At 31.9% G+C, this 62,836-nt stretch overlaps 6 protein-coding genes, 1 long non-coding RNA gene and 1 other non-coding gene across 9 annotated transcripts; 3 read left to right on the top strand and 5 right to left on the bottom strand.

The window, feature by feature from the left end:
• The first annotated feature begins 6,941 nt into the window (after positions 1–6,941).
• Positions 6,942–9,599, top strand: LOC107942074 (endonuclease 1). The gene is made up of 8 exons (XM_016875719.2): positions 6,942–7,178; positions 7,263–7,443; positions 7,541–7,648; positions 7,734–7,873; positions 7,976–8,071; positions 8,156–8,220; positions 9,007–9,080; positions 9,296–9,599. The coding sequence occupies exons 1-8, from the start codon at positions 7,065–7,067 to the stop codon at positions 9,418–9,420; spliced, it is 903 nt and encodes a 300-aa protein (XP_016731208.1). The 5' UTR covers positions 6,942–7,064; the 3' UTR covers positions 9,421–9,599.
• A 9,337-nt stretch (positions 9,600–18,936) lies between these two features.
• LOC107942078 (putative cyclin-D6-1) lies at positions 18,937–21,094 on the top strand. The gene is made up of 6 exons (XM_016875722.2): positions 18,937–19,419; positions 19,500–19,586; positions 19,668–19,763; positions 19,833–20,034; positions 20,117–20,247; positions 20,694–21,094. The coding sequence occupies exons 1-6, from the start codon at positions 19,240–19,242 to the stop codon at positions 20,916–20,918; spliced, it is 921 nt and encodes a 306-aa protein (XP_016731211.1). The 5' UTR covers positions 18,937–19,239; the 3' UTR covers positions 20,919–21,094.
• A 1,179-nt stretch (positions 21,095–22,273) lies between these two features.
• Positions 22,274–24,507, bottom strand: LOC107942079 (transcription factor MYB14). Of its 2 annotated transcripts, XM_016875723.2 has the most exons (4): positions 24,297–24,507; positions 23,990–24,198; positions 23,785–23,914; positions 22,274–22,812 (listed from the first exon to the last, which is right to left on the bottom strand). In XM_016875723.2, exons 2-4 carry the CDS (start codon positions 24,114–24,116, stop codon positions 22,557–22,559), a joined length of 513 nt encoding a protein of 170 aa, XP_016731212.1. In that variant the 5' UTR covers positions 24,117–24,198; positions 24,297–24,507; the 3' UTR covers positions 22,274–22,556. The 2 variants fall into 2 exon arrangements, with proteins under 2 accessions (XP_016731212.1, XP_040958620.1); XM_041102686.1 differs by lacking the exon at positions 24,297–24,507 and having other exon boundaries at positions 23,990–24,280.
• A 1,822-nt stretch (positions 24,508–26,329) lies between these two features.
• Positions 26,330–28,141, bottom strand: LOC107942066 (uncharacterized). The gene is made up of 5 exons (XM_016875709.2): positions 27,538–28,141; positions 27,383–27,446; positions 27,055–27,219; positions 26,758–26,823; positions 26,330–26,672 (listed from the first exon to the last, which is right to left on the bottom strand). The coding sequence occupies exons 1-5, from the start codon at positions 27,792–27,794 to the stop codon at positions 26,490–26,492; spliced, it is 735 nt and encodes a 244-aa protein (XP_016731198.1). The 5' UTR covers positions 27,795–28,141; the 3' UTR covers positions 26,330–26,489.
• A 473-nt stretch (positions 28,142–28,614) lies between these two features.
• LOC107942073 (E3 ubiquitin-protein ligase CSU1) lies at positions 28,615–31,048 on the bottom strand. Its single transcript, XM_016875716.2, has 2 exons — positions 30,626–31,048; positions 28,615–29,482 (listed from the first exon to the last, which is right to left on the bottom strand). Exons 1-2 carry the CDS (start codon positions 30,862–30,864, stop codon positions 28,810–28,812), a joined length of 912 nt encoding a protein of 303 aa, XP_016731205.1. The 5' UTR covers positions 30,865–31,048; the 3' UTR covers positions 28,615–28,809.
• Positions 31,049–33,090: 2,042 nt separating this feature from the next.
• On the bottom strand, positions 33,091–33,725 carry LOC107942068 (calcium-binding protein KRP1). Its single transcript, XM_016875710.2, has one exon. The coding sequence runs from the start codon at positions 33,513–33,515 to the stop codon at positions 33,180–33,182; it is 336 nt and encodes a 111-aa protein (XP_016731199.1). The 5' UTR covers positions 33,516–33,725; the 3' UTR covers positions 33,091–33,179.
• A 17,753-nt stretch (positions 33,726–51,478) lies between these two features.
• LOC121222285 (uncharacterized) lies at positions 51,479–53,120 on the bottom strand. Its single transcript, XR_005919536.1, has 2 exons — positions 52,820–53,120; positions 51,479–51,969 (listed from the first exon to the last, which is right to left on the bottom strand). It is a non-coding gene; the product is annotated as an uncharacterized lncRNA (long non-coding RNA).
• Positions 53,121–57,579: 4,459 nt separating this feature from the next.
• LOC121222755 (small nucleolar RNA R71) lies at positions 57,580–57,686 on the top strand. Its single transcript, XR_005920126.1, has one exon. It is a non-coding gene; the product is annotated as a small nucleolar RNA R71 (small nucleolar RNA).
• The last annotated feature ends 5,150 nt before the right edge of the window (positions 57,687–62,836 follow it).

The raw sequence follows: 62,836 nt of genomic DNA, 5'->3' as shown, positions 1-62,836 counted from the left end.
TCATTTACACGTTATATGTGTTTATTCCCTTAACATGACGATCAATATTAAAATTTTGTTGTTGGGATCGACTCGTATAAACAATGAGCTAAAAAAAGTGAAGAGGAACGAATACATAATTTATGTAGAAAACCCTCAAAAAGGAAAAAAAAATTACGAGTAAAAGAAGTATCAACTTTTCACTAAATGAGTAAATAGATAATAATACAATATGGAGAAAATAAACCTAATTGTACTAAACATACAAACCCAAACCCCAAAAACAAAGGCCTAACTCCAGAATGAAATTCTCTTCATAGTTACCGATGGTCACTAAACTAACTATAATTACGATAAAGGCAAGCGCACCTATCGAACAATAGTATAGCTATGGTGAGTAGGGAATATCGTATCCACGAGAACTAAAAGTACTAGTAATTACTGTTTTTCTATTATTTAGCCGATAAATTGGGATGATTGTTTTTAATCTAAAATTAACTAAACTAATTACTAAGAACGCAACAGAGAATGAATTAAGAAAATAATCGAATAAAACCAATGAGATAGACAATGCCCAGGAAAGAATTCACCTAGACTTCACTCATTATTCTCATTCTAAATTAAACGATTTATTCACTTGTGTCTTGATCCATAGAAACCTCTAAATTTATGTTAATATCTCTTTCGAGAGTAAAAACAACTGATTCTAGGTTGATTAATTGAAATCTCTTTCTAATTAAAACCACTATTATCGCATTAATTCGATTTATGGATTTCTCTATTAGATTTGACTCTAATCCGGTAGATTTATGTCGTCCTATTTCTAGGATTGCATGCAACTCCACTCAATTATGTTAGATCTACTCTTAAATAGGGACTTTTGCTCCACTGAAATAAGCACATTAAACATGAATTAATATCTTGAAAATATTAAAACACGAAATAAGCATACATAACTGAGAACAAGAATCAAGTATTTATCATGTAATTCAGAAATCAAATAATAAGATTCATCTTAGGTTTCATCTTCCTTAGGTATCTAGGGAATTTAGTTCATAATCTGAAATAAAATCATCTCAAAGTTAGGATAACAACAAGACATAAAGAAACTCAATAAAACTTCTAAGGAAATTGAATGGAGATCTCCAATCTTGGAGGAGATTCGCTTCTGAGTTGAATTCGATGGCGTTCTTCGAGTATTTTCTTCGTTCTTCTCTGCGTGCTCCCTTAGGTCCTCTCCTAATATGTATTTATAGACTTTAGAATGCTCAGAAAGCCTAAAAATTGAGTTTTTCTACGTGTTTGGGAATCAGGGTGCGAAATTGACACGGGCTGGCACATGGGCGTGTGGCCAGCCCATGTGGAAATGCCTAGGCCCCAGGCCGTGTGGATCCTGAAAACAGCTCCACTGAAAACAGCTCCACTGAATTAAGCACATTAAACATGAATTAATATCTTGAAAATATTAAAACACGAAATAAGCATACATAACTGAGAACAAGAATCAAGTATTTATCATGTAATTCAAAAATCAAATAATAAGATTCATCTTAGGTTTCATCTTCCCTAGGTATCTAGGGAATTTAGTTCATAATCTGAAATAAAATCATCTCAAAGTTAGGATAACATCAAGACATAAAGAAACTCAATAAAACTTCTAAGGAAATTGAATGGAGATCTCCAATCTTGGAGGAGATTCGCTTCTGAGTTGAATTCGGTGGCGTTCTTCGAGTCTTTTCTTTGTTCTTCTTCGTGTGCTCCCTTAGGTCCTCTCCTAATATGTATTTATAGACTTTAGAATGCTCAAAAAGCCTAAAAATTGAGTTTTTCTGCGTGTTTGGGAATCAGGGTGCGAAATCGACATGGGCTGGCACATGGGCGTGTGGCCAGCCCATGTGGAAATGCCCTGGCCCCAGGCCGTGTGGATCCTGAAAATAGCTCTTTTTATCCGATTTTGGCTCGTTTTTCACTCCTTTCACTCCCCTATGCTCACCTAAGTATAGAAATATGAATTTAAAGGATTAGGAGCATCAAATTCACTAATTTACATAATAAATCATCCAAAAACGCATCAAGAATGAGATTATAAACATGTTACTTTAATGGCGTATCAGTTACCATGAAAACTCTCACTAAAACTCGTATACGACTACATTTTGTCACCCTCAAAGAAAAACCCTTATTGATTGACATAACTAAACAGTGATATAATGACCCCTTTAACAGTGATATAATGACCCCTTTAAATAGGCTTAGATTAGAGTTCTAATTATACTAAAATATCCCTGCAATAATCAAAGTCTAATTAGGAGAAACAATCCACTTGAAGTCTAAAACGAGACTGCGAAATAAGACAACACGTCGTGACATCGTGACGTGCTGGCTCTCCTCGTAATGACATTGAAGCCGCATTTTCCTGAAATTTACATTGCATTGTCCCAACAAGCCTTACCTACTCATCATGACATTAGGCCTGTTTTGGTCCTTCTTCAACTATTTGTTTTTATTCTCTTAAATACTTGTAAATTTTTCGATAAATGCAAGATACACATCACATTTACTGAAACCAACCTATGACAACAGTACAGATTAACTAACTTGTAGAGAATCTAATGCCAATTCATGAATGACACATATCGAGAGCTATCATACAAAAGCTTACAAACACCGAAAAATTGGGTCAAGACATTTTCACTCTGAGTGAACTGTTATAAACCGTCATACCCTTCTCGTTATATTAAGAGTGGATTTTTTTTAATCAAATTTGAAGTTGGATTTACAAGGTTTTTAATTAAAATTTTTCAAAAATATATTATGATGGAATTTTGATCAAACACACATCATCCTCATCAATTATTAATATTTTGAGCAGTTGAAATCTCCGAACTCGAATTTTTCTTTATAGATACAATTTAAATAAAATCGGAACTGAAGCAGGCAATTAGTTTCCCAAGGGCAGAAATTCATTTAAAATTGACATTAATACAAGCTTCTGTACAAAATTACAGACATGAATATGAACCAATAATAATAATAATAAGCAGCTCACATCTTTCTTAGGACAGGCAACACCCTCTCACATTGTTTTTTTTTTCCCCTTACAAAATCATCAAAAAATCGATTTACATTATTATAAATTAAGACAAACGAGAAGAAGATGCTCTGCGACTGCTTGCAGTGAAAATAGAAGCAAAAGAATGGGCAATCCCCGCCACTATAGCAACTTTCACTTGTCCCCTCCTCGGTATCGGCCGGCCCGCGATCCTCCGTGAGATATTCCCGCCGTTGATCATTTCCCTCCTTGCACCTGCCATTTTTGCTTTTTTTTGTTTGTTTGGCGAAGATGGGTAATTGAAACAGAGATGAAAACAGAGAGGCCTTTGAAGGAAACTCAGGTGAGTTAACTGAGTTAGATTTGGGGTTGTATGGTTTATATAGAGAGGAATACAAATGATTGCCCTTTGATTCAGGTAGATATTACGGTCATGCCCACAGATTTTGACTGTCTTGACATTTTGGCATTAGTGTACTTTTCTATGTTGGATTTTGACCAGAAATCTTCCTTTTCTTTAGTTTGTTTGAGATATTTTTAGATTATTGTTAAATTAATTCTTAAATAATGTATGTAATATGAAATTATTTTTATAAATGATAATTTATTTATTTTTAACATGATAAGTTAAAATTTTGATCAACACAAGTTGAAATGAGTTTCTTAAACACTAATATTTTCATTAAAAAACACTCTAATATTTAAATTAACATTATTTTTATAAAATTTCAAATTTTAGAGTTGTTTTGGCATCATTTTTGTTATATATAATATTTAGGGGTAATTTAATTCAAATAGTGCTAAGTTTTAGCTCGAATTTCAATATTTAACTTCAAACTTAATCAATTTTTATACTCAAGATTAGGGTCATGAAAAGCTTGATTAGGGTCATGAGTTGTTTGAATCGAGTACTAAAGTGTTCGAATTTGACTCAATCAATAGTTCAAGTTGCTCAAGTTCGAGCTCAACTTAATAATTACCAATCAAATTCAAAGTTTTTATTTCAAATCAAACTTTAATAGCTCTTGCAAACACCAACATCTTATTTACACCATTAAACTCTTTCTATATAGTAAGGTAAAAACATAATTTCATTATATAAAAAATTATTAAAATGAAAAGCTTAATTAAGCTCACAAACTAATTGAATCAAGTACTAAATTACTTGAATTCTGTTTGATCGTACTTGAGTTCAACTCAATAATTATTGTATCGAATTCGAGTTTTTTTGAATCAAATTGGAATAATACCTAAACACCAATGTCTCACTTACGTTTATATTACTTTTTTAAATTTCCATTATTTAATTTATTTGAAATAAAATTATATATAGAAGACAAAACTAGCTTGACGTAAAAAAATTCAAGTTATCTTTGTTTTGTCGAACATATTCAAACGTAAAAGAATTATATATATACATGTATGTATGTATCGATGTTTGATTTAATGAGAAGTAGACTCTTTCAAAGATATTTTCTTTTATTATAAAATTTAAACAATTTTATTTTAAAAAATACTAAATTTTTTATCCTCAATATTTTCTCTTATGATTTTGAGTGATAATTTGCACCTAACAGTCTTTACCCAATATTTTTAAAAAAATTACTAAAAATTCAAAAGAGGAAATAATTAAAATTATGTGTGGGTATCAAAACCGAAATAAAAAATTGAAAAATTTAATTTTATAAATAAAAAAATTGATGAATTGGATCATATTTAGACAAGACGACAAAAAAGATGCTAATCTTCATAAAATAATGATTAAATTAAGGTTTAAAATTGTTGTTGATATAAAGCAAATTGTTGATGTCATGTCTGAAATTAAAAAAAAATAAAAAAATCACGTGATGAATTGAATCCAGACCCTAAAGTCATCGATGGCTTTTAGACTTTAGTTACCCTGTCCCTGTCACTCACACTGCCTCCACCTTATCCAACGGATCCGATTAGATGTAGCCGCCACACTGGTACTGTCATTAACGAAACCCTTTTTAGAACAGGTGTTCCAATCATCCCTTTATCTGTCCAACCAGTTCCGATCACATCATCCCTTAAATTTTTTTTTGAAATGATATCTCGATTACTTCCTAATTCAATTGATTTGCCTAACCATTTTCATCAAATCTGATAAAATTTTGCTGTTTTATCATCTCTCCAAAGTCTGTATTTAATTCCAATAATAAATTGAAACTAGTCACGCCGACTCATTTCGCCCAAATCTAATTATATTGGCTAAAACAATATACATTGATTAAAGTTAAAAAAAAATCTAAAATTACATATACACAGTAATTTTATTAAAACGAATCGATATCAGTACATATTAATTTCATTTGAATATGTTCACCAATACAATATTAATTATCTTATACTAAACTTAATTAAATTTAAAATTCAATCAAATTAAAACAAAAAGTTGGAACTATTTAATTCCAACTCAAAAATTTTATTTAAAAAATATTAAATTCATTCTCACTCGATCCAATATCGTTTGGATCGAGTGATGTACCTGAAAAAGTTGTAATCTTTTCTTATGTGTTTAGTCGGGAAGTCACCACCTCATTCACCAATCTATTTAAAATAATGTAAGTTATAAAGTTTAATTTCTATATTTTTGAATTTTAAAATTTTATTTATGATCAAAATTGGTAGTATATAGGTTAAATTATATTATTCGTTACGTAGTGTGCGTAAGTTATGAATTTAATTTTTGTTTATTAATTCGATCATTTTTAATTTTTATACTCTTTAAATTTTAAAATTTCAATTATGTCTCAAATGATAACAATAAAATCCATTGATGTGCAATAATAAAGCATATTGTGTGGATTTTATAAGTATTGTGTGCAGTAATAAAGCATATTATATTGTCAAAAGAGAATGTAGGTTTAAAATTTAAAGAAGATATTGTTGAGAGGGTCAGTCACAATCTCTGAATATGGACGGTAAAACAAATATGATGAATAAAAAATAATTTAAAATTATAAATAATTTTTTATTAATTGTTATTAACATGTGATTATGAAAAATTAATTTTTTATATGTGGTTTTTATTTTTATTTTGTCATGTGATTTCAATATTTTAATTTAATTATGTGAATAAAAAACATTATATTACTAATTTAAAATTATAAATAATTTTTTATTAATTGTTATTAACATGTGATTATGAAAATTCAATTTTTATATAGTTTTTAAATATTCTTGTCATGTGATTTCAGTATTTTTATAAAATACATGTAAATAAATAATATTTTTCTGAGCAGTGCACAGGGTATCGAACTAGTTTATAATATAACCAAATTGCACAAGGTATCAAACTATTATATATCCAAATGCACAGGGTATCAAACTATTTTTTATATAGGTTAAAATATCTCATAAACCCCTATACTCTTCGAGAATTTGAAATTGTCTTTTTACTTTCATTTTCAAGAATTTAGCTCTTTTACTTTTTAATTTTCAAATTCAACTTCGGTTATTAATACTGTACATTATTATTTTGTTAAATTTAAATTTATAACATTATTTTTTTAATCGCATGGTTATTAAGTGAGTTTTTTTTATTTCAAAATGTCACAACAAAAAGTTTAACAGTATTAACAATTGGATTTGAATTTTGAAATATGAAAAATAGATGGACTAAATTCTTGGAAATAAAAGTAGAGGGACTAAATTCTAAATTTTCAAAAAGTACAAGAACTTATGGCATATTTTAACCATATATATAATTAACTAACCTTATAAACTATTACATACACCAAACTTACTTACGTACACCCATCATTAATCATCCTTGATTAATGATTAATAATTAATTAACTCTATGTTCATCATTGATCTACATCACATCACATATACCAGAATAATGCTCCCACTTGCTTCCATGTCAGGTCAACCTTGAGGTAGTTAACGTGAAAAACAGTGAGAATCTAGACCACTTATTGTGTTTATATACATTACATGAACCCCATTGTTATTGAGTTGCCAAAACTAGTAAAACAATAGCAGGAAAGACAAGACATTGAGGAATATGGTCGTGTTGTGGAGGTTGTCTTCATTGTTGGTGGCTCTGACACTGGTTTTAGTGCCTAGAACCCATGGTTGGAGCAAAGAAGGTCATGTTTTAACATGCCGGATAGCTCAGGTACTGTTCGTTGAATTGCTCTTTTGGTACTTTTTTGTGCTTTGATTAGTATTTGATGGACCGTGTATGGAAATTTTGGTATAGGGTCTTTTAGAGCCTGAGGCAGCAGCAGCTGTTGAAAATTTGTTGCCTGACTATGCTAATGGAGACCTTTCGTCCCTTTGCGTATGGCCGGACCAAATCCGGCATTGGTATAAGTATCGATGGACGAGTCCACTTCATTTCATCGATACTCCGGATAATGCTTGCTCGTATGAGTACTCGAGTAAGCTGAAATCCCAGCAATTTTTTGGTCATAAAATAATATAAAAGATCACTTGGATTGTGTATGAATAATGCACATTTGCTCATTTTTGTTTTAGGGGACTGTCATGATACTAATGGTGTGAAGGACATGTGCGTTGCTGGTGCAATCCAAAACTTCACCTCACAGCTTGTGCACTACAGGGAAGGAACATCAGATCGTCGATGTAAGAAAATCGTATTTACTCGTCCATGATTCATGTTGTCGTTTCCTTGAATTCGATACCGGATGACCTCTTTTGTCCCCTGCAGATAACATGACAGAAGCCTTATTGTTCTTGTCACACTTCATAGGAGATATCCATCAGCCGATGCACGTCGGTTTTACGACCGACGAAGGCGGAAACACCATCTCGGTTCGATGGTTTAGGCATAAATCTAACCTGCACCATGTGAGTGTCTGTGGTTAAACTAAACTTATAGCTAAATTGAGTGATTTAATTAGTCACATTTTATGAAATATTTCAACAATGTGTATGTGTTTATATATATAGGTATGGGATAGGGAGATCATCCTTACAGCTCTAGCAGATTACTATGAAAAGAACTTGGACAGCCTTCAAGAGGACTTAGTAGGGAACTTTACTGATGTAAGTTCAATTTAGTCCCTAATTACTATACAAATTCTAGCTTAGTATTTGTATTTAAACATAATGATTGTTGCTTTCATATAGGGAATCTGGTTTGATGATGTAGCATCATGGGAAGAATGTGATGATCTTCTTACATGCTCGAACAAGTAAGATTTCTACCCTCTTTCGATCAATTATAAAACGTGGTCAAATTTTGATTTTGGTACTTTAATAAGTTTAAACTTGAGATTTAGTCTTTATATTTTAATTTGGCGTATTTTGGTCTATTTACTTTTACAATGTCTTCAAGGTGAAGTCAACATAAAATTATAAAACTTTTGGATGCCAAAGCCAAAAACTTTTTTGTTAAAACTTTAAAGAACTTAATTGAATTATTAAATTTTGGGAGGATAAAAATGCAATTTTTCCATTTAATCAGCTAAAATAGATTAAAATTAAATTATTAATTTTTAGAAGCTAAAGTTGGAAAAATTTCCATCTAACCAAAGAGATAGAAGGGCTTAAATTAATTGATTTTTTTAGGAGCTAAAATTACTACTTTTTTCATTTAACCAAGTTGGGGTCCCTATCTACTCTCAAATTTTATTCTTGAATGTTATTAGCTGGTTCAAATAGTTAACATCGTTAACTTTTTCCATTCATATTTTAAAATGATTTTTTTTAAAATTACTCGTTCTAACCCATCATATTGACATAAATTTTTTTTAGATTGTTTTTAAAAATCTCACATTTAAATCTTAACCTAAATAGTTAATGGAGTTAGCTATTATGTCAAATTAAAATACAACAATTAAATCACAAAATTTAGCATAGTAGAAGGGTCAAACCAAATTTTTTTTCTATCCCATCTGGTAATTTCAGAGAAAAAAGAAAATGAGTTTTTGCTTGCTTGATGATATGTTTAATAAAAGCTACCATTTTCATATGAGTAGGTATGCTAATGAGAGCATAAACCTAGCTTGCAAATGGGGCTACAAAGGCGTAGAGCCTGGACAAACCTTGGCAGGTATGTTATATTATTGCTTAAAGCTTTGGAAAAACAAGGTCAAAATTTTCTATTAGTCCCTGTATAATGCATAAGTTGTAGATTCAGTCCCTATAATTTGATCATGTTCTAGTCCTTACTGAACTCCTACCGATTGAATTGGAATTGAATTTTTAAAAGGTTAAAATATACCATAGGTGTTTGTACTCTTCATAGTGTCTTGTTTTTGGTTGCAGATGAATACTTCAATTCAAGGATGCCTATAGTAATGAAAAGAATTGCTCAAGGAGGGGTCAGATTAGCCATGATTTTGAACTTGGTTTTTGGTGATTCTCAACATGGTTTTGCAGCCGCGTCTTAAATTTAACATCCAAAACTCCACCCAAATTTGAATAAACAGAGGGCTTTGTAGCTTTGTTTAATCTTAGAACAATAACATTACTATGATCAATGTTGATCCACCCTTCATTTGTACTTTGTAACTCCGATCATAAAATGAATTTGTTAACATCAACAATGGTATCATTCAAATTGATCAAATTTTCATTTTCGTCCCTCTACTATATCCTATATTTTTATAATATCATCAATGAGTCTTACGCGTGTCAATGCAAAACAGTTTCCAAAAGGCAGAAATTCATTTAAAACAGACATTAATACCAGCTTCTGTACATAATTACCGAAATGAACATGAACCCAAAATAATAATAATAATAATAAGCAGCTCACATCTTTCTTTAGGACAGGCAACACCCTCTCCCACTGTTTTTTTTTTTTACAAAATCATAAAAAATTCGTGTGTTTCTTTTTATTATAAATTAAGACAAACGAGAAGGAGATGCTCTGCGACTGCTTGTAGTGAAAATAGAAGCAAAAGAATGTGCAATCCCCGCCATTATAGCAACTTTCACTTGTCCCCTCCTTGGGATTGGACGGCCAGCGATCCTCCGTGAGATATTCCCGCCATTGATCATTTCCCTCCTTGCACCTGCCATTTAAGCTTTTTTCTTTTTCCTTTTTTTTTGGGGGGGGGGGATTGGGTAATTGAATAGAGGAGATGAAAACAGAGTTTTCTTTTTATGGAAACTGGGGTGAGTTAATAGAGATGGATTTGGGCTTGTATGGTTTATATAGAGAGGAATATAAATGATTGCCCTTTGATTCTGGTAGATATTACGGTCGAAGTTCGATAATCCTTTCTAAACTTAATTAACCTAATTATTTTTTTATCGATTCAAGATTGAATTAATTTAATTGAGTTAATGTACACGTTAAAATAAAAATTTAATTAAACTTGTGAGTTTTTAAATCAAATATTAAAATACTCGAATAAAATTTAATTCATAGTTCAATATGCTCAAATTTAAATTTGATTCAATAATTAAAAAATTAAATTTATTTATTTTTCAAATCAAGTTCGAATAACACTTAAGAATTAATATCTCATTTACATTTTAAATTATATATACTTTTTTTTAATCACCCAACTTAAATTCGAAACTCATAAAATATAGAAAATTTCATCACTCTATTCAATTATTTTCTTTTTATAATTTGAGTGATATTCAAAGCTAACATCTTTAGGCTAAAATGTTGAAAATTTTAATTTTATAAGTAAAAGGACGATGAGTGGGATCATATTTAGACAAGAAAGATACGTAATGATTAAATTAAGGTGTAAGACAAATTATTGATGTCATGTCTGAAATTAAAAAGAATCACGTGATTAATTGAACCCGGACCCTAAAGTCATCGATAGCTTTTTTTGCTTTCCAGTCCCTCTCTCCACCTTATCCGAAGAATCCCGGATTAGATCTTTCAGCCACACTGACAGAGTCATTGGATCCAATCTTCAAAATCGATATTCGATACTCACTAATATCATATTTCGTATCGATTTCAGTTGTATCGGTTAATACATATTATTTCGACTTGTATGTGGATTAGTTTCATCTAATTTCATTCTTATCAACGACAATAATGTGTACCAACTAATGTATTTTACATACACGAGATGATATTATTGTATGGAATGTATTTTTTTCTTGTTTATTTTGTATTTGTAAAATTAATTGATTTAATTTGTATATTTTTGTAAAATCAAGATTTTTTCATATTTATTTTATTGTTTGGAAGCATCCTTTTAAGAATATTAAAAAACTTAAAATAATTTATCAAAATAATCGATATTGGTATGTGTCAATATTAATAGAAAAACGGTACGTATAATGATACAATATTAATAACCTTATATAGTTAAAATGAATTAAATTTGTCCAACATTGTCCAAATTTAAAGCATTGAAAAAGTTAACATGATTAGCGGAGGAGTCAACTCACCATCTCATTCACCAATATATTGTGAAGGACTGTCGCATCAGTAAAAAGGTCTTCTTTTCTATTTTCCTTTTTTATGAGTCAGGATTATATTTAATTTGGATTGAATTATTAATTAAATTGAAAATTAGTTAGAGTAATAGTTTGGAGAAAAGTTTTAAATCTGTTGATTTACGAAACAATTCAATAAAATTAAAAATTAATTAAATTTATTTTTAATAATTTTTTATTTTTAATTAAAGTTTTAATGATATATTTAATCAAACAGTCCAGATCATATTTATGAAAATTGAACGTCGATAATGATGATGAATCGCAAAGAAAGAGAGAAAATAGAACACACAGAATTTTACGTGGAAACCCTTTCGGGGAAAAATCACGGGCAGAGGAGAAGAAAATTTACTATGTTGAATTTGAATGATATAAGAGGAGAGACGACTACGCCTATTTATAGGTTTGTAAAACCATATTCTAATCAAAGTCTAATAGAAGTAATGCAATAATGTTAAAATACGTTGTTCTAATCAAATATCAAATAAAGGAAGTAAACTTCAACCTAAATCATACCACGGGGGCTAATTACGACCCCAGTCCATTATTTTGCTTATTGGAGATCTGCAATGAACTACGACCTTCACATGTTCGACCACCAATTTGATTTTGAAAAGGTTAATAGGGAGGTGTAAAACAACTAATTTATTGTTGATATATTACAACTAAATACTATTAGTAATTATGAAGTAAATAATTTATTATTTTTAAAAAATCTAAGTTACGAATTTAATTATTATGCTCTTGGTGAAGTTTAGGTTTAAAAATTTTTAAAAATTAAAATTTTTGTCAGGATCGAAATAACAACAATTAAATTTGTTAGGTTAAATTTTACTATTAGTCATGTATTAGGCATAAGTTATAGATTTAGTCTCTATTCTTCAATTTGATCATTTCTAGTTCTTATACTTTTTTTTTTTTGAATTTTGATATTTCAACCATGTATTAAATGATAACCGTTAAATTTATTAACTAAAATAACATGATTTTTGTTGAGCATTATATGAAAGTAATAAGCTGATATAACATTATATATGTGATACTATATTTGCCACATAAAATTTTGAAATTGGTATACACTAATTTAATGAATTTAATGACATACCATGATTGAAATTTCAAATTTTAAAAAATACACGACTTGAGAATAATCAAACTAAAATAAAAGAATTAAATCTAATATTATAATATCTTTATTAAATATTATAATTAGTAAATTTATTTATTTTTTATATTAATCTTAAAAAGAAGATTACTTTTTAAAACATTCTTTAATAAATATCCTCTGAGTTGGAGTCATGGGCTCTTTATGGGGATTTAATTGGACTATCCATGCAAATAAAAGCCCATCGGGCTTAACAAAATACAGTGACGAGATGGCTGGGTCACCTTTGCTCATGCTTTCGAATACTATGGTTGGGTTTGCTTTAAACTTACTCCAATAGCCGATGGAATCTAACTGAACGAAACTAAAAAAATTATATTAAGAGATAAAAAATGAATCATAATTTTTCAGAGGGATTAAAATAAAATTTTATCAACGTATTAAGTTTACAATTTATGAGAAAACCTAATTATAATTTTACCAAGTTAGGGTTTGAATAACTTAATTGCATCTCAAGTTTAAAATTGATGTTCAATTGAACTCGAATCGAATATCGAGCCATGAATTTTAAGTCGAGTTTAACCTCGTATATATTACTATTTAAGTTTAACTTAGACCAATTACACCCCTACACCCAAGGGTGAATCCATTTTCTTTTGAAGCAGGCGAAATTAAATTATTAATGAAAATAAAAATACAAATTTATCATTATATTAATTTAAATTTTATAATTTTAGCAATAATTAAATCATAAATTTATTATTTTTAAAAGTTTAAATATATATAATTTGATCATATCTTAATTCGGATCCAAGACCAATAAAACTACATCCCAATAAATGAAGATGATTGAACAAAGAACCCATCATATTATGGCAATAAAAAAAATCATAAATAACATACACATTTTTTTGTTATAATGATACATGCACTATATATAATGATTTTGTCCTTGGATCAAAAATAGCACTCATACAACCCTCACATTAATCTTTCTTGTCCATTTAAAGCACCCCGTTCAACATTAATTAATATACATTTAGGTTAAAATATGCTGTAGGTCTTAATACTCTTCACAAATTTAGACTTCAATTTATATATTTTATTTTTCGAGAATTTAATTTTTCTAACATTTCTATTTCAAAATTCACTTCCAATTGTTAAATTTATTGGTATGATATTTTTTAATTAAAAAAATTGATGTAATGAACTTGAATTTAACGAAATAATTTTAACAATGTTAACAATTAAACTTGAATTTTAGAATCTTAAAAGTAGAGAAACTAAATTTTAAGAAATACAAATATAAGGACTAAATTCTAAATTTAAAAAAAAATATAAAGACTTATGACATTTTAACCATATAGTTTAGTAAAGGTTAATTTAATGGATATATTATTAATATATTCTCAAATTGATACTGTAATTAAATATCAACTATTGTATACAAAGGTGTGTAAAATGATATTTTGGATTTTATATATAAAGACACAGATATTTTCATTTCACATTTTTCTTTATATAAAGGGGACGAAGTATAAATCTATTGCAGAAAACAACTTAATTAATTTTTGGGTTTTTATTTTATTTACTTATACAGATAAATTATTCATCATACTTAACTGTCATTGTGATAAAAAAAAAATTTGAAAGGGATATTGGATATTACACAGGGACAAAGTGAGGGGTGAAGAATGCTTTTTACTACCATTGCAGCATCCCTTTTCCTCCTCATCTTATATCTATATCACAATATAGGACTTTGGCTATACCGTAAATAGATAAAAAAATTCTCAACCACGCAAAGAATTTTATGGATGGTTGTGTGTTTTTATTTGTTTATAGGATTAAATAAGAAATTTATCATTTTTTGAGAGATATAGTGCAATTTTATCATATGCTAATTTAAAATTTTATAAATCTTGAGGGACTAAGGAGTCGAGCCCTTGCTAGCCCCTAGTGCCACTCCTATTGTGATTAGTTATGTAAACATTTTAGGGATGACACATGACATGTTCATCACGTGAAATCTCTTCTATCAATCTTATCAAAATAGATGTCGAGCCTTTCTTATGCTTGAATACCATGTGAGATTCTATTAAATTTATACAAGTTTAAAATCCAACCGCTACTCAATTAAGAAACTATCTTGCCCCCTAAAATGGCATACAAATGTCAAGGCTTGAGAAGAGTTGATGACCAAACCTGCTTATAAAATATCATCTCCTTCACCATCAAGGGTAAGGACTCTCTTTAGGCTAAAACCCTGTCTTATCTTCCACCAGTAACTCAGGTCTTCGCTCAACTTCTCCCTCACCACTGTGTGAACCATTTATGTTTCTTATTCTATGGGAAAACACTAATAATCAAGGGACTTCGCTATATGACATCAAATCTTAGGATCAACCAACGACCATGGGATTATAATCTGTGGAATTCCTGCATATTCTTTGTTAATTTATAAACAAAAAAGGGTGAAAATAGTTTCATCTAATATAAAAGACAAGGAACCCAAAGCTGTCACCTCTGCCATGAAAATGAAAGATTATTAGAACACAATTTTGTTTGTAATGAAAAGTTCAAGAATGTTAAACCAAAAAAAAGAGAAAAACTCTACTCGGGGAACAATTTGGTTTTTGTGACATTGTTGCTATCTATATCTTCTTTGTTTCTTTCTATAAAGGAATAGGGCATTGGCATGTTTGAATTTAATATACCAAAGGGGGCTGTCCTCGAAGCTACTTCACTTGTCCATTTTGTTTGTTCTCACATATATAGTTCCGGGTTAATTTGTCTACATGTTCTTAAATCCGCTCGAGATTTTAAATTAATCATTATTTTTAAAATGTTTTACTTGAGTACTCAAAGTATTACAATCTAATTATTAGGGTGAATCTAGGGAAATGTATAATTTATGAAGGTTAAAATGGGTTGTTAGTACCTATACTTTGACAAATTTTGAGATTTAATCGTTATACTTAAAAAAAGTTATAATTTAAAAATTTCAACTGTTTTGATTTTAAAATCTCTTCAGTATTTTCTATCAAAATTTGTCAATTGGCCTTATGAGAATTGTCATATGATTGATTGACTGAAAATAAACATATTAAGTTAAAAATTTTGAACAGAAACTACCAATGATGATAATGATTGGACTAATATTTTTAAGTTGAAAAAGTAAGAGGATTGAAGTTTTAATTTTTACTGTACAAGGACTAAATCTCAATTTAAGCATTCTAAAATTGATATAATGGTAAAATTCTTTTGGCCCCAAAGAATTTATTATTAAAATCTGCCCCTTCTAAAATTTTTTCTACTTCGCCCCAGCATTAAGTGCTAGCTCTAATTAAAATATATAGGTCAAATTGAAAACATACAGACACTAGGTAACATAGATTCTATATATTAAAGAAAAAAAATAGGCCTCTAAATTTAGAAACCAATTAAGAATCCAAAGGAGAGTTTAAGGACATGTAATGCAATTAACCGTATAGTTTCCCCACTCCATGGTCATCCATGTTTTTGTTTAGTTCCCATATGAATAATATTTTGTGTTTTGTTGTGTTGAATTGATTGAAATGGCGCACTTGTGTGGAACCAGCTTTTTGGAAATAGGAAATTTCCAAGAATCTGAGACTGGTGTTTTGGCAGTGAGTGGGGTCGTATGGCATTTTTGTTTCACAAGATTCTCAACATTTTGGTGAATTGTTGATGTTGATGAAAGGATGGATCTTCGTCGTTACTTCATCAAACTTTAATTTCTCAGCAGAAATGAAAAATTATATATATAGTTTTGGACATTTATCACAAACACGTGAGTCTCATGTAGGGTCGAATTACATATATATATATATTGATTGCTTTGCCATGCCAGTTTAGCCACAAACATTGGAGGTTAATCATTTTGGTCGTGAGGTAAATTTGGATATGTGTGGATATTCAAATCGATTTTTATGGGTTTGAATATTGCAGATTAAATTATATTTAAATTTTAAAGTTATTTTTATGGGTTTGGATATGTGTGGATAAGTCGAAATTCATTATCAGAATTAACATTGTTTATTCGGATAAATGCATGTTTAAATTTGAATCTATTTGTTATAAAATGTTTATAAATTTGATTATATATATATATAAATTTGTATTTTTGTGGATTTGGATATAAGAAAAATTATCTAAAATTTTGAAATTAATTCTTTTATAAATTTGGATATTTGATAGATGATAGTACTTAATTTGGATAATAATACTTAGACAATTTACTGATAGTAAACGGACTCAGATTTTTAAGTATATTTTGTTATAGTATGCTTGGAAAGTTACGTAGTAATTAGATTTGAGTGCAATTTGTTGTAATTTAACTTGTGTGGCATATTTGAATAATCATTGTAATTAATAATTCTCACAGAATTGATTGTAATTGTAGGACTCAATTGTAATTTTCAAGATGCGAATTTAGGGAATTACAAACAATTATAGTCAAATCCAATTAGTGTATAATATTTCAAACAAATTAACCCGTAAGTGATTTTTGTTTAAGAAATGATTTTTATACGATAATAATAGTGTTTTAAGTTTAACATAAATTGTACCCTATTTTACTAATATTATTTTAATAATCTAAAAGATTTATTGAAAAAAATATTTTCCATACATTGTGACCTACTAGGTATTTAACTAGATTACATAGTGTTCGTTATAAATAATTTATACTAATTTTAATTAAATACATAGTATTGTTAAATGTTTATACTTGGTTAGGGACTAACGAGGAATGCAGAAAGTTTGAGCAATTAATTAGATAAAATTGTATAAAATGTTTAATTTTCTTGTTAATTTTGTTAGTAATCATGTTATTGAATACTTTCTTTAACTAACATATTATATGCAATGATTTGATTTTATGTTTTGTTACTTACTTATTGAATTTTTTCATTATTTTTTATAATAATTAATTTCTTTTAGAATTTAAAATCGTGTAGGTGTGTAATTATAATTTATACAATCAAACATGACACAAAGAATTACGATATAATTACACTCTACCAACCAAATATGTCTAAAGAATTAGAATTCCTTGTAACTAATTACAAACTATTAGTGTTGTAATTACACTTTTATCTAATTAGTCTACGGCGTCTAAGCGCACTTTAGACCATAACTCAAACCCTTAGCTCCAACATTTAATGTTATTGGAACCGAACTAGTTAGCTATAATAATTGGATTGACAATTGGTCGATATATTGATTTGAACCAAGGGTTTGATCCAACCTCTAAGCGAATCACTTAAAATCAGTAAAAAACGAAAAAATATGGACGAAAAACCCGCAATTAAATTGATTGAATATGTTATAAAAAAAGGCAAGATAAAAGTTCAAAATTTTGATACAATATAAAACTCGGATGAAATTAAAGAGTTTAAAAACTCTTATATGACACATTTGAAAATATTAATTATAATTTTTTTAAAAAAAATTATGAAATGTATTCATTATTTATAAAATTTTAAATATTTAATATGTTTATAATGTGTAAGATATAAAAATTGGATTTCATTTGCTATATTTTGCAATTGTCTCTATTGTTGTTGTCTAAGCTACTTTTTCTGTGCTTGCTTTAGCTTTGGGCCACTTTGTCTTTTGCTTCTTAACTATAAGTCTTCCTACACTTTTTTCATTTTTAAAATTTTCTTTTAACTAAATTAAAATATGTGATTTTTTGGGACTTTCTTTTTTCATAAAAATCTAGGTATATTGTTACTAAAATATACTTGACAGATGAAAACACTAATGCAACATTAAACAAATAATGTAATCTTTTCTCATAAATATCAGTTTCAATGATTAATGTTGTGAAGTAGTAAATAGTAAAAAGGTTATTCATTTCTTCGACATTATTAGTTTAAATAAATTAGTTTTGGATTAAATTAATGTAATAATTCTATATCATCGGTTTTATAAAAGATTAAAAGTAATATTTATAGATAATTCACTAAATGAAATTGTTAGATATTTATTAGCAGAGACAAAATTAAAAAATTATTTTTAAAAAAAATCATAAATGAATAATAATTTTTTGAAGAGTCTAAATACAATTTTACTATTATATTAACTTACGATTTCATACATTTTAAAAGGTGATTTAATCAAATTATCATTTTTTAAGGGGTTCTATATTCAGGTTGCTAATGAGTTTTATTAATGTTTTTGTAGCAGATAAGTGATTAAATTGCTCTGCTCAATCCGATTAGTTTAAATAAATTATTAAAAAATTATAAAAAACAATTAACCATATTCAATCCATCAATGAATCAACCGATTCAAACTCTTTCTCTATATTAATATACCAATCGATTACAATTCCAACCACCTACCCTTTTACTTCCCATGTTAAAAAAAAAAAAAGAAAAGAAAAAAAAGGAAAAATGTAACCCACAACTTTGCTTTACAGTTTTATTTTCTTTCCCAAGGGCAATGGGCAATAACAGGCAGGGACCAACCAAAACACACACAAACACACATATAAGTTAAATAGAGGGCAGCTACTTAGCCTGTAAAAGATTCAAACTTGAAGTTGAAGATTTATCAGCACAAAAAGCAACGCTTCTCTTCTTTTTTCTCCGCAAAATTTACTCTTTTTTCTCACATTTTTTCCCTCAAATTTCCTACATACAATTTCATAAAAAAAATGGAGTACTTTGATCTTGAAGATCCATTCACAACCTTGAAACAACACCAATTCGATACAATCTCAACCATCTTCTCTTCAGAATCTGATCACATGCCCTGTTTGAATTACTTACAATGTTTAACAACCAGTGATTTCCATGTTTCTTTCAGACAAGAAGCTATGTCTCTCGTTTTCCAGGTACCACCATCCCTCCTTTCACTAATTTTAAACTATTACTTGTATTTTGTGTGTTGTAAACTTGTTTTTAATTGGACCAGGCACAGTATTGTTGTAACCTTGATCCATATACACCATACCTTGCTGTTACTTACATGGATAGATTCATTTCCAAACAAGAAATCCCTGTAAGTTAATGAATTTTATAAGATATGTAACTTTAAGGTCCTGTTTTTGGACTTAAAAACTTCATCTTGAAATTTTTGTAGCAAGGTAATCCATGGGTTTTGAGACTACTTGTGATAGCTTGTATTTCGTTGGCTGCAAAGATGAAGGACATGCATTTTTGTTACTCTAATTTCCAGGTAAAAAAAACATGTATTTTTGGATTAAAAGTATGGTCTTGTTTTTTGACCCTCATGACATTGAAACAGAGAGAAGAAGGGTTCATCTTTGATGCTTCAGCTATTCAAAGAATGGAGCTTTTGGTACTTGATGCGTTAAATTGGAGAATGAGAACCATAACACCCTTTTCCTTTATTTGTTTCTTCATATCTTTGTTTGAATTAAAAGATCCACCATTGATACAAGCATTGAAAGACAGAGCTACACATATAATCTTCCAAGCTGGCATTGGTATAAAACATAAAAATACATAAAAATCATTTCTTTGATGTTTTTATGACAAATCAATTTAAACCCAGTTTTTGTTTTGTAGAAACTAATCTGTTGGAGTTTAAACCGTCAACCATTGCAGCATCAGCTTTACTTATGGCTTCACATGAACTACTCCCATTGCAATTCCCGTCTTTTAAAGCTTCAATTTTGTGTTGTGAATATGTGAATGAAGTAAGCAAATATTTTTTTTTTGTAAAAGTAGTACGGAGTTCCAAGTCATATTGTTTTTTTTGTGATTATACAAATACTTTAGCTCTTATAGGTTACATTAGATTAAAAAAATTATTTCTGTAAAAATTTTATTTATTATTATTATTATTATTAAAAATTGGTCATTAAATGTCATAATAAGATACACATGAGATAAAAGTTTACTCTTTAATGTAAAGTATAAAGGATTGATTTATCAGTTTTTGAATAAAAGGTGATAAAATGATACTTTTTCGGAGTTTCTTTTGATTCTTTTATTTCAATAAATATTTTTTATAATTGGAGGTGAGAGATGAGCAGTTTGAGATTGAACTCAAGCAAAAATAGTACTTTTGTTATTAGGTAAATAGGGTGGTCACCTTTTCTTTCAGTAATGAATGAACGCAATGGTGTTTTTTGTTTTGTAGGAGAAGCTGTTGATATGCTTTAATGCAGTGATGGAAATGGTGATAAACAAAATGGATGCTATATCAACTTCAAGCACGGTGACACCCATTAGTGTTTTGGATTGTCACTGCAACAAATCAGAAACTGAGATGTCTGAAAAGAAAGGCATCAAACGACATAAATTGATTGGTTTTTGCAGTGAAAGTAAAAGGGTGAAGATGTCCCATATTCAACCATGTGGATAAAAGAAAAACCCCCATTTTGTTTAATGGGTTTTTTGGTTTTTAGAAGGTATATGAACCACAAAACATGGGTTTCAAAATGTACTGCTTGTTTGTGTTAATGTCTTGTTGTTTTCTAGCAGATAGGGGATAGAGCAATTGCTTAATTCAACAAGATATTTTGAGCTTCTTTTTTTTCACATTATAGTATATATAACTTGTTGAAAAGACCAAAAATGGTAATTGGGCAGGAAAAAGAAGATACTCTCTGTTACATAAGAAATTACAAAGAATTTAATGGGGGAAAGGAAAGAGAAAGAGAGAGAGACTGTCAGAGACAGAGGGGGCAATGTTTAAGGCACGTTGTTGTCTTAAAAAAGATTTTTTGGTATCTTTGTCGAGAAAACCAAACACAAATTTTGGGGGGTTATTGAGGAAATTGTGAAGGTCAAGAGAAAAAAATAACAGTTTAAACATGGTTTCTTGGAATTCTGTTTTTTGGTTTTTAGTTATCCCAAAGATCAAGAGGGCTTTGTTTTTCTTGATGTGAAAATGTGTTGGGTAGAATCGGTTATGTTTAGAATGATTACAGTTCATATAGGAAGGGTGGGAAGAGCCATTAATGTTAGTGGCGAGAGAAAGTGAGCTTCTTATGTTAGTTTGCCTCTTCAAATAGAGAGGGCATTGAGCAGCTAATCCTTTATTATGACCTTTATATAAAGTCTAATGATAGAGGCTTCTTTTAGGGGTAAGATGGATTCGACACATAAATAGATAAGGGCTTTGAGCGAGTCCATTTTTCATGATGATCTTTGTGTAGAATCCAATCATAGGCTCGTTTTGGGATGATAAATGGAATAAACAAGACAAGACTACAATGGGATTAGTAAACTTGAAAATTTAAAGATCATTAAATGAATTTGAGCCCATCATCATGATTATTGTGTAGAGTCCAATTATAAGGGCTCGGGGATAGGCTAGATTTGACCTATAGATGAATAAGAGCTTTGAGTGAGCCTTTTGTAGAGTTCAATCATAGATTTGTTTTAGGGTGAGCTAAATTTGATCCTTTAGCATAAGAAGTGGGCCACATGAGACTACTGTGGGGGTTGGTGATATATTCCAGTGTTGCCTATTAAGCCGCTCATACTCTGTAGCGTGCGTGCGCGTAGGGATGTAACAATATTAATATAGGGAGTTGTGGCTATTTTAGATGGTCCAAAGATCCAAACCCAAATCTCGTTCCAGCTTTTAATCTCTGTATGAAGCTGTTTCTGCCATTTTTGTACTTTGATTTCATACCTTATGATCATGTTTGCATGAAAGCATTCATTCACTCATTATCTACCTACATTCAATAATGAAGCTGTAAGTCTTGGTTGCTATAAGACAGATATGATATATATATAGCATCCAGTCAATGTCAATGCCAAGTCTACAACAATGCACAGTAGTGTATCTATCAACATTAATAGTCACCATACATGTCCCTTTTTGTTTTTCATCTAAAGTTGAAGTCAATTTACCCTGATTATATACTGCTGCTGAAACAAATGAAGCAATGGCTGCTGTTATGCGGTGGAAGTTGTCCAATGGAACCAACGAATGGTTGTAATTCTATGAAGTTGTCCATCGAACCAAATGTATTGGCTTTTCGTTGAATTACTGTTTAGGATTCGAGCTCGAGGAGGGTAAACTGTTGGTGGAAGTTGCAGCAGAGCTTTCTGAAATCAATGCATTCGGAACATTGGTTGGTGGGGGATCGGTTTCGAATGAGCTATATTGGTCTATTTCTGCATCGGACATGTCTGGTAATGAATTCAGATCGTACTTCAAACGTTTGCTCAAGTGAGCATGCCAATGGTTTTTAATCTCATTATCGGTTCTTCCGGGCAACTTTGATGCAATCACTGACCATCTGCAAAAAAACAATTGTTACGGCCTGTCGACCGGCAATATAACTCACGACCTGTCGACCAGTAAGGTACTATCACTGACCACTATAAATCTAATGGTACCAGATCTGTTTAGTTTTGACCTGAACTCAAAAATCCGAAACCGATCCCAAACCCAACCTAACCTAATTTGGCCATAAAAAAGCCAACCACACGAACCTATTTAACTCGACCATGATTTGACCAGAACTCGAAACAACCTGAACATGGAATGATCTAAACCCAAAAGATCTCTAACAAGTAACTAGAAATGAAGCACGAAGTGACCAGAACCTGTAATGATCTAATCCTAAAAATCCGAATGACCCGGACTCAAAATTATCTGTATTCAAAATGAATCAAACCCGAAATTGATTTAAATCCAACCCATTGAATTTACTAGTCTAAATGGGACCATTATTTCAAAATAGACTCCTATATAAGGAGGTCCAGGGCGGAGTTGGACTTTCAGGCTACAAGGAGTCAGTGGACATCCAAAGGAGGACAATATCACGAAACCAGCGATACTTGTTGCCCGGGAAAATACATAATACCCAGGGGCGTAGGCAAGGGGCAGGCAGTGACCTTGGCCCCCAAAAGTGGTAAATTTGCCTTGACCCCCAAAATTTTATGATGCATCTCTAGCCTTTTAAAGCAATTTTCCAGCTTTGCCACTGTTAATACCTTATCGATCGGACGGTGGTGAAATTATTTATCTTCTGTCACAAGTAACTACTCAAAACTGTTACAATCACATAAATTCTCCAATCTCAAAATTTCCAGATTTCATCAAATAAACCCTAAAAGACTAATTAGAAACCATCACAACTACAAGAAATTCAACTTAATTGCAAGTTCATATATTAATCCCTTTCAAATTCCTAAAATCCCCCATGTCTTTAAATTTCAAAGATCAAATTACCCCAAAAAACCAAACATCAGGTTACAGAACTTACCGATTTCCAAGCTTTTCATGTAAATCAATAATTGTTTCTTCTTCTTCTTTAGTGAAATTCCCATGTTTAATTCCCGGTCTTAAATAATTCACCCAACGAAGCCTACAACTCTTCCCTGACCTTTGCAATCCTACAAATAAACAAAACCCATAAAAAACCCAACAAAAATCATAATATAAGCAATCAATTTCTGGGTTTTTTTTACCAGCTGGTTTAGCCATTTCTGCCCAATTCCAAATCCCATATCTCTTAATATAAGCGATTAATTTCTTGTCTTCTTCAGGACTCCATGCACCTTTCTTTAAAGCTCTATTTTCAACTGATTTTGCCATCTCTGCAACAAAGTAAATAAAACCCAGATTTGGCTGATAATCAAATTGCAAATATATTGGGCTGTTTCAACTTTCAAGTCACCTGCATGAAGAACAGATAGTACAAAATTAGAGTCAGTGGGTAAAAAAATCTTTATTCGTTAAACGAAATACAGAGACGACAAAGGTAATATAGTGTACCGAATTTGAATGTCGTGTTGTTGCTTATTTAGAGTTTCAATTTGATAAGGAATCTGGTAATGGTGTGTTAGTTGAAGAAAAAAAAAGTTCATTGTAAGCATCGATGAGGGAGTTGAAAAAGCAAATATTTTAATGAAGTGATTACAAAAAAAAAAAAAAACAGCCTTGTCTACTACAAATTTTGCATGTCAAAAGGAGCTTACATGAGGGTTAGGTAGCTGACGTTGATGGCATTCCCAATATGATTCTCCATCTAATTACATTCAATTTTGATTAAATTAAATTATACAAATACTGTGGTGAAATCTCAAATTTTTGGAAATTTTTACGATAGTAAAAATATAATTTTATCATTTTAATAGTTTATATTTTCATAAATTTTAAAAGGTTAAATTAAATTTTTATCATTTTCAAGTATATCAAAGTGTAATTTTATCATTACTAATTTAAAATTTTATAAATTATAAAGAGCTTAAATTAAAATTTTACCATTTTAGAGAGACCATTACCGCCTGCGCTTTGCCACTGAATACAAATAAATTAAAAAATAGTGCAACCTATACTAAAACCGACATATTGGACTAAAATCCACACGTGATAGAACTCAAGACCCACACTTAGAATTGTGTATAATGTTTCAAAGTGAGGTATTTAAGACAAAAGGTAAAGCTAGAATTATTTTTGGATGGACTAAATTTGAATTAAAATTTTTTGAGGGAGAAAAAAATATAATTTTATAAATGTATTAATGTAAAATTTTATTTTTTTATAAAGATTAAATTATAAATTATATGTTTTTAGAGAGGGTATGATTGAATTTTAAATTTTAAGAGAGATGATTTTGGGCCATTTAACTTCGTCTTTGCTTAGAACTCAAAGTTTCTACCTTTATCAATGGTGTGGATGGGATTTTTTAATAAAAGAATATTTTATATAACTAAAATTTTATTCAAGAATGGATTTAACGGGTTGATGTAATTATAAAGTCATATTCAAAGAAGTAGTTGAATAAATGAATAAATAAATAAGTGGCATCTTGATTAATTTTTATTAATGAATATTTTATTTATTGACTTGTTTGTTTCCTTGTGAAATTAAAAATGGAAGATAAACGTGGCCAGAAACCAAAAAACAAAGAAAAGATCGAGCATGAAACACATTTTTCCTTTCTCTTTTATTTTTTTTTGAATTTTTAAAAAATTATAAAACCAGAAAATACCTAAAAATAGAAAATATTTATGTTTATAAAAAAAAAATTAAAATAATCATTTTTACTAATTAACTCCATCCTTAAATTTTTATAATGAATGTCATATTTTTAAAGATAGTTACCGACCAAATTGATTGAGAAACACACACAAAAAGGGTCAATTGGGTAGTTATCAGGATTACAATTTTAATATGGAAAAAGTGATTGATGATGTAATTACCTTGCCACCCTCTACTTTTTTTTTTGCGGTAAAAGTATCATGGAGATTCCTCTATTAAGAGTCAAATTGTATTTTATCTTTCCATCAAAAAATGGGTAAATTAATCTCTATATGTTAGATCAAATAGCAAATTGATGATTTCTGTTAAAAGTTAGTATGGCTAATGGAATAACCAAATAATGACATGTGGCATACTACATGTATCTTATGTTGACATACAATACAAATAGATAAAATTCTTAATAAAAAGATCAATTTGGCGTTTAATCTAATATACAATAATTAATTTACTTAAAAATATAATTTAAGTCCTAGTATAAGAATTTCCATGATATTTTTACCATTAAGCAAATCTACCAAAAAAGCCCCCTCCCCTCCCCCAACTACCATAACATGTAGAACTTTATGGTTGTCAGAATCGGATCAAACCGATAGGTTAAATCAATAACTGATGGTTCAACCGATACCACTTACTATTGAACCGGCAGTCTAATTGGTCTGATTCTTACCACATTGGCAAAACCATTTCATTTTCCTTTATCATGTTAAAAGATTATATCCTTTAGGCCCTGCAAGAAATTTAGGAAAGACAATACCATCATGTAAACAAACTTTTTGCATTTGAGAAAAACCAAAAGCCTGCAATGGAGAGCATATGTCAATATGCCAAATTCAATGATGAAATACTAGTATAGTACAAAGAATACAATTTTTGACAAGCATCTACTGCAGTCATGGCGTATAAGCTTCTCGTGTTCGAACTTTATCGAAAACCATTTAAACCGTTTTGCATGCTGCAGGGCTCCGGAATCTTAATTGATATAGGATGAGGATGGTGGAGCTCAAAGAATGGTCTGTTCCCTTCGCTGTGGCTTCCTATGCATATAGCACCACGACCATGCCATGTACCGTCTTGGACATTGTTCATCTCTAGTGTTCTGGATTCCTGCTCCATGTCCAAACAAAAATGAAGCTAATTGAATGAAACTTATAAGCAAAAAGTTCAAACACAGTTTCGTAGGAACAAGAACCTGTGATAATGTACAGCAAGGGCAGATTAGATGGTAGATGCAATCATCTAACAAGTTATCGGTACCCTGCAAACAAGCATTTCCGACAACAGTACGATATCAGTAAAACCATAATCGATGTCTATGATGCTATTCGCACTACCGTGTGATTATTTGTTATGTAAAGTACCATGGGACATGTTACAAATTTTATGCAAAACAGGCTTTGCATCAATCTAGTTGGTCTTTCAGACACCTAGTTGAAACATTTATGCCAATCCCTAAGAATCAAGCATGATCGTAAGTAAAATTTCTTACCATAATATTGAATTTTCTTTTGATTTGCATACGGAAGAACCCCGAATACGCACCGAGAGATACGGTGAAAGCAACGGCTAAATACAGGAAGCAATTCCGGTCGGTGACCATAAAGGCAAGGATGTTGAGAAACACACTAACAAGAAGAATGAAATAAACAGTTCCCTGGAACACAGCATATTATGAATTCAGAAAAATATTGAAATACAGCACATCATTGGTAATAAACACTGAAGTGCAGGGACTAGAATATAAATAGAAGTTGCAAAAAAGATCCTCAAAAAACTTGCATATTATAATATGACCATGAAAACACATTATTTTTTACCTGAAGAAGGCAATAACCAAAACCAACCCGCTTCATGTTCTTCCCAAATCTGTAGCAGGGGCAACTGCAACATTAAAACACAGTAATTCACAAACATATAATTTAATCGCTCATATCAGTTTCACAACATCAAAACATAGAGAAAAATAACTGACCAGGCGGATTCAAGAGCGACACGGCGGTCATACATGAAATCAAGAACAACTTCACCTTCCCACATCCTCAAAACGCCGACGGCGTTTTCTTCCCCGGAGCTTTCAATTTCCCTCCATTTGCCTTGGGTTTGTTGAGAAGCCACCGTGGAACATAGCATGTCGAAATCTAACGCCGCCATTCCTTCTAACAACCTCGTTTCTTCTCCTTCTTCGTTTCCATTTATAACTACTTTTTCTTGCTTGTTTAATTCCGCCATTAAAAACCCAAACCACGAAATCTCACAGCTTATCCTCTCTCCCGCTCTAAAGTTACTGCCTTTTAAATGTTGTAGTTAATGTTTTACGTTTTGGCGTGGGCGGCGGCGTGTGGGACCCAAATGGGGGCGGATAATTGTCGTTGAGACAGCTATTGCCACTAGGGATACAGATTATTAGAGGATTTATGATTATAATCTGCTAATAATTGCTGTATGATAGGTTTCCCCTATTCCCACCCAGAAAAAGGAGCTAACTTTACTCACAAATTAATGATTAGGACCAAATATTATAAATCACGTACGAGGAGAGGTGAAACTGAAGTAGACCGCGGCGCCGCCGCCGTGGCAATGTAGAGTACATTGGAGGAGACTATTATAGTAAAATTACCATTGAAACCTCTGCGATAAAAATCAGATTTCACTTTTATCCTTTTACTCAAAAAATAATATTTTTGTATTTTAAGTTGAAAAGCAAACCCATCATTATTACTAAAATTTTCATCAAATTTTACTATTGAAAATTAAAAATTATAAGTATACCTTATTTGAAGTACAAGGACCAATTTTTAATTATAAAAATTGATATAATTTTATCAAAAACACCAGTTTATTCTTTATTCTATACAATAACTAATTTACTCAAAAACATTTTTTGAATAAAAGAAACAAAATATAATCGAGTTCCTAATACAAAAACTCATAGTACCCTGGATTAATCCCATGGAACCGGACCAACAATAGAACCGATCAAACTATTTGTTCCCAATTCAACTGGTCAGTCCGATTAGCAAATAAATTAAAAATCCAAAGAAACATAAAATCCAGTCCAACAACACTGCATGAAATAGAAAATGATATGGCCATAACTATTTTACAAGATTACAATAAAACTGAACACGTTAATACCAGAAATACTGAACAAAAGGTTATTGAAGATGATTAAACCAACAGGCATTATGCAAAAATCAAACTTGTGGCATTATTTTTTTCCTCTTTCTTGTTTCATATTTCTTGTTTATGTCTTAGCCGCAGGTCTTACAAGCCCCAAGCCGCTACCACTTCCCAAATGCTTGAAATCAGTAGCTTCAAGATGATCCCCATGTCCAGCAAACCCTGTCCCTCCTTTTTCCAAAGTAACCAAATTCCTCTCTCTGCATGGTTTGTCGCAGACTAAACAAACTTTATCGACAGCCATAAACCTATCGGCACATTTCTTGCAAAAGACATGCCCGCAGGAACTTACAGCTACCAACGACAATGTGTTGGTCAAAGTGACCTTGCAGCTCGGGCAGATATAGGTTTTATCGAGATTGGATTTCTTTTGCTCGCTCTCATCTTCAGTGAAGTAGATAGGAAAAAGGGTTTTCAGTTTGAGTTTTTCTTTGCCCTCTGGACAGACTGTGCTGGTGGAAGGAGTGTCGACTTTAACAGGTGCTTCTGGAGTGGCGGAGGGAAGCCAAAATGCTTTCATTGTCCGGAGTGCTTCCTCTTCAAAAGATGTGACTTTGACACTGTTTGCTCCATGGAAACCATTCTTGTCTCTGCTGTGGTTTTTGTCATTGTATTGTGGTAAGGCACCGTGATTTTGTTGATCGAATGCGTCCAGCTCTCTTGCTTTCTCCAATATCAACCTCTCTTCTTCCTCCTCCTTCTCTAGTTTCTGCTGAGCAGCATGGGCAGCAAGTTTCCTGTCAGAGGATGGAAATCATAGTTTCCATTATTGACCCCATAAATGAAATGTTCTAGTTGAATCCGAGCACGACAATTTATAATCTTCTTTTTCGAAGAAAATTTAGTACCAGAAACCCACTGTTTTTTCTACATCATGTGAAGGGTTGTTTTTCATATTGAAGACTACCAATTTTATATTGCTAAATAACCAAATAAAAATACATTACAGAACATTGAAATTCACAAATGTAGGCATATATAAATCCTGCTTTGTGTCGATGAAAACAGGAAAAAAGTAGCAATGATGCTCTAGTTGATCCTCGCAACCTTTCAACTACTATCAGAGAAGCTATTGATGTGATCCAATGGTCTAAAAGATTAATGATAAGCTTTCTAGATTATCATGAAACAAAACAAACACAAGGACAATCTAGAACCGTGAACAAAAAGATGCACATTAAGGCACCAATCTCAAATACATCAAGAGTGATTAGCGAAAACGGCTAGTATAAGTCAAAGAAGACACCAAACTGCACATGAACCGAAAGCATCCTTCGCAACTTTAAAGAAATAGTTTGTTAGAAGCTAAGGAGTCTATAATCCCTAGCATATGGAACACTGAATGAAGCAACACTGCACAATTTTGGCCATAAATCACCAACCATCTTCTAAATGCATGTCAGCCTATACGATCCACAAAATACCCAGAAAATCATGTTCTAAAGATCTTAGACATTATCTGTTTGTTGAGAAATAACTCCTCAACGAAGGGGGGAAAAAAGGAAGAAAATCTACAATGTAATACACGAAATTCAATTTTATGCAATTGTATACATATTTTTTAATTTAATTTGATTTTCGTACACCATAACACCATTATCGATGTAACACTGTTTTATGTTAACATATTAAATAATTATATTGTTCAAACATGAAAATAATTGAATTCGTTTACGTTTTTATATGTATACAATTGGATCAAAATTTTACATGTATAATTGAATCAATACACCAAGCCTAAGTTCATCATACTACATATTAGATCAAAATTCATGCCTAATTTTAAGATTTATCACAAAAATCAAACAAAAAATTGGGCAAAATACAAATAAATGATTCATTGAGATAAACACAAGGGTCTGGGCTAAAAAAGGGAATACCTTTGGATATCCTTTTTCTGGGCTAAAAGGCATTCGAGAATGCATTCTTTGCAAAAAACATGACCTTTTTGGCAAGACATGGGATCGATGAAAGGTTTCAAGCAAAGGCAGCAAGCATCGAAAGGCTTAATGGAGTCTTTTCCTAATCTCTCCTTTTGAGTACCGTACCCTAGCTTCCTCTTCTCATCGTAGGTGAAGAAGGCTAAATCGTTGTTGTTCTTCGAGTGACGTTGAGGCATTTTGGGTTAAATCAGAATTTGGATGGGGAAAAACCCTAACCCTAATTGATTTCGATTGTAATTGGGGAGAGAAGGCCTAGAAATTACAAGAGCTAGGGATTTAAAAGAGGAACCGAACCGACTCTTATCTATGGCTAGTACTGTGTATGGATCAGGCAGTCCGTCCAACCCAACATACCCGGCCCAATTTAGATTGAGGTTGATAAAAAATCAATTGAAATAATAAAAATATTTTTAATATTTCATTAAATTTTAAATAGTGAACTGAGTTGACATGAAAACAAGCCTGTGCTAAGAAATTCTTTTAGGGAATTAAGCTGTGATCTATAAAAGCAACTATAATATACTACTTATAGTTAAATTATAAGAAAATTGAGCTGGGATTCTTTGCTTGCTTAACTTTGGGTTTCATTAGTATCCTACTTTAAATAGTTGGTTCACATATAATCTTTTGATTGGATTATGGAAGAACAAATTATAATATCATTATTTATTTAAATAAAAACATTTATAAGAAAATTAAACCTAAAAAACAGTAAAAATCAAGTTTAAGATCTCCACCTAATCTGTACCTCTTCCCTGTAAAAGCTTCAAGCTTTTGACTTACATGAATCTTCATCCGCTAAACCCGTGAAAGGTTTGAACTTGGATTTCTTCCTCGAATTTATTAGAGGCCTACGTCAATATAAATCTTTTTGTTCATATGGCGGACCATTTGTTAAGCATCACAATTTACGCAAATTTTCTTCCACTACAACCTTCGGATTTGGAATCTCAATCAAATCATTTGTGTGCTGTCCAAACTTGATGTACCTTCCTTTTTCTTCTTCATGTACATGAAATCACATGCTTTTACTTGCATATACTCCATCATCTAATCCGACAACAACACTACACCATCTTCATGCCCAACAACCCCACAATGTCAAAATTTCTTCATGTATGGATCCTTAAAATTATATGTAGTTTGTGTAGATAAAATAAATTAAGATTAAAGTGAAGATCAATCTAACCGAATGTTTAAAAGTTATTAGATTTATAAATATTTTATAGGTTAAATGATCCTATTAATATTTAATATTTTTTACATGATATGATATTATTTTTTTGGAAATACAATTACGAGACTAATAAAATTATTAGTATTATATTATGCGATATTAAAAATAATTTTCATATAAATTCAATTTGTTTTTCGAAAACTTCAAGTTGTTGTGTGAAATGATTAAGATAGTAATTTTAATGTTGTAATTTCAAATAATTGAAAGAATGACAAAATTTGAAGGTTAAATGAGTAAATTTAAATTGCAGAAGTAATATCAATGTAGGGTTTAACCTAAACCCAAAGATGACCCTAATCTTAAATAATTTAAAATTTAAATGAATCAAATTTAAAATAATTTGGACTAATGATCCAAAATAACTTGAACCAAAGGAGTAAACTCAAAATATTCAAACTCTAAGATAACCCGAAAATTTTAAAAACCTATATTAACTGATTTGAAGTGATTTTTTTTGAATAATCTCATTATAGGTTTTGATCATGTCTACTCTTTTTGACACAATTCCTAGAAATATCCATAGCCCCTCCTCAACCCATAAATAACAGAATAATCCACTTGAGCGCATTCGAACCTATGCCCTCTTGCATTGACAATAATATCCTTGCTAATCGAGATAAAACTTAATCGACATTGATGTGAAGTGAATTCTATTCACCAATTAGCAATATTTGCAACAATTAGCCTAACCTCGAATAACTCATACTTTATTTTTTCTACATTCGTCTTTTATTTTTCATTTCAAAAATTTCTTATATTTAATATCTGAGTCTAAAACTAAATAAGATCCGAGGTTACAAGTAAGATATATGTTTCATTTCAATCCTCAATATTGCCCCATGAGTGTGGAAAACAACCAAAGATGTCTCATATGTATCTTTGTTTGTTTTCTTCCTTTGTCCATTTGCTAACTTTGAATTTTTCAATCAAAGCGTAGAAGCAACTAAAATTCTAAAACAAACTCATCCATGGTTACATCATGCGTAATTACCATGAATGGATGTTTAGTTTATTTATATGCGAATTATATATATTTTTAATTTAAATATAATTATTACCTAATCACATCGTAAAAGTAGTAAGAGAATCAAATTTCGTCAAGTTAAAATATAAAAATTATATCTTAAAATCCGATAATGTATTATGTTATTACATCATGAAAAAATAAAATAAAAGAGACGTTTGATTTCATCATAGACAAATATAGCAAAACAATGCCCTAAAACAAAGAACAATGGCTACAATTAAAAAGGGTTACATTTCAGTAACCAAAGCTTCTTCAAGCAAACTCTTTGAACTTATCATCAAAGCAGGACTTAACCTAAACATCAAAGTACAAAACTCCATCTCATCCAACCCACCATCACCATTCAAATCCCCCTCCCTCAACATACAAACCACTTCATCATCATCCATATCTTGTAACCCTAACAAAGCCAAATTCCTCTTCAAGCTCTCAAATGTAATCATCCCTTTCTCCCCATCCATTAACAACCTAAACCCATTGCATAGCTCTTTCATAAACCCTTCTGCACCTAACTTATCCACCATGGCAGGGAAGAAATCCTCGAACACAATAGCATCTGCCATGTTTAGTCTTTTTGAGAAATTTTCAAGTGCATGCTATTTAGGCAACTAGGCGTGTAAGGTATTTATAACTTCATGTATATAAGAAAAGGATTGCTGATGACAATGAATGTACAGGTAAGAGGAAGGTTGTTGCAGGCGGCGTTTTGTTGGTGGGGGGTATATAAGTTCATGGCCGGCTTCGTTTTGAAAACGTTCTCTTTCCTCGAAGTTGCATTGGGGGAGGTACCAATTGGTGACGAAGGTATTTATTCTTAAAAAAGGATTTGGATTTATACGTGTAATTGCTTGCTTGGAAGTTGGACAACATTTGTTTGTCTAGTTTTGAGCCACTAGCAAATGTGTACATAATCGGACTTTGCACGTCACTATCATCATCAGATTGTGTCACCTGTTGATGAATTTTGAAGTGAATTGGCGAATGTGTTGGAGGGAAACACACGAAACCTAGTTTTATGCGTTTTCCATAAGTGGTACTAGGTATAAAATTTGGTGATGCTCATGCTTACTATCTTAAAATTTGAAATTTAGTTTTTATATTTTAATTTAATGTAAATTGGTCCTATTTTATAATATTATTAGTTAGTTCAAGTTGTTAACACCATTAGTTATTCACATTGATAAGACTGAAGCTAGAAATTTTTATTACAGTTGAATTACAGTTTTATTATATATTAACTTATGATTTTATGAATTTTGGGGATTTGGGACTTGTTTGCCCCTTCCCCTCCCCTATTGTACATTGATAAAGAATTTCAAAATTTCACATAGTAAAGGTATTAGGATTATTTCAAATTTTAACATAATTAGACTGATAATTGTTTTATATATTTAAAAATATCCTACCCTACTTCGAGTAAGTTAGATGAGTCGCTTTCCTGTCTAATTCGTCCAAATGGAGACAGCATGAAAAGCACTGCTGCTAAGGATATGTACCATGGGAATAAGAATAGTCGAAAAATATATTTTCAAATATTCTTTCACACCTTCCAAATTGTGATTATATTTATAAGCTTTAAAGATAATCAATCATTAGGTTGGTCCACTGATTATCATTATTATTATTTTGGGTAATAGATTATCATTTCTGTTTTTATATTTTTATTTTTAAGAATTTAAATTCTTTTATCTTTTAAATTTAAAAATTTAAGTTTTGTTGTTAACACTGTTTAAATTCTTTGTTGTTATAGCATATTGAAAATAATAATAAAAAAGCTCACTTAATAGTCATGTGATAAAAAAGATGACATTATAATGGACTTAAATAACTAAATTTAACAAATAAAATTTAACGATTTAACGATTTAATACTTCTTAAAATTCACATCAACATTTTAATTAGAACAAAGTATTTAGGCTAACTAACGACACTGTAAAAGTTAAGGTACTAAATTATGTCAAAAATTGAAGTATATAAATTAAATGTTGAGCGTAGTATAAGGATTAAAACTAAAATTTAACCATTATTATATAATCTCAAAAAAATAGAGGGATCATAGTTGAAATTTAACCATTATTTTATCATGTAAAGAAAAGATGTCATGTAAGACTTTAGGAACTTTCTTTTATATATAGTTGATAGACAATGACAATGGTAATGTCTAATTAAGGAATTATAATTCTCGCAAATGTATTGTTGGTAAAAAAAGGAGACCCATCAAAATTTAAGATTTGTTATATTTAGGTATTAATTTGGTTCTCCTGCTTGCTTTTAACATATTTATAATTTTTGTTTTTATATTTGTAAACTAAGGGTTATGCTTTCAGATTTCAGGTAATTTCCTTTGGGTGATTCTATGTACATTGACCATGAAATTAGTTGGGGGTATAATGGTGCTTGTTAATCCGGTTAATAATGAGAAACTTCATATGAGTGTTCCATTTCCAATTTTAGCCTTCAAAAATGGAAAATTTTATAAACTAGTATAATGAAAAGTCAAAATGAAAAATTTTATAAATTTTGAAAATTAAAATTTCAATTTCAAAGACCAATAAGGCCTAAATGAAATTCTAATTATGGTATCCACTTTAAAAGAATAAGGCCTTGTATTTCGAATCAATATATAAATTTTTTTGAACAATTTCATTGTAGGTTTTGATCATATTTATTTTTTCTCATAATGTTTAGAACTACCCATAGTCCCTTTTTAACCCATAAATAGGAGAAAAATACACTTCAACACACTCGAACCCATGTCCTCCTACATTAACAACAATATCCATGTCAATCGAACTAAAATTCAATCTACAATACATTACATTGAATAATCCCACGCTTCCTTAAGACCAATACCATTGTGCGAACCTTCATCCTCCCTTTTAATCTAAATCTTATATAAATTGTAATGTTGAGTAATCCCACGTTTGTAAGAAATGTAAAAATTAAAATGATTATATTCATATTGCAATGCCTTCAGCTTCCATCCATGATAACACAATGCCAAAAATAAGCAAAGCCTCCATTTAGTTAAATTCAACTGGTCTGTTAACCCACTTTGGTTCCATTAGAACTTGTATTGTTTCTATTATGGGTTTGGAAAGAAGGTTCCTAGTTGCTCATCTTTTCATTCCTTCTTTTAACTTGTAAACAAATGATCAAATTTGCCTTTTAGTATGCTTGGTTTTTCATTTGTGGTACTTTCATAACTCCACCAAGTTTCCCCTTTTTCTCCCTCCATCCATAATATAGAAACTAATTAGTGATTTGTAAATTAGAAGATAAACAACGAATTAGCTAGTTCAGTAGGAAAGTTGTTAATCTCATAACCAAAAACCTAATCCGATTTTATAGGGCATTTTTTTTAAAGAAAAATTGAGTTCAAAGTTTTCAATTAGAATTTTGAAGCACAACCTTGGAATTTTTAAATTTGTTTTATTTTTAATTAAATTTTTATAAGCCTTTTTATATTTGTACTTAATCTTGTAAAGATGATATAATATACAAATTATTTAATATTTCAATGAGGTCAAGTGGGAATGGAGGAATTCTTTAGTGTCACAATTCAAGTATTAAACAAATTTGATGCATTTAGTGTCATAATTCAAATATTAAACAAAATGAGAAAGAAAGATATAAAATCGGATCAGATTTCATCCAGCCCTATCCCTAGGCCTAGCCTGTTAGATATTGGGCAAAATTGGCCCAACGTTTCCTAATTACCACTAGGACTCTTGGTAAATTGCAAAAAGGGGCCTGCCCATGATTGGCTATTGATGAAAATAAAAGCGAAATGAAGCACCTCTTATATTTCTTCTCCAATCCGGTTAAAATTAGAGATTTAATCTTTTTATTTTTATAATTGAGAAAGGAGAATGAGGTTGCTTGATCGAATCCAAACCTTTATACTTATAACATAGTGCTCTTGTCACTAGGCAAGAAGTTGTTGGCTTTAATTTTTATTTTTATTTAACATAATTTTATTTCTCTATTTTTATAATGTTATTAATATGATCAAATTGACAACCCAGTTAGTTGCTTTCATTCAAGTGATGACGTGAAAAATATTTTTTTTATTCAATCACACAATTAAAACCACATAAAAATTCATTCAATCATGTTCTATTAATAATAAGTTTATATAATGCTCATCACTATTCTTTAAAATTTTTTTTCATATTATCACTTTAATGGTAGCAACCAACATATTTTTAATTTGGGTTTACTAACAACATTATAAAAACAAAATATCAAATTATAGCATGTTAGATAGGTGGAGGAATTCTAATAAGCAGTGATAGATCTAGAAATATGATTTGTGGGGCCGGAATTAAATTATATATTTTTATGATAGTAAAAATGTAATTATTTCATTTTAATAGCTTATATCTTTATAATTTTAGAGAATTAAATCAAATTTTTATTATTTTAAGGGCCAAAGTACAATTTTACTATTACTAATTTAAGTTTTATAAATGATAAAGGACTTAAATGAAAAAAATTCTATTTTAGGGCCCCTTATATCCGCACTTAATTTGATAAAATGGCTGTTTTGGTGCCTTAAAATTTTAAGTTAATTAAATGAAAAAAAATATACTCACAAAGGATTTATAATTCAACCTTGGTTATAGATGAGATAAATGCTTGAGGAAAAAGCTGAAGTTGCATGTGAGGTTGGGTGGTTTACTCGGGTTAGAGTAGAACAAGAGATTTTTTATTTCATGTCAGACACAAACTATTTAGTTAAATCAAATAAAATTAAGATGAAATTAAATTTGAACGACCCACTCTAAGTCCACTTTGTACACATAAACTCCACTTGTTTTGGCCTTTGGCCTTAGATTTTTTAAATGACGAAATGGATCGACATGTTCAGAAATTGTTGGTATTTGCTAGTAATCTTTGTTAGCTTCATTTTCATGATTATTTTGTTGGCAAAATTAAAAGAAAAATATCAAGTGACAACCTTGGATTGGACAAGTCTAATCCCCATACATGGTACAGTCATTTTACTAGCTTTAGGCACTTTCTCTTCTAACCCAAATCTTAAACGTATCAATTCCAATAAAGGTTTGGCAACGGATGTTAAAACGTTGTGGTTAGACACATTGCATTATTAAGAGAGAGAAAATATAACTGTAAAATAAACATAAAATATACCTAAAAATAAAACTTTTACAAGGTCAAGGCCTAAAATCTTCTTTCAATAGGGCTGCCCAATTTATCTACTACCATTTCTCTCTCAATTAAGCTTCTTTCAAATTTTTTATAGTCTTTTCTTTCCTCAATTCAGTCCTTTGTGACTTTCGATTCACTAAATGATAAAATTACAAATTTATTTTCTTTCAAGTATTTTGATTCAATTGATTATAAAAATTTTATTTTTAACTCCATAATTCAAACAATTTAAAATATACAAAACAAGATATTTAACTTTTGATCCCTCAAAATTTTTTTTTAAGATGCATCCATCAGTTCCTCTTTATTCATAAAAAAATTTATCAAATTACAATATAATTAATAAGGCAGCTTCTTTTTCTTTTTCCCCTCATATAATAAAACAATAAAAGCCTGTTCCATCCTTAAAAAAACCATTATATTTTAAAACATAACATAGCCAGCAACGGTGGCCGCTCCAACTCCGACAATAGTCGACGCCGAGACCTCAAGAGCGACACCACCGCTAGGACTTGGAGCTGTAGCCAGAGAAGGAGGGGAGGAACCAACAGCATTGCCATCTACAGAAGCCCCAGCTAGTGCACCTGCAGGGTGTTAACATTAATGGAAGACAATTAATAATGGTTGCCATTAACATTAATGGGAGACAATCAATAATGACAACCACCAACTTTGGAAAAGTGGCAAGGGATAATTTTTTTTTGGTCCTTGAGATAATGGGCTATTTATTGTTTGGTCCTTGAACCTCAACTATAAATAGGCCTTCTCATTTCTCATTTCAATTCATCCCAACCAATCTTTCTCTCTTAGTTTTCTCTCTTCTCCCATTTGAGAATTCTTAAGGAATTCTATTTGTTTGTAATATTTTGGAGATAGTAAAGTTATCATCTGGTGTTAGTGCCTGAGGACGTAGGTATAATTTACCGAACCTCGTTAAAACTCTTATGTTCTTTTTATCCTATTTTTCTTTCAATATTTGAGGGTATAATAGTAGTATTTAATTGTGCTATTAAATTACGTTAGAAGGAATATTCTGACTAAGGAAAGACTTGGTATTTAAGAGATCCTTGTGATCCACCTCTCTTCCCTGGGAATTGAACTTTGTGTGATTTTTTAGTACAATAATTTACACGCTTCCGACCCTATTGGAACAACAAGTGGTATCAGAGCCGAACGTTAATCGTAGTATGCTCTGTGGTTGCAGTTTAAACTGATCTTCCACATCAGAAAAGATTTCATTAGGTATATTGAAAGATTATGGAGAAAACGGTCGGTGTAGGAGCTTCAACATCGTCCATATGGACAAGACCGACAATTGCAAATGCAAGATTGGCCGTGGAGATCTTTGATGGCACGGGCCATTTTGGTATGTGGCAAAGTGAGGTTCTAGATGCCCTTTTTCAGCAGGGTCTAGACATTGCCATTGATGAAGAGAAACCAGATGATGTACAGGAGAAAGATTGGAAGGCGATCAATCGGTTGGCATGTGGCACAATTCGATCATGCCTTTCTCGAGAGCAGAGGTATGCTTTTTCAAAGGAGACTTCTGCAAATAAGTTGTGGGTGGCACTTGAAGAAAATTTTTTGAAGAAAAACAGTCAAAATAAGCTCCACTTGAAGAAAAGACTGTTTCGCTTCACATACGTCCCAAGTAACATAATGAATGATCACATCACCAAATTTAATCAGTTAGTCACTGATTTGCTGAATATGGATGAGACATTCAAAGATGAAGATTTGGCTTTGATGCTGTTGGGGTCACTTCTTGAGGAGTTTGAGTTCCTAGAAACTACTCTACTTCATGGCAGGAGTGATATATCTCTGAGCGAAGTCTGTGCGGCCTTATACAGTTATGAACAGATAAAGAAGGACAAACAGAAAAACTCAATCAGAGATACAGAAGCTTTAGTAGTCTGAGGTCGTTCATACACTCGGAAGAAAACTCAAAAGGGGAGATCAAAGTCAAAGTCCAGACTCGGGAAAGATGAATGTGCTTTTTGTCATGAGAAAGGCCACTGGAAGAAAAATTGTCCAAAGCTAAAGAATAAGGGAAAAGCTGCTGTAGATGCTTGTGTTGCTAAGCATGATACTAGTGACTCTGAACTATCACTGGTTGCATCATCATCGTCGTTCCATTCAGATGAGTGGATATTGGATTCGGGTTGTACCTATCATATGTCCCCTAACCGGGAGTGGTTCTCTGATTTAGTAGAACTAAATGGAGGAGTTGTTTATATGGGCAATGACAATGCCTGTAAAACTGTTGGGATAGGTTCAATCTAATTAAAGAATCAAGATGGATCAACCAGAGTTCTGACTGATGTTCGGTACGTGCCCAGTTTGAAGAAAAATCTCATCTCATTGGGAGCCTTGGAATCTAATGGTTCTGTTGTTACTATGAGAGATGAGATTTTGAAAGTGACATCTGGCGCACTTGTGATATTGAAGGGCATCAGGAAAAATAACTTGTATTACTACCAAGGTAGTACAGTTATTGGAGCAGTCGCTACAACTTCCGGTAACAAAGAATTGGACTCAATGCAGTTGTGGCATATGAAGTTGGGACATGCCAGCGAAAAATCCTTGCAAATTCTGGCAAAGCAAGGATTGTTGAAAGGTGCAAAGGCTTACAAATTAAAATTTTGCGAGCATTGTGTTCTGGGAAAGCAAAAGAGAGTGAAATTCGGTACTGCTATCCATAATACAAAAAGTATTTTGGAATATGTTCACTCAGATGTGTGGGGGCCTTCCAAGACACCTTCATTGGGAGGAAAACACTACTTTGTTACTTTTGTTGATGACTTTTCCAGAAGAGTTTGGGTGTATACCATGAGAACTAAGGATGAAGTGCTTAGAGTTTTTCTTAAATGGAAAACTATGATCGAAAAGCAGACTGGCAAGAAAATCAAGCGGCTTAGGACGGACAATGGAGGGGAATATAAAAGTGATCCGTTCTTCGATGTGTGCCAAGAGTATGGTATTGTTCGACACTTCACAGTTAGGGATACACCACAGCAGAATGGATTGGCAGAGCGTATGAATCGAACATTGCTGGAGAAAGTTCGATGTATGTTGTCCAATGCTGGGTTGGGCAAGCAATTTTGGGCTGAGGCTGTGACATACGCTGGCCATCTTGTTAATCGTTTGCCATCATCTACATTAGAAAGAAAAACTCCTATGGAGGTATGGTCTGGAAAACCGGCTACAGATTATGATTCCTTACATGTGTTTGGAACCACTGCATATTACCATGTGAAGGAGTCAAAGTTAGATCCGAGGGCAAAGAAAGCTCTCTTTATGGGAATCACTTCTGGAGTGAAGGGATTTCGTCTTTGGTGCTTAAGCACAAAGAAAATGATCTGTAGCAGAGATGTTACCTTTGATGAATATGCCACATTGAAAAAGGTAGCAGATAAAGATATTCAGACGAGCAATACTCCACAGCAGGTGGAGTGTACTCCAAAACAGGTGGAGTTTGAGCAGATGGGGATTTGCCCAGTTAATAAGTCTAATTCTCCAGCCACAATAGAGGAATTAGAGGTTGAAGAGGTTCTGACCCAAGAACCACTAAGTACACCAGAACCAGTTGCAGTTGCAAGGCCACGGAGAGAAATTCGTAAACCTGCTCGATTTACTGATATGGTGGCCTACGCCCTTCCCGTTGTTGATGATATTCCTATCACTTATCAAGAAGCAATGCAAAGCTTAGAAAGTGATAAATGGAAAAGCGCCATGGATGAAGAAATGCAGTCTCTCTGGAAGAACAATACTTGGGAGTTGGCGCAATTACCGAAAGGTAAAAGGGCAATCGGATGCAAGTGGGTATTCGCAAAGAAAGATGGATCTCCTAGCAAGAAGGATATTCGCTACAAGGCAAGATTGGTAGCTAAAGGCTACGCTCAGAAGGAGGGAATTGACTACAATGATGTATTTCCCCTGTTGTGAAGCATTCCTCCATTAGAATTTTGTTGGCCTTGGTAGCACAGTTGAATTTGGAGCTAGCTCAACTTGATGTTAAGACGGCTTTCTTGCATGGTGAGTTAGAAGAGGAGATCTATATGACTCAGCCCGAAGGATACACAGATGCTGGTGGTAGAAATTGGGTTTGTAAGCTGAACAAATCGCTATATAGATTGAAGCAATCCCCGAGGCAGTGGTACAAGCGACTTGATAGCTTTATGAGAAGGCAGAAGTACACAAGAAGCAAATATGACAATTGTGTGTATTTGCAGAAGCTGCATGACGGATCTTTCATTTATCTACTCTTGTATGTTGATGATATGTTAATCGCTTCGAAGAGCCAAAAAGAGATAGATAAGCTGAAGGCTCAGTTGAATCAAGAGTTCGAGATGAAAGATCTAGGTGAGGCCAAGAAGATTCTCGGCATGGAGATAAGTAGAGATAGACAGAGAGGCAAGCTTTGTTTGAATCAGAAGCAATATCTGAAAAAGGTATTACAATGTTTTGGTGTAAATGAAAACACAAAACATGTAAGTACCCCACTTGCTTCTCATTTGAAACTTAGTGCTCAATTATCTCCGAAAACTGAAGAAGAAAGAGAATATATGGCAAAAGTCCCATATGCTAATGCAGTTGGGAGTTTGATGTATGCGATGGTGTGTACGCGGCCTGACATTTCACAAGTTGTTGGAGTTGTGAGCAGGTATATGCATGATCCTGGAAAAGGACATTGGCAAGCTGTGAAATGGATTCTACGGTATCTTCGAAAAACCGTAGATGCTGGTTTAATTTTTGAACAGGATGAAGCACTTGGTCAGTTTGTAGTTGGATATGTTGATTCCGACTTTGCTGGTGATTTAGATAAACGCCGTTCAACTACGGGGTATCTGTTTACTCTTGCGAAAGCCCCAGTGAGTTGGAAGTCTACCTTACAGTCTACAGTAGCTGTGTCTACTACAGAGGCAGAATATATGGCAGTTACAGAAGCTGTTAAGGAGGCTATTGGGCTTAATGGATTGTTGAAAGACTTAGGAGTTGTTCAAAGTCACATAAGTTTATATTGTGACAGTCAGAGCGCTATTCATTTAGTGAAAATCAAGTCTATCATTCAAGAACCAAGCATATCGACGTAAGATATCACTTTGTGCGGGAAGTCTTTGAAAAAGGAAAAATTCTACTTCAGAAGATTTCGACAGAAGATAATCCCGCAGATATGATGACCAAGGTGGTAACAACAATCAAGTTTAATCATTGTTTGAACTTGATTAACATCCTGAGAATTTGAGCACCTTCAGGTGTATGGCGCTCGAGAGCGCATTTGTAGGCACTACAAAAGATAGCTTTATCGAATTTGGGGAGTTGAAGGAAGTGTGTGAAGATGTGATTATCCTAATCAAATCTTCAAGGTGGAGATTGTTAACATTAATGGAAGACAATTAATAATGGTTGCCATTAACATTAATGGGAGACAATCAATACTGACAACCACAAACTTTGGAAAAGTGGCAAGGGATAATTTTTTTTTGGTCCTTGAGATAATAGGCTATTTATTGTTTGGTCCTTGAACCTCAACTATAAATAGGCCTTCTCATTTCTCATTTCAATTCATCCCAACCAATCTTTCTCTCTTAGTTTTCTCTCTTCTCCCATTTGAGAATTCTTAAGGAATTCTATTTGTTTGTAATATTTTGGAGATAGTAAAGTTATCATCTGGTGTTAGTGCCCGAGGACGTAGGTATAATTTACCGAACCTCGTTAAAACTCTTATGTTCTTTTTGTCATATTTTTCTTTCAATATTTGAGGGTATAATAGTAGTATTTAATTGTGCTATTAAATTACGTTAGAAGGAATATTCTGACTAAGGAAAGACTTGGTATTTAAGAGATCCTTGTGATCCACCTTTCTTCCCTGGGAATTGAACTTTGTGTGATTTTTTAGTACAATAATTTACACGCTTCCGACCCTATTGGAACAACACAGGGCTGCTACCGGGGGATGAGGCGGCTGCCTTAGAGTCGGAAGCAGGTGCGGCGGTAGAAACCACGCCGGTGAGGGCAATCAAAACCAAAGCAAGAACAACAAGTTGGCGTGCCATTTTTATTTTGTAATGTGGTCTTTGCGTTTATTAAGCAAGAAAATTAAAAAAAAAGGAGAGAGAAAAAATGTGGTTAGGAATGGAGAGATGCAATATTTTTGTAATCATGATTAGTGTATTAATACTACTAAATTACCGTATCGTACGACAATTAATTCTCTTTTAATTTTAAATTTAGCCACTAATCATACGATTTTTAAGTTTGTCAATCCTATAATTATTGAAAATTAGTTTTGGTGAATGTTAATTATTAGAATAACCAAAAATAGATAAAACCGTAATTAGTAATTTCATTTTATATCACGTATAACTATCGAAGCTATACATGAATTTTGATCCAATATTTAATATCGTACATCAACTTTGATTTTCTGTGATTCTATACATGAAATTTTTGTTTGTTTCAATTTTCAAAAATAACTAATAACATTATCAAATTAGCATCATTTTACGTTGATGCATTGCGTACATAAACAATTATATTAATCCAATATGAAAATAAATTTATGTATTCCTTTTTTAAATGTGTATAATATATGAACCACAATTCAAGTTTCATGTGTGTAACTGCACCTAATTAAAGTTCATGTATCAAATTGCACATTAGACCAAAGCTCATGTATAAATTTGATGTTTATCCCTTTCCTAAATTATTCATAAATTTTTGATTTAATTGCAGCATACATCCTCAAACAATGATTCTCATTTTAAATTGGTCCCCAAAGTTCAAAACATTCTAATTACATCTTCAAACTATCAATGTGAAATCAATCAAGCATTGCCATTATTGAAGCCGTTAACTTAACTATTAAATGACATGTAAAATCTTATGTGACATTTTAAAGAAAAGTAAAATGTTGTTGTATAAGTTTTAAAATTAAAAACTAAAAATAAAGTAAAACTGAAAAAAGAGAGAGTAAACGATAATTTTCCTAAAAGCTACACTAATGAGGTATTGAATCCTTTCCATTTTTGATGAGATACTCATAGGTTCAACTATCATATTTTTAAGGGAGGAATCGGACTCCAAAAACCAATGTACCAATACTTATGACCTATAATACAACTCTAAAATACAATTATTTAATTTATTAAGGTCAATTTTTGTTTTCTTGTCCGGTGAAATTTAGAATTTAATTATTATATTTAACTTAGCATAATTTGATATTTTTATTTTTGCTATGTGATAGGTGGTGGGATAAAGTAATATTTAGTTTATTATTGAGGTTGAAAAATGCTGCGAATTTTTTTTAAGAAGAGGAAATGTTAATTTTAAACATAATGTACTATGGTAGAAGAATTAATAGGGGATAAAAAGGTAATTTTAAGCACAATACATGCTCTCGGTTCTTTGATTGATACCTTCTTCGAGAACACTTCTTCGGGGCCTCCGCGCCAAGTCTTTTACCCTCGGCTTTGCATGACTGTTGCTACTCTAGGAACCTTCACTCTCGGTTCCTTCACTTCCATGTTACCGACGCTCTCTCCACTTCTTGCGTTACACCTTTGCAGGAGTAGGGTTGGACTTCTTCTCGCTCAGTTTCACATTCTTCCTTGGTGCCCGATTGTCCTCTGCTTTGGGACACCTTCGAATGGCACCCAACCTTAACACTCATAGCTCCACGTCATGCGCATCATTTACCACTCGAATACTGCCAAGCCTACTTACTTGAAGCTCTCAGTCACTTCCACTACCATCAGCTTCAGACTCTTCCAAGGTCTTCCCGATTGCGGACAAGTTGGCCTTGGTGGGGGCAATCTTACACCCTATGGGGACCCTCGCATAAGAGGCAACTGAGTGGCTTTCTCTCGCTTACCTCCTTCACGATTACATCGAGGCGCCTTTTGTCTCGTCGGGGCTTGGCTCACCTTGTCTCCTCATTCTACGAACCGCAGCTATCGACTCCTTACTCTTTTGCTCGCCACAGTTCTTCTGGGACTCGACAATTTAAGAAATATAAAAAAAAAGAAGCCAAAACCATATTTCTTTGGTACTAAAAAAATCGAAATCCATAAATTCCTACCTGGGATTCTTACAGCCTTACTAACTAATTTGTTTGATTATCATAGCGGCATGTGGATAAGGTAGGGATATGGATGTCCTGTATAAAGAAAACAACACTAGCACAATTCTATTGTTTTAAAAAGGACAAGACTGGGGAGAATCTTTGGTCATCAAGAAACTATAACCCTTGTTTTTCACCGCAATATATATAGAGGGAAGCTTTGTACAACTTTTTCGAATGCCTTATTAATAACCATGGAATTAAATAATGGACTACATATGGGAGAGAGATATCATATTATTTTCTTTAACAATACACGACTTGCAAATGAATAGGCTACTTTGCCTACTCCGGTTGCTGTGCTGTATTAATTGCAAAGATATAAACCCTAAGGAATCATCCTATAAAAGTCACATGAGTCTACTATGTAATTGAGTCAAGTCAAGCTTGAATAATGGTTAGTTTGACCTCGAGCTTGACTTGAAATTCAGAACTCAATACTCAGCTTAAGCATCAATTTTTAAGTTTGAGCTTGGCTTGGGATATACTTAACAAGTTATTCGAGCTTGATTAATCTAGTTACTTAAATTTCATGCTTTAGCTTGAACTCGAGCTTGATTAGACTAGTTTGTAATTAAGCTCTTTCTATATAACAAGGGTAAAAATGTAATTTTATAATATAAAATTATATTAACATAAAAAGCTCGATTAAGCTTGCGCTCAAGCTCTATTTGATAATTACCAAATCAAATTCAATTTTTTTTGAGTTGAACTCAACTAGCTTGCAAGCACTAACATCTCATTTACACCGTTAAAGAATCTATCAACAATAATTATATATATTTGTTGATGCAAGATACGATAGTGAAGAGAGATTCAAAGTGGTTAACATTTAACATTGCGAATAGCTTATTTGATTGTTATATGGTTAGAGTTTCGTTTAGAATTTAGGATTTAACATTTTGCACTATTGATAGCCATTGTTGTAGAGACATGGCATCATAGAACCTCGTGTGGTTATGTTAAGGCTCTGGAAGCTAGTCCTTAGAGTCTTAAGAAATTCTGAGACTAGACATGGACATGTTCTAAATTGAACGAGGTTGTAGAATAGCAAACCCTATTTCAATTTGCCATATCAATGCCATTATGAACTTTTCACTTAAAAGTCTACCTTCCATTAGTTAAATAAATTAGATTTGTCGACCAATATGTCTTTTTTTTTCTTAATATAAAAATTACTACATAATGGGAGCATTAAAACACCAAATTCCAACCACCATTCTCAACCACCGGTGGCTTCTTTCTTTTTTTTACTTAATTAATACTTTAAATATTATTATAATTAATACTTAAAACACAGTTCACCGAATTAAGTCTGTTGACTTGATGGTTAAAGTGTTCACTACTCTAGATGTGGCCTGAATTTAAATCGTGTTAGTCGTGTTATTGTTAATGCTTTATCTTCCTCTCATAATTCACAAAAAAAAAACATAGTTCACCAATCTACTCGTTTTAGTAGATTTGTTAAGAGTATAATGTTGTAAGAGAAATTATATATATGAAAAACAGTTCATAAACTTAATGAAAAACATAACATTCTATTTATAGAAATAATTATTTATTTTCCAAAACCCCACCATTTTTTTGAATTGCAAATTGTTTAATGATTTGTTAGCATTTCCTTGGCAATCATTCTATTGACGAACCTTATGACTAGGACTCCACTACGAAACAACTAACTTACTAGTCCAAATAATACAATTATTTAATTATTATATTTTAACTTGATTTTTCTATTTTCTATCAAGGTCAATAGCGATACCACCGCTTGGACTTGGAGCGGTAGCTGAGAAGTAGGGGAGGAACTAACAACACTACCATCTGCAGAAGCTCTAGCTAGTGCACTTGTAGGGCTGCCACCGGTGGATGAGGCGTTGGCAAAAACCACGCCGGCAAGGGCAATCAAAACCAAAGCAAGAACAACAAGTTGGCATGCCATTTTTTTTCGAAATGCGGTCTCTGTGTTTATTAAGCAAGATTTTTTTTTAAAAAGAGAGTGAAAAATGTGATTAGGAATGGAGAGATGCAATATGTTTGTATTCATGATTAGTGTATTAATACTAGTTACCATATCGTATGACAATTAATTCTCTTTTAATTTTAAACTTAACCACTAATCATACGGTTTTTAAGTTCGACAATCCTATAATTATTGAAAATTATGTTTGGTGAATATTAATTATTAGAACGACCAAAAATAGATAAAACTAATTTCATTTTATATCATTACTAATGGTATAAATATCAAAGCTATACATGAATTTTGCTCTAATGTGTAATGCCATACATATGAAAATAAATGTATGTATTCATTTTTTAAATGTGTATAATTGAATCAAAATCAAACTTTCATGTACATATTTGAACCACAATTCCAGGACTAGGTATATAATTAAAGTTCATGTATCAAATTGCACATTGGACCAAAATTCATGTATATATTTGATACTTATCCCTTTTCCTAACTTATTTGTGAAAATTTGAGTTAATTGCACTAGACATCCTCAAACTATGTCTCTCATTTTAAAGTGGTCCCCAAATTTCAAAATATTCTAATTACATCTCCAAACTATTGATGTTAAATCAATCAGGCATTGCCATTTGTTAATAATGAAAATAAAACAAGAACACTTGTCAAAGAAAGAAGGCCCTAATATATAGTAGAAAGGTATACATCATTTCCTTCAAATTATTGGAGTAACAATTTAGTGCAAAACCATGTTGAGAAATGAACAAATCTTATAGCTCAAAACAAGTAATTCAAAAAAATGGATATCATAATAAATGAAAAAAGCCAAAATTCCCATTTAAGTTAGGATAAGTATATTTAACTAGCATGATTGGTTAGACAATTGTTATAAAATCTAATTACCATTTTTGAATATTAAAAGCAAAAAAGCTCAAATCCAACAACCTCGTAACAACAAGCAAAGATTTAATAATAAATAGGCCTTATTGACATTGATAAGGACGGGCCACATTTTTCCATGGTAATTTCATGTGTTGAGATTTTAGTTCTAGTTGCATGCGGTCTTAAACTCAAATTTTTTGTCTATGAGCCTAAATCAGCCTTCTAGTTTATGTGAAATGTTATCTTGTCTGATCTATAAAAAAAGTGATTCGTTTAAGTATGCCTATTTCACCTAACATTACTAATGTGTTTAATTGTAGTATGTTTGAGCACTCACTGAGCTTTCATAAGCTCACCCACTTTTTTTATACCATTGCGATGATTTAACTTGTGTAGAGGTGGAGAAGTGAGCCATCCAAGTGACCCATAACGAGGCTATACCTTGGTATGTTGATGTGTTCCCAAATCCAATTGAAGAAGGCAATATGGGACCAAATTATGGGATTTAGAATTAGAACTAGTTATAATTGTTGGGTTGTAATTGGACATTATGGGGTCTTTAATTGGTTTGATTTGGAACTTTTATTACTACTTTAGATAGATGATTAAATGGTAGATTATGAATGCTTGATGAATGGAATGAGTAATTGTTCGAATAACTTGTAAGTGCAGGTTGAAGAGCCATTAGTTATCGAGGTAAGTCTTATACGTTTTATGTGTGATTTGGAAATTAATCATGAGCTTAGTTTGCATGGAATGTAAAACTGGACAAATTATGTAAATAGTAGGTGTCCTGTGAACTAATTAAATGATGATTATTTTATGAAGAAACGTATAATGTGTAACATCTTATTTTTCAGTAGTGTCAAAAACAATAGTTTTGGGACCATAATTCTGATGTGTCAGTTTGTAAATATTAATTATTTAATATTTACGAGGTTATTGGTATCGTATTAAAATTTGGTTAAGAAATTGCAATGTTTAGATAATTAATTAAGTAAAAAGGGCTAAATCATAAAAAATGAAAAAGTTAGTTTATATTAGTTAAATGTGTTGGATAGTTATTAAATGTAAACTAATGGACATAATTGGTAAATAATCCTTAAATAAATATAGTAGACAATTATGGACAAAACTTTGTTTAGTATTAAGTTAAATGAAAAGGGTAAAATGGTAAATAGACAAATAAAAACAAAAACAAAGGAAAAAAAACCAAGTATCATCTTCTTCCATTATTCTTTTTCCTAGTCGAATACACCATAAGAGAACTTGGAGACCTTTGGTCAATCTTTGCTATTGCATGTAAGTGAATTAGATCCTGTTTTTAATGATTTTTATATTTTTGAGATCGTTGTGATGAAATTTAACTAGTATAGGGGCTATTTTGTAAAATTGTCAAATGTTTAGAAATTTACAATTGATGATTTTTGAATGTTTTTTTATGTTAGTTGGTTTTTTTTGGAAGCTTGTTTGTTAGATATGATTAAATTTCAAAGTGATTTATAGTAATCTTAAGTTTAGGGACTAAGTAGGTAAAATATTGAAGATGGCTTGGTTTTCTTGTGTATTTTTGAAATTTAAGGGTTGTAATAAGATGGATAAAAATTCGGTTACATGGGTATAGGATATAATTGTAGAAATAAGTTTGTTTTGGTTTTAATGACCAAATTGTATAAAATGTAAATGTTTGAGGCAAATGTACAAAATTGTAAATAAGAAGTTATATGTATTAAATTGAATAGTATATGAAATTGAGGCTAATAATTAAAATAAATGATATTATAGATCAAGAACAAGTAGATATCTAAGGAAAAGAGAAAGTTACAGAATGGTCCCTAAACATTTGTTGTTTCTGTAGTTTAACCCTGGTAAGTTTGTTCGCTTTAATTTATTATAATTTGAAATATTATATTGATTGTGAAATTGGTTGTTGAATATTTTTTTGGTATAATTTTTCTGTTATAAACTGTTATGAATTGAGAAAGAAATTGTTCAAATGTCATGTGGTTATGTTAAAGCTCATGGAGTTGGTCCTTAGAGGCTTAAGAAGTTTTGAGACTAGACATGGACATGTTCTAAATTGAACGAGGTTGTAGAATAGCAAGCCCTATTTCAATTCGCCATATCAATGCCTTTATGAACATTTTCACTTAAAAGTCCACCTTCCATTAGTTAAATAAATTAGATTTGTCGACCAATATGTCTTTTCTTCTTTATATAAAAATTACTACAAAATGGAGCATTACAAATACCAAATTCCAATATGCTTAACACAATTCATACTTAAAACAATTCACTTAATTAAGCCTGTTGACTTGATGGTTAATGTTTTCACCGCTCCAGATGTGGCCTGAATTTAAATTGCACTAGTCGTGTTGTAAGTGAAATTATATATATGAATAACAGTTCATTAACTTAATGAAAAACATAACATTCTATTTATAGAAATAATTATTTGTTTGCTAAAACCCCACCATTTTTTTTTTAAATTTCAAAATGTTTAATGATTTGTCAACATTTCCTTGACAATCATCTATGGATGAACCTTATGACTAGGACTCCAGTACGAAACAACCAACTCACTAGTCCAAATAATACAATTATTTAATTATTATATTTAACTTGACCTTTCTATTTTCTATCAAGGTCAATAGCGATACCACTGCTAGGATTTGGAGCGGTAGCCTGAGAAGTAGGGGAGGAACTAGCAGCACTGCCATCTGTAGAAGCTCCTGCTGGTGCATTTGCAGGGCTACAACTGGCGGATGAGGCATCGGCAGAAACCACCCTAGTGAGGGCAATCAAAACCAAAGCAAGAACAAAAGCAAGAACAACAAGTTGGCGTGCCATTTTTGTTTCAAAATGTGGTCTTTGTGTTTATTAAGCAAGAATTTTTTTAAACAAAAAAGAGAGAAAAATGAGATTAGGAATGGAGAGATGCAATATGTTTGTAATCATTATTAGTGTATTAATACTAGTAAATTACCATATCTAACAACAATTAATTCTCTTTAATTTTAAACTTAGCAACTAACCATACAATTTTTAAGTTTGGCAATCCTATAATTATTGAAAATTAGGTTTGGTGAATGGTAATTATTAGAATGGCCAAAAATAGATAAAACTAATTTCATTTTATATCATTACTAATGATATAAATATCAAAGCTATACATGAATTTTGATCTAATGTGTAATGCCATACATATGAAAATAAATGTATGTATTCATTTTTTAAATGTATATAACTGAATCAAAATCAAACTTTCATGTACATATTTGAACCACAATTCCAGGACTAGGTATATAATTAAAGTTCATGTATCAAATTGCACATTGGACCAAAATTCATGTATAAATTTGATATTTATCCCTTTTCCTAACTTATTTGTAAAATTTTGAGTTAATTGCACCAAACATCTTCAAACTATGTCTCTCATTTTAAAGTGGTCCCCAAATTTCAAAATATTCTAATTACATCTCCAAAGTATCTATGCTAAATCAATCAAGCATTGCCATTATTCAAGCCGCTAATTTAACTATTAAATGGGATGTAAAATATCATGTGACATTTTAAAGAAAAGTAAAATGTTGTTGTATAAGTTTTAAAATTAAAAACTAAAAATAAAGTAAAATCGAAAAAAAGGAGTAAACGATAATTTCTCTAAAAGCTACACTAATGAGGTAATGAACACTTTCCATCTTTTATATGATACTCACAGGTTTAATGATTTGTTGGCATTTCCTTAACAATCATTCTATGGATCATCAATAGGGATACCACCGCGACTTGGAGTGGTAGCCTGAGAAGTAGGGTAGGAACTAGCGGCACTGCCATCTGTAGAAGCTCCAGTTGGAGCACTTGCAGGGTTGCCACCGGCGAATGAGGCATCGGTATAAACCACGCCGGCGAGGGCAATGAAAACCAAAGCAAGAATAACAAGTTGGCATGCCATTTTTGTTTCAAAATGTGGTCTCTGTGTTTATTAAGAAAGAATTTTTTTAAAAAAAAGAGAAAAAATGTGATTAGGAATGGAGAGATGCAATATGTTTGTAATCATGATTAGCGTATTAATACTAGTAAATTACCGTATCTAACGACAATTAATTCTCTTTTAATTTTAAACTTAGCCACTAATCATTCGATTTTTAAGTTCGGCAATCCTATAATTATTGAAAATTGGGTTTCGTGAATGTTAATTATTAGAATGGCCAAAAGTAGATAAAAGTGATTTCATTTTATATCATTACTAATGGTATAAACATCAAAGCATGCATGAATTTTGATCTAATGTGTAATGCTATACATATGAAAATAAATGTATGTATTCATTTTTTAAATGAGTATAGTTGAATCAAAATCAAACTTTCATGTATATATTTGAACCACAATTCGAGGTCTAGGTGTATAATTAAAGTTCATGTATCAAATTGCACATTGGACCAAATTTCAAGTATAAATTTGATATTTATCTCTTTTCATAAATTTTTCATAAAATTTTGAGTTAATTGCGCAACACATCCTCAAAGTATGTCTCTCATTTTAAAATGGTCCCAAATTTCATAACATTCTAATTACATCTCAAAACTATCTATGTGAAATCAATCAAGCATTGCCATTATTCGAGCCCTTAATTTAACTATTAAATAGCATGTAAAATGTCATGTGACATTGTAGAGGAAAGTATAATGTTGTTGTATAAGTTTTAAAATTAAAAACTAGAAATAAAGTAAAACAGAAAAAAGAGAGAGGAAACAATAATTTCTCTAATAGCTACACTAATGAGGTATTGAACCCTTTCCATATTTGATGCGATACTCACAGGTTCAACTATCATATTTTTAAGGGAGGAATCATACTCCAAAGATAAGAAACAAGCTTACAAAGTTTATTGTGCATAATTCCAAACTTTTTATTGTATTTCTCATATTTTCTCATGCACCCACTTGTGTAATTATTTCTTTAAATATTTCAAGTGATGGAAAATCATTTATGTCGCCTATATTGTTGTAAATTAGTCTTTAAGAGGTATTCTTTGTTTGTAATTTATTTCTTATCTTAGTGAGGGTTTACTTAAGGTTTTCAGTAGAAAACCTTAAGGGGAAGCAGCTCTATATTGCCTACTTAAAATATAGTGATTTTAAAGGTTAAACATTGTCCTTGAAATTTTCAAATTAGTGAATTTGGAAAAGTCTTTAGTTGAGGTAAGTTAAGGTAGTGGACGTAGACAATAGGGGTCAAACCACTATAAATCCTTATGTTGATTTTTCTTTGCCATATTTCTTCGAAAATTTTAAAACATCAATCCATCCCTCCTCTTGGTGTATAACGAGCTTTAAACATAGTTAATATTTACTGTATGAAAAAATATCTTGAAAGTTTTTTTTTCAATTGAAATTCAAGAAGATGGCGCATTGTTTAAAATTCGGGGATTCATGGTGCAATGACACAAAGTTGTTGAAGGAAAAAATGTTCAATTGTTCAGTAATTACTTTAGCTACTCATCGAGACAATGGATCATGGATATGGATTTGAAGTTTAAGAAAATATTCGAGGGAGATACAGTGAAACTTGATTTATCTTTCACGTTGGAGGAGATGAAAGAAGTGGTATGGAGTTTTGACACCAACTGGTTTGTGTTAAATTCGCATTGGTTTATATGAAAGATAATGGTATGGCTACAACCTGTGCTGCGGCTGGGGTGAGAAGATCAGCATTATTTAAAGTTTGGTAGTGATATATTCTTTATTCTTTATTAGTAGTTTGGTCAGATGCTGTTATTTATATGTCTTTTTTTCTTAATATAAAAATTATTTTGTAATAGGAGTATTACAAATACCAAATTCAAACTACCATTCCTAACCATTAATGGCTTCTTTCTTTGTTTTCTCAATTAATGCTTTAACTATTATTATAATTAATACTTAACACACAGTTCATTGAATTAAGTGTGTTAACTTATGGTTAAGGTATTCGTCGCTCTAGATATAGCCTGAATTCAAGTCGTGCTAGTCGTCTTGTTGTTAGGGCTTTACCATCCTCTCATAATTCAGAAAAAAACAAAGTTCACCAATCTACTCGTTTTAGTAGATTTGTTAAGAGTATAATGTTGTAAGTGAAATTATATATATGAAAGACAGTTGATAAACTTAATGAAAAATATATCATTCTATTTGTAGAACTAATTATTTATTTTAAAAAACCCCACCATTTTTTTAAATTTCAAATTGTTTAATGATTTTTTGGTATTTCCTTGACAATCATTCTATGGATCATCAATAGGGATACCACCGCTAAGACTTGGAGTGGTAGCCTAAGAAGTATGGGAGGAACTAGAACACTACCATCTGTAAAAGCTCCAGCTGGTGCACTTGCAAGCTACCACCGGTGGATGAGGCGTCAGTAGAAACCACGCCGACGAGGGCAATTAAAACCAAAGCAAGAACAACAAGTTGGCGTGCCATTTTTGTTTCAAAATATGGTCTCTGTGTTTATTAAGCAAGAAATTGTTTTTAAAAAAATTCTATTATCAAAATAAGGTTTGTGTCGATTAATATTTACCTTAAAAGTGCCGAGTTCAGAATAAGTTACCTCGACTGTACCGTATGGGAAGACATTCAATACCGTAAAAGGAGTTATTCTATTTGCAATAAGCTTTGAAGTGGCAATTCGACGGTCCGTTTTATCCAACAATACCTGGTCCCCAGCCTTCAATTGGTTCGTTCCATCCTTATGCTCGTCATGGCGTCGCTTTGGTTCCGCATTGTGTATTCTCAGTTTCTCCTTGACATGTGTTCGCCATTTGTCTAGTTTATCGATCTGTAGCATTCGTTCTTCATGAGTCGTTCTATTTTTTTCGCATGGGCAGGAATGTAGCTCCATCATGTTTTTCCTAGGGATTTCCTGCAAAGAAGTTTTAGCCACAAGATTACTAAATTGAATAGAACTCGTATAATTATCTCGATCACTAGAAGTCGTAACAGAATTACGAGCTTGGAGTGTAATCATTTTGTCACCTACACGAAGTATAAATTCACCTGTACCAACATCTATAATAGTTCTTACAGTTGCTAAAAAGGGCCGACCTAGAATCAAAGGCACGTCGCTATCCACATCCATGTATAAAACAATGAAATATTCTGGGAATATGAATTTATCAATTTTTACAAGTACGTCTTCAATAATAGCCCTAGGAAATCTAATGGTTCTATCAGCTAATTGAATACTCATATTAGTTTGTTTGGGTTTCCCAAGACCTAATTGTTTAAACATTTTATTGGGCATGACATTAATACTAGTCCCTAAATCAGCCTAAGCATTATTAATATTCAAACTACCAATTAAACAAAGAATAGTAAAACTCCCTGGATCTTTCAATTTGTTGGTAGTTTATTTTGAGAAATGGCCGAGCAAAATGCATTTAGCTTCACATGCAACAAATCATCTAACTTCCGTTTTTTTGCCAAAAGCTTCTTTAAAAATTTAAAGGAATTGGGCATTTGCGAAAGAGCTTCAATAAATAGTAAGTTAATATGTAATTGTTTCAAAATTTTAAGAAATTTACCAATTTGCTTATTTGTGTGGTCCTTCTTTGTCGCGTTGGGATATGACAAACGAGGTTTATATTTCTTACTGACTGAATTTTTCTCATTCTGGCTTACCTCGACCTTACCGTTACTTACCACAATTTCTTACCTCGGTTTTGATTTAGATTCAATTAACCCTTCTTCATCTCGAACAGTAATTGCATGAAGTTGCTCCATTGGGTTAGTTTCAGTATTACTAGGCAAACTAACTTGTGGTCATTTTGAAATCAACTTTGCAAGTTGACCGATTTGGTTCTCGAGCCCTTGAATTGATGCTTGTTGATTTTTAAATGCTGTTTATATGCTTTAGAATGGGTTTTTGAACTGAAATAAACTTCGTCAACATTTCCTCAAGGTTTGGTTTTTTCTCTTGTTGGTAAGGTTGTTGTTGAAAGCCTGGAGGGGGTTGTGGTTTTTGATTTCCTTGACTACCCCAAGAGAAATTGGGATGGTTTCTCCAACCCACATTATAAGTGTTACTGTAAGGATTATTCTGAGGCCTAAAATTATTACCCATATAGTTGATTTGTTCGGTCTCTGTGCTATGACCGTAGGGCAGATATTCTGGATTGCTCATTCCTCTTCTATTTGCATCGCATTGCATCACCGGATGCACCTGCGTAGAAACACATAAACTGTTAATTTTCTTATTTAATTGTTCTAGCATATTTGATAACATGGTGACTGCATCTAGATTGAAAACACTGGCTACTCTATTAGGCTTCGTCCTCATGACTTGCCATTGATAATTATTCAATGACATCTATTCAATAAACTCATAAGCCGCTTCAGGAGTTTTATTGTTCAGAGTAACACCGACTATTGCATCGATTAACTGCTTAGTCGAGGGGTTCAAATTGTTATAGAAGGTTTGAACTTGTAGCCATAGAGGTAACCCATGGTGATGACACCTTCTCAATATATCCTTATACCTCTCTCATGCATCATATAGGGTCTCTAAGTTCATCTGCACGAAAGAAGAGATATCATTCCTCAGCTTAGCTGTTTGAACCGGTGGGAAGTACTTCAGTAAAAATTTCTCGGTCATTTGATACCAAGTAGTGAAAGAACCTTGTGGTAAAGAATTCAACCACTGTTTAGCTTTATTCCTTAATGAGAAGGGAAACAATTGTAGGCGAATGACATCGTTAGAAATACCATTTATCTTGAAAGTATCACAAGCTTCCAGAAAATTAGCCAAATGAGTATTTGGATCTTCGTCTTGCAAACCATCGAACTGAACAAACTGTTGAATCATCTGAATAGTGTTTAGCTTCAGTTCGAAATTATTCGTAGCAATGGTGGGTCTCACAATAATCGATTCAGCCCCAGTTAGAGTGGGCTTGGCATAATCGTACATAGTACGAGGAGCAGGATTTGGATTTGCAGGATTCGCAGCAACCACAAGAGGTAGCTTATTATTTTGATTATTACCCATCTCTTCAATGATAATAATAACGTCCTTTTACTCTTCCATTATACTTTATCTACTCTGCCTTGCTTCTCTACTGTTTCTACGAGCTATACTTTCAATTTCACTTTCAAATACTAAAGGTCCTGACTGGTTTCTTCTAGTCATAAACTAAAGGAACCTGCTAAAAGCAAATAAAAGAAAAAATTAGAAAAAAAATTAAACTGAAAAGAAAAATAAAATGAAATAAAAATAAATGGCTAAATTAATAAAAATCGAGTGTTCCTAATATTTTAGTTCCCCAGCAATGGCACCAAAAACTTAATTGTCCCTAAACTAACTATAAGTACGACTAAGGCAAGTGCACCTATCGAACAATAGTATAGTTACGGTGAGTAGGGAATATCATATCCACGAGTACTAAAAGTACTAGTAATTACTATTTTTCTATTATTTAGCCAACAAATTAGAGTGATTGTTTTTAATCTAAAATTACTAAACTAATTTAACTAAGAACACAACAGAGAATAAAATAGGAAAATAACCGAGCATACCAATGGGAGAGACAATACCCAAGAAAGAATCCATCTTAAATTCACTTACTATTATGAATCTGAATTAAATGATTTATTCACTTGTGCCTTGATCCGTAAAAAATCCCTAAATTATGTTAATATCTCTTTCAAGAGTAAGAACAACTGACTCTAGGTTGATCCATAGATTTGGGACCAGCAAAGAAGATACTTGGTATGGAGATTCTCAGAGATAGAAAAACAAGCAAATTGTTCCTAAGTGAGAAGGGCTACATTGAGAAAGTTCTTTACAGGTTCAATATGCAGAGTGATAAGCCTGTTAGTACTTCTTTAGCAGCCCATTTCAGACTTTCATCGGCTTTGTCTCCACAATCAGATGATGAGATTGAGTACATGTCACATGTTCCATACTCTAGTGAAGTGGGATATGTCATGTATGTTATGGTTTGTTCACATCCAGATTTATCATATGTAGTCAGTGCAGTTAGTAGATACATGGCGAATCCTGGTAAAGAACATTGAAAAGTAGTTCAGTGGATTTTAAGATACTTACGAGGTTCTACTGATGTTTGCTTACAGTTTAGAGGAACTAGAGATTGAGTCATTGGGTATGTTATTGCTGATTTTGCTGGAGACCTTGATAGAAGAAGATCTCTCATAGGTTATGTCTTTATAATCGGAGGTTGTGCAATTAGTTGGAAAGCCACTTTGCAAGCCACAGTCGCTTTGTCTACCATTGAAGCTGAGTACATGGCGATTACTGAGGCTTGTAAAGAAGCCATTTGGTTGAAGGGACTCTTTAGTAAACTCAATGAAGACCTTCAAATTAGTACAATATTTTGTGGCAGTCAGAGTGCCATCTTCCTTACAAAAGATCAAATGTTTCATGAGAGAACAAAACACATTGATGTTCGGTATCATTATGTTCGTGATATTATTGCTCGTGGTGATATTATTGTTAGCAAAATTAGTACTCATGAAAATCCTAAAGATATAATGACTAAGTCACTTCCTATAATCAAGTTTGAGCATTGCTTAGATTTGGGTGGTGTTCATTGTTGAAGTTAAACCCTTAAGGGGTTTTATGGAAGATGTAATGCCCCAAATTTTTTAATTTCGTTATTGTGAAAATATGACACAAATATCTGTCAGCTTTAGTGGTTATGTGTTCTGGGAGTATTTGGGAGGTCCCAAGTTCAAGCCTTTGCTTGGGCAAATTTTGGTATTTTGAATGAATTGGGCCTTACTCTTGTTCAGTAGGCTTTTATTTGATTGTTGGGTAAATTACATCAGAATGGGTTTGCTGGTCTGGTGGTTAAATGATGTGTTATTTTGGTGGAGGTCATGGGTTCAAATCTTTGGGACGGGAAGGGTTGTAGTTTTTTGCTCCTAACTTAAACAAAAGTTGTGCTGAATTGGGTTTCTAAGTGGTGGATGTGTAGTGGGAAGTGTGGGAGTGAATTAGGGGATTATAGGGGGTATATCCAAAATCTGATTTTTTTTCCTTTTTCGAAAAAAGAGAGAGTCGTTTTTCTCTCCATCTTTCTGATATTTTCTCCTACCATCTCTGTCGAATTTTTCTTTTTTCTTTGCTTCTTACTCGATTATCTTTTCTTTTCTTTCCTCTACTGCCGAAATTCCCTTGTTCCCCCTAAACAATTATTTCCTCTTGATTTCGTAGCATTAAGCAAAACTTGTGCAAATTTAGTAAGTTGTTGGGTATCATTTTAAGAGATTATTTTGTGTTCAATAGTCTAATTCCAGGGTGTTGGCAGCAGCATTTTGCGAGGATTAAGGTTCTCCTCGTGATTTTTGTAAGCGTACTAATCTGAAGTTTTTGCAGCTTTGGAGTGTTCGGGGACTGTTTTAACATCAAACAAAACCAGGTGTGTACCCGAAACACAAAAATAAGGGATTCGGTGAAAAGCCAAAATTTGAAAAATCACCATAAATTGTGGAAATCGAATTAGAGGATGAAAAAAATATGGGATTAAAGATATTTGAGTCTAGTTTCTCATAGGAGAAACAAAGTAAGCAAAAAAATTTCATATTATGAGATATTTGAATTTTAGTGAGACAGGGTCAGAATGATTTTAGAATCCCATGTCCTGAATTTGGAAAATTATTAAAAATTATATAAAAATAATTATGAACGAGTCTACTTTCATGAGAAACAAATGGGAACATCATCCAAATTCTGTACGAGAAGATAATTTATTTTTAGTGCAGAATGGTCAAAACTGTCAGACAGCAGAACATGGGAAACTTTAAAGAATAAACTGTATTTATTGGTTAAACCGATAATTCTAAAATTTTATGGTAAGAAGATATGTGAGTCTGGTTTTAGGAAAAATTTGTGGATCTTAATTCAGAATTCTGTAGCTTAACATACAAATAATTTAGTAACAGTGACTCAAGTAGACAGCTTTGAAGGATCATATAAATAAATAGTGGAAACACATATGAATAATTAACTAGCACGGGTTACATTAAAATGGATCATGAGGCCAAGGCCAATTTGGGTCATGTGGGCCACACGGGCGAACATCATGGGCTTGTATGCCCATTTTCACTGTTTTATTGCTAAGGTTGCACGAGTCACCCGAGTCGACTGTGGACCTACTGTAGGGTCGGTAAGCTTACCTAGACCCCTAATTGACTGAAATGACTATATGACTGATATGATTAAACCTGACGATGTCCCACTTATTTGATACTGTATGCCCTGCTTACATGCATGATATTATGTTATAGCATGTCATATCTGTATATTGCATTGTATTGGGTTGAGGGATCGTAATGTTTCGAGGAAGTGTACTGAAAGACCTCGAGCCTAATTTATTTGCAGCTCAGCTGCAAACTATTGTCTAATGCCGTATTCGGTACTACTTGGAGTGTAGGGATGGGTGGGTTGATTATATCCCCACATGGAGTGTAGGGTTGGACGGAGATGGTGTGTAGAGGCTGGATGGGTAGGATTTTTGTGACTGCATATCTGTTATTGCTACTGATATTGTGATGGGCTAAAGCCCTACTGCATGACTATTTTTGTACTGAGATGGGCTAAGGCCCAAACTGGATTGATACTGATACTGAAAAGGGCTTAAGCCTATACTATGATTATTTGTTTACTGTCTGTACATTTGTATGGGGATTACGCACTGAGTTTACGTAAACTCACCCCTTCTGTTTAATCTGTATAGGTAATCCCCAGATATAGGCGAATTGGTGCAGCGGAGGACTCAGTGGTGGCCACACGACTTCTTTTACACGTTTTATTACCTATTTATGATTTTACTTTTATTTGCGAGTAGTTTGCTGTAATTATGGCCTTTACGGATTTTGGTTTAAATTTGGATTTTTTACGGTTTTATGATTTAGATCTGCTAGTGTTAGGTAAAACTCGGGTTTTCAAATGAAATTAATGTTTTATCAAAAATACCATGAATACGCAAACTGTTTAAAATCTTCCCTAATAAAAAAAAATGTTTGGAAATTGAATAATGATTTGTAAATGAGTAATGTTTTGGAAACGAACGACACGATTTGAAATTAACATAAGAAAATGAAAAAAATGGTTAAATAGAAAAGGGGATTTAGCGACGACATACTTTTCGAAAATCACTACCATGTGACATCGTCAGATTAGACCATAACGTCTAGGCTGGGTTTGGGGTGTTACAGAAGAGGTGGAGAACTTGTTCGTTAAGAGTTCGCAATAAAGAACTTGTTCATTGAGAATTTGTGTTAAGGTGGAGATTGTTAGAATTGTGTGACCCGAATCCTTACAAAGTTTATTGTGCATAATTCATCAAGAGGATAGAAATAGAGTTCAAGAACAGTCACAACAAGATAAAAAACAAGCTTACAAAGTTTTTTGTGCATAATTCCAACCTTTTTATTGCATTGCTTATATTTTCTCATGCACCCACTTGTGTAATTATTTCTTTAAATCGTTCAAGTGATGTAAAATCATTTGAATGGCCTATATTTTTATAAATTAGTCTTTAAGAGGTATTCTAAAGAGGTATTCTTTGTTTATAATTTATTTCTTATCTTAATGAGGGTTTACTTAAGGTCTTCGATAGAAAACCTTAAGGGGAAACAATTCTATCTTGCCTACTTAAAATGTAGTGATTTTAAAGGTTAAACATTGTTCTTGAAAATTTGAAATTAGTGAATTTGAAAAATTCTTTAGTTGTGGTA

Source organism: Gossypium hirsutum, chromosome D10 (genome assembly GCF_007990345.1).
Source record: "Gossypium hirsutum isolate 1008001.06 chromosome D10, Gossypium_hirsutum_v2.1, whole genome shotgun sequence".
NCBI classification, from domain to species: domain Eukaryota; kingdom Viridiplantae; phylum Streptophyta; class Magnoliopsida; order Malvales; family Malvaceae; genus Gossypium; species Gossypium hirsutum.
This window is presented reverse-complemented; position numbering and strand designations above follow the sequence as displayed.

Excerpts from the sequence above, each read along its gene's own strand:
- LOC107942068 (XM_016875710.2), bottom strand. The coding sequence starts at position 33,515 with ATGGCAGATGCTATTGTGTTCGAGGATTTCTTCCCTGCCATGGTGGAT.
- LOC107942078 (XM_016875722.2), top strand. The coding sequence starts at position 19,240 with ATGGAGTACTTTGATCTTGAAGATCCATTCACAACCTTGAAACAACAC. Across the intron at positions 19,587-19,667 it reads TTTCCAAACAAGAAATCCCT|CAAGGTAATCCATGGGTTTT; the intron begins GTAAGTTAATGA and ends AAATTTTTGTAG. Across the intron at positions 20,035-20,116 it reads AATCTTCCAAGCTGGCATTG|AAACTAATCTGTTGGAGTTT; the intron begins GTATAAAACATA and ends TTTGTTTTGTAG.
- LOC107942079 (XM_016875723.2), bottom strand. The coding sequence starts at position 24,116 with ATGGCAAAATCAGTTGAAAATAGAGCTTTAAAGAAAGGTGCATGGAGT. Across the intron at positions 23,915-23,989 it reads AGAAATGGCTAAACCAGCTG|GATTGCAAAGGTCAGGGAAG; the intron begins GTAAAAAAAACC and ends GTTTATTTGTAG. Across the intron at positions 22,813-23,784 it reads CATGAAAAGCTTGGAAATCG|ATGGTCAGTGATTGCATCAA; the intron begins GTAAGTTCTGTA and ends GTTTTTTTGCAG.
- LOC107942073 (XM_016875716.2), bottom strand. The coding sequence starts at position 30,864 with ATGCCTCAACGTCACTCGAAGAACAACAACGATTTAGCCTTCTTCACC. Across the intron at positions 29,483-30,625 it reads CAGAAAAAGGATATCCAAAG|GAAACTTGCTGCCCATGCTG; the intron begins GTATTCCCTTTT and ends ATCCTCTGACAG.
- LOC107942066 (XM_016875709.2), bottom strand. The coding sequence starts at position 27,794 with ATGGCGGAATTAAACAAGCAAGAAAAAGTAGTTATAAATGGAAACGAA. Across the intron at positions 27,447-27,537 it reads GTCGCTCTTGAATCCGCCTG|TTGCCCCTGCTACAGATTTG; the intron begins GTCAGTTATTTT and ends TTAATGTTGCAG. Across the intron at positions 27,220-27,382 it reads TTGGTTATTGCCTTCTTCAG|GGAACTGTTTATTTCATTCT; the intron begins GTAAAAAATAAT and ends GCTGTGTTCCAG.
- LOC107942074 (XM_016875719.2), top strand. The coding sequence starts at position 7,065 with ATGGTCGTGTTGTGGAGGTTGTCTTCATTGTTGGTGGCTCTGACACTG. Across the intron at positions 7,874-7,975 it reads ATAAATCTAACCTGCACCAT|GTATGGGATAGGGAGATCAT; the intron begins GTGAGTGTCTGT and ends TTATATATATAG. Across the intron at positions 8,072-8,155 it reads TAGTAGGGAACTTTACTGAT|GGAATCTGGTTTGATGATGT; the intron begins GTAAGTTCAATT and ends GCTTTCATATAG.